This window comes from Gossypium hirsutum, chromosome D12, assembly GCF_007990345.1.
Source record: "Gossypium hirsutum isolate 1008001.06 chromosome D12, Gossypium_hirsutum_v2.1, whole genome shotgun sequence".
Lineage (NCBI taxonomy): Eukaryota > Viridiplantae > Streptophyta > Magnoliopsida > Malvales > Malvaceae > Gossypium > Gossypium hirsutum.
In genome coordinates this window covers 40,374,633-40,440,675 of record NC_053448.1, presented here as the reverse complement: position 1 = coordinate 40,440,675, position 66,043 = coordinate 40,374,633, and the positions used below count along the sequence as shown (strand labels likewise).

General features: G+C 32.7%; 1 protein-coding gene and 2 long non-coding RNA genes across 3 annotated transcripts; all 3 read left to right on the top strand.

Moving 5' to 3' along the window:
* The first annotated feature begins 13,118 nt into the window (after positions 1-13,118).
* Positions 13,119-14,258, top strand: LOC107948197 (uncharacterized). The gene is made up of 2 exons (XR_005921634.1): positions 13,119-13,780; positions 14,067-14,258. It is a non-coding gene; the product is annotated as an uncharacterized lncRNA (long non-coding RNA).
* An 8,591-nt stretch (positions 14,259-22,849) lies between these two features.
* On the top strand, positions 22,850-23,548 carry LOC121224117 (uncharacterized). The gene is made up of 2 exons (XR_005921633.1): positions 22,850-23,012; positions 23,144-23,548. It is a non-coding gene; the product is annotated as an uncharacterized lncRNA (long non-coding RNA).
* A 4,908-nt stretch (positions 23,549-28,456) lies between these two features.
* LOC121224116 (ATP-dependent helicase BRM) lies at positions 28,457-39,168 on the top strand. The gene is made up of 14 exons (XM_041106695.1): positions 28,457-29,226; positions 29,690-31,003; positions 31,117-32,439; positions 32,658-32,770; positions 33,044-33,131; positions 33,256-33,342; positions 33,503-33,595; positions 33,680-33,763; positions 33,848-34,051; positions 34,701-34,940; positions 35,022-36,572; positions 36,656-37,201; positions 37,823-38,074; positions 38,298-39,168. The coding sequence occupies exons 1-14, from the start codon at positions 29,011-29,013 to the stop codon at positions 38,937-38,939; spliced, it is 6,753 nt and encodes a 2,250-aa protein (XP_040962629.1). The 5' UTR covers positions 28,457-29,010; the 3' UTR covers positions 38,940-39,168.
* The last annotated feature ends 26,875 nt before the right edge of the window (positions 39,169-66,043 follow it).

The window sequence follows — 66,043 nt, the reverse complement described above, 5'->3', positions numbered from 1 at the left end:
AAAAATATATATATGTTACTTTTGAAGTATGCTTAATCATGGCTATAGTATAATTTATACATAAGATATTTTTAGATATAAAATAATTAAACATAAATATTAATAATTATATTATAAATAAAGTAAACATATAGAAGATAATATTGTTAATTTATATAATAATCAAATAATAAAAATGATTTATTAAAAAGCTCTAAACGAGTAAATCAGTTATTAGTGGAAAACTTTACTGATATTATTATGGGCAAATTACACTCAATGCCACTAAATTATTAATAAGTTTACACTGTGGTTACTCTACTTTAAAAAGTTACAAAATGATTATTGAACTATTTAAAAATTTCTATTTAAGTCAGTAGGTTATTAAAATTGTTGATGTATGGTCTTCTATATTCATATCATCTGCACCAATCGAAAGCTCTCTTTCCCATTCTCTTTCACAGTTCAATGATCATTAATTTTTTAAGATTTATTTAATCGAACCATTTGAACCAGTCAGATCAATGAATTGGTGACCTGACCGATTCAATCACTTGTTCAATTCTTAAAAGCTTGTTTTAAACATAAAATGAGGTCATTATATTAGGGGGGATACGACTTGAGAAGTAAGCATTATACGATGAAAATATACTAATTTTGAAGCCAAAATAGTAAATATTTTGGACTTATTATATTAATAGAAAAAATATTAATTTAAATTGTAATGTAATGAAAAAAATTCAATATAATATAATACAAGTACATTATCTTATTAAACTTGTTTTTTTCTCTAATATTCGATTTTTTAAAGATCTTTTTTGTACTAAACCAAGGGCGAAGCCATAAATTTTTTAAGGAGGCGAAATTAAATTATATATTTTTATTAGAGCTAAAATGTAATTTCACCATTGTATTAACTAATATATAAATAATTTTCAAAACGAATGAATCAAAATTCTAACATTCTTTGAAGGTCAAACTATAATTTTATCATATATTAACTTAAGATTTTATACAATTTGGGAACTAAAGCATCAATTTTCTATTTGAGAGAGGGGTAGGGCCTCTCCTTTCGCTATTGAACTAAACCAACAAGGAAAAAAAAACACTAATTGAAACAAATACCAAACACTTGGTGACCATATTTGAATGTCATGTTTTAATATCAGAGGCACCTGTTACAATAAAAAACACAAAAGATGGCTTGTCACGTGACTCTCTTTAGTACTTCTTAAACTTTCATTTAATGTTTTTTTTTGGTATTTATGTACCTATTGAAAGGAAAGAAACTAATATGAAAGGGTAAAACAAAAAAAAAATTGTTGGAGGGCGGATAAAATTTAAAAAAATTATCTTAAAATATTTTAAATTCATTTATTAATTTTTCTGGGTCAAAATATAATAATTTCATTTAACAAATGAACTTGAAAAATTAAATTGATTTATTAAAATTTACGAAAAGTTAAAAGTGCAATTTAAATCATTTAACTAAGAGATCCATTCATTTATTTGCTTCTCTTCTCATCGGTGTTTCTATGTTTGTAAGGTCATTCCAAATATCAATTAATGCTTACTATTATCTATTTGGCATCAATAGTTGATTAGAGAATCGCGTCACTTGACACAACAAGCAATTTGTTGAGACTCGATAACCTTGCAAGAAGGATCTAGAGCAATTGAGTTGGGCCAATAAACGAGCCATTAAATAGACCGGCATGCTAGCACACCGATATTGTCAAATAGACAACAAATAATCACATATTAGTTTGTCTAAACGTTAAGTATAAATATTTAAGTACGGTTCTCGCCTTGGGCGTTTTCACTCTCTTCATTTTTACCATCTTGAATTTGCTAATTTAAACAACTGAACATTTCGAGGTACACAATTTGATACGCTTATCGAGGGTGAATTTAAGGGGCAATGAGAGGCTTTAATCTCCCATCTAATAGAAAATTGTTTATTTAGTCTCCTCTAAAATAAAAGAATTATACATTAATAAATGGTAAACTTATGTTTTGACCTCTCAAAAAATTATAATTAAATTTTGACCCTTCTAAAAAAATTATAGATTCGTCTTGACACTTATGAACTCACAATGACACTCAAATTCTAGGCCTGGTTGAACAGCCAATCACTTCTGGACTTACAACTAAATCACATCAAAAATATATATGTTATTTTTTAAGTATGCTTAATCATGACTGTGGTATAATTTATATATAACATATATTTTTAGATATAAAATAATTAAACATAAATATGAAGGATTATATTATAAATAAAGTAAACATATAAATAGTAATATTATTAATTATTAAATTAAAATAACACTTAAATTCTATATTTTTATAATGTTATCTTAACAAACTCGTAATAACAAGGATGAAGTAATGAAGATTTAGATTTTATACTTGAGATTTATTTTGTATGAATAATTTGTGAAATTCTCTTTAAAATTTATTATAAATATATTGTATTTGAATTTAGTTTAATTATAAATTTGGTTGCGATAATTATTCTTAAATATTTGCAAACATTTTTTTATTGAGAGAAACTACGAAAATGATATGATTAAGAAATAAATATGTAACCTTAAAAAAATGTCACACGTGTAAAGCCGTTATTAGTGGAAATATTTATTGATATTATTATGGGTGAACCATTCAATGTCACTAAATTATAAGTAAGTTTACATTATGGTCACTCTACTTTAAAAAAGTACAAAATGATCATTGAACTATTTGAAAGCTACTATTTAAGTTAGTGGGCTGTTAGAATTGTTGATGTATGGTCTTCTATACTTGTATCATTTGCACAATTTGAAATATCTCTTCTCCCTTATTTGTCGCAATTCAATGATCATTGATTTTCTAATCATTTATTTAATTGAACCATTTGAACCAGTTGGACCAATGAATCAATGGCCTGACTGATCGATCACTTATTTGGTTATGAAAAAACTTGTTTTAAATTTAAAATAAAGTTATTATATGGGGGCGAATACGACCTGAGAAGTAAGCATTGTACGATGAAAATATACTAATTGAAGCAAAAATAATAAATGTTTTAGACTTATTATATTGATGGAAAAATTATTAATTTAAATCGTAATGTAATGAAAATTTTCAATAGTATAACACAAATACATTAACTTATTAAACTTTTTTTTCTCTAAGATTCGATTTTTTTAAAGGTCATTTTGGTACTAAACCAAGGGCGAAATCAACAAAATTTTAAGAAGGGCGAGATTAAGTTATATATTTTTATGAGAGTTAAAATGCAATTTCACCATTGTATTAGCTTATATATTGATAGTTTTTAGAAAGGCTAAATCAAAATACTAGCATTTTTTGAAGGCCAAACTATAATTTCATAATATATAAACTTAAGATTTTATACAAATTAGGGACTAAAGCATCAATTTTCTATTTGAGGGGGTTCCTCTTGTATAAAACCAATAAGGAATCTAAAACTAATTGAAACAAACACCAAACATTTGGTGGCCTTTTTTTAACGTCACGGTTTAATATCAGAGGCATCTGCTACAATAAAAAGCACAAAAGATGGCTTGTCACGTGGCTCTCTTTAATACTTTTTAAACTTTCCCTTAATTTTTTTTTTTTGTATTTATCCACCTACCGAAAGGAAAAAACTAATATGAAAGGGTAAAGCCAAAAAAAATTTGTTGGAGGGAGAATAAAATTAAAAAAAGTTTATTTTATAATATTCTAAATTCATTTATTATTTTTTACGAGGAGTATAATAATTCCATTTAACAAAGAAACTTAAATAATTAAATTGATTTATTAAAATTTACAAAACGTTAAAAGTGCAATTTAAATCATTTAATCAAAAGACCCATTCATTTCTTTACCTCTGTTTTCACCTGTGTTTTTATGTCTGTAAGAAGGTCATTCCAAATATTAATTAATGTTTATTATTATCTATTTGGCACCAACCGTCGATTAGAGAATAGCGTCACTTGACACAACAAGTAATTTGTTGAGACTCAATAACCTCGCAAGAAAGATCTAAAGCAATTGAGTTGGGCCAACAAACGATTCATTAAATAGACCGGCATGACAACACACCAATGTTGTCAAATAGACAACAAATAATCACATATTAGTTTGTCTGAATGTTATGTATAAATATCTAAGTACGATTCTCACCTTGAGCATTTTCACTCTCTTCATTTTTACCATCTTGAATTTGCTTTCAAATTTTATCCCCATCCTTTGTTGATTTAAACAACTAAAAATTTTAGAGTACAAAATTTGATATTTTCAACGCTTATCAAAGGTGAATTTAAGGGGCACTGAGGGGCTTTAGCCTCCCTCTAATAGAAAATTGTTTGTTTAGTCTCCTCTAAAATAATAGAATTATAAATTAATATAATGATGAAATTGTACTTTGACCCTTTAAAATTGAGAAAAATTTTCTTTTTAATTCTCTTAAAAATTGATGAAATTATAAATTAATAAATAATAAAATTATATTTTTACCTCTTAAAAAATTATAAGTAACTTTTGATCCCTCTAAAAAAATTTATAGATTCATTCGGACACTTATGAACTCACATTGACACTCAAATTCTAGGCCTAGTTGAACAACCAATTACTTCAGGACTTACAACTAAATCTCATCATAAAATATATATTAATTTTGAAATATGCTTAATCATGACTATGGTATAATTTATATATAACATATATTTTTAGATATAAAATAAGTAAACATAGATATGAAGAATTATATTATAAATAAAGTAAACATGTAAACAATAATATTATTAATTATATAATAATTAATTTTCTAATAATTTATTTAATCGAACTATTTAAACTAGCCGAATTGATGAATAGGTGGCCTAACTGATTCGATCGCTTGTTCAGTTCTTAAAAATTTGTTTTAAACATAAAATGAAGTCATTATATTTGGGGGGAATACGACTTGAGAAGTAAGCATTGTATGATGAAAATATATTAATTCTCAATAAAAAATAGTCAATATTTTGGACTTATTATATTGATGGAAACATATATTAATTTAAATTGTAATGTAATGAAAATTTTCAATATAATATAATACAAATACGTTAACTTATTAAACTTGTTTTTTTCTCTAAGATTCAATTTTTTTAAAGATCACTTTGGTACCAAACCAAGGGCGAAGCCAAATAATTATTAAGTGGGCAAGATTAAGTTATATATTTTTACGAGAGCTAAAATACAATTTCACCATTGTATTGGCTTATATTTTGATAGTTTTCAAAAAAGACTAAAATTAAAATTCTGTCATTTTTTGAAGGCCAAACTATGATTGCATTATACATTAACTTAAGATTTTATACAAATTAGGGACTAAAGCACCAATTTTCCATTTGAGGGGGGAAGGCCTTCTCTCTTGTACTAAACCAATAAGGAATCTAAAACTAATTGAAACAGACACCGAACACTTGGTGGCCATATTTGAGTGTCACAGTTTAATATCAGAGGTATATCTATTACAATAAAAAGTACAAAATATGGCTTGTCACGTGACTGTCTTTAATACTTCTCAAACTTTCATTTAATGTGTTTTTTTTTGTATTTATCCACCTACCAAAATAAAAAAACTAATATGAAATGGTAAAGTCAAGAAATTTTTGTTGGAGGGTGGACAAAATTAAGAAAAAAATTATGTTATAATATTTTAAATCCATTTATTGAATTTTATGAAGAGTCAAAATACAATGCTTTCATTTAACAAATGAACTTCAAAATTATAAATTGATTTATTAAAATTTACTGAAAGCTAAGAGTGCAATTTAAATCATTTAACCAAAAGATCTATTCATTTCTTTGCCTCTCTCTTCACCTGTGTTTCTATGTTTGTAAGAAGGTAATTAAAAATATTAATTAATGCTTGAATCACAATACAGAAAGTAATTTGTCAAGACTCAATAACCTTGCAAGAAGGATCTAGAACAATTGAGTTGGGCCAATAAATGATCCATTAAATATATTGGCATGTCAATATACCAATATTGTCGAATAAACAACAAATAATCACATATTGGTTTGTCCGAACATTAAGTATAAATGTTTAAGAATAGTTCTAACCTCGACCATTTTTCACTCTCTTTATTTTTGCCATCTTGCATTTACTTTCAAGTTCTATCTCCTCTATTTGTTGATTTAAACATTTGAACATCTCGAAGTACAAAATTTGATATTTTCAACACTTATCAAGTGTGAATTTAAGGGGCAGTAAAGGGCTTTAGCCCTATTTCTAATAGAAATTTGCTTGTTTAGTCTCATCTAAATTAATAAAATTATAAATTAATATAATGATAAAATTATATTTTGACCCTTTAAAAATGGGGAAAAAATTTAGTTCCCTTAAAAAATATGAAATTATCAATTAATAAATATAAAATTAAATTTTGACTTCTTAAAATATTATATCTAAATTTCAACCCCTCTAAAAAAGTTTCTAAATTCGTCTCGACACTTTTGAATTCACAATGACACTCAAATTCTAGACCTAGTTGAACAACCAAACACCTCCGAACTCAATTTGCAACTAGACTACATCAAAAATATATATTTTATTTTTTAAGGGGGCGAGATTAAGTTATTCATTTTTATGAGAGCTAAAATGCAATTTCACTATTGTATTGGCTTGTATATTGATAGTTTTCAAAAGAACTGAATCAAAATTCTAGCATTTTTAGAAGGCCAAACTATAATTTTATCATGTATTAACTTGAGATTTTATCCAATTTGAGGACTAAAGCGTCAATTTTCTATTTGATAGAAGGGGTGGGGCCCCTCCTTTCACTATTGTACTAAACCAACAAGGAATCTAAAACTAATTGAAACAAATACCGAACACTTGGTGTCCATATTTGAATGTCATGGTTTAATATCAGAGACATCTATTATAATAAAAAGCACAAAAGATGGCTTGTCACGTGACTCTCTTTAATACTTTCTAAATTTTTCCTTAATTTTTTTTCAATTTTTATTTATTTATCCACCTACCGAAAGGAAAAATTAATATGAAAGGGTAAAGCCAAAAATTTTTTGTTGGAGGGCAGATAAAATTAAATTTTTTTATGTTAGAATATTTTAAATTCATTTATTAATATTTTTTAGGGGTCAAAATACAATCATTTCATTTAACAAAGGAACTTAAAAAAAATTAAATTAATTTATTAAAATTTACGGGAAGTTAAAAGTGTAATTTAAATCATTTAACTAAAAGATCCATTCCTTTCTTTGCATCTCTTCTCACCTGTAGTTCTATGTTTGTAAGAAGGTCATTCTATATATCAATTAATGCTTACTATTATATATTTGGCACCAACAGACGATTAGAGAATCAGGTCACTTGACACAACAAACATTTTGTTGAGACTTAATAACCTTACAATAAGGATTTAGAGCAATTGAGTTGGGCCAATAAACAATCCATTAAATAGACCGGCATGCTAACAAACCAATATTGTCAAATAGACGACAAATAATCACATATTGGTTTGTCTGGACGTTAAGTATAAATATCTAAGTACGGTTCTCACCTTGGGCATTTTTGCTCTTTCATTTTTACCATCTTGAATTTGCTTTCAAATTTTATCCCCACCATTTGTTGATTTAAACAATTGAATATTTCGAAGTACAAAATTTGATAATTTCAACGCTTATCAAGGGTGAATTTAAGGGGCGCTGAGGGGCTTTAGCCTCCTCTCTAATAAAAAATTGTTTGTTTAGTTTCCTCTCAAATAATAGAATTATAAATTAATATAATGATAATATTATACTTTAATCCCTTAAAAAATGAGAAAAAAATTCTTTTTAATTCCTTTAAAAATTGATGAAATTATAAATTAATAAATGATAAAATTATGTTTCGACCTCTCAAAAAATTATAATTAAATTTTGACCCATCTAAAAGAATTTATAGATTCGTCCTGACGCTTATGAACTCACACTGACAAATTCTAGGCCTGGTCGAACAACCAATCACTTCTGGACTTACAACTAAGGGTTTGTTTGATTGCCAGTAAAATATTTTTCGTAAAATGATTTCGGGAAAATGTTTTACTTTTCTGTAAAATGATTTACTGAAAAATATTTTCTAGTGTTTGATTGAATCTGTGTAAAATATTTTCGGCTGTTTGGCAGATTTCCTGGAAATATTTTTCGAAAAAATTGTTTTTACATATATTGATATGTATTAATAAATTTTTATATTTTAAATTATTTTTACATATATTGCAATGATTTATTTATAATAATACTCAATTATTAAGCTACAATATTAATCGTTATAAATTGAAAAAAATTAATATCAAATAAATTATTTGTAATTGTGTTAAAAAAACAAGTATTGAATAATTAAAAAAACAAGTTACTGGAAAATCGATAAACAGAAGCAATTTTCTACCGGAAATGAAGGAAGGAATAAAGGAGGCGATAGAAAGGAGAGCACGGAAAATGTCTTATGGAAATTGAAAGGGTAAGACATTTTCCCTAAAATGTAACCCATTTTCCCTTGTTTTGGAGTTCATTTTCCAAATGGAAAATGTTTTCCGCCAATCAAACGCTGAAAAGTTGGAAATGATTTTCCGGAAAATAAATTCCTTCAATTAAACAGACCCTAAATCACATAAAAAATATATATTATTTTTTAAGTATACTTGATCATGACTATGGTATAATTTATATAAAACATATTTTTTTAGATATAAAATAATTAAACATAAATATGAAGAATTATATTATAAATAAAGTAAACATATAAATAATATTATTATTAATTATTAAATTAAAATAATACTTAAGTTATATACTTTTATAATATTATCTTAACAAACTCGTAATAACAAGGATGAAGTAACGAATATTGAGAATTTATACTTGTGTTTTATTTTGTATGAATAATTTGTGAAATTCTCTTTAAATTTGATTGTGATCATTATTCTTAAATATTTGCAAACATTTTTTATCGAGAAAAATTACCAAATTGATATGATTAATATGATTAAAAAATAAATATGAAACCTTAAAAAAATGTCACACGTCTAAAACTGTTATTAGTAGAAATCTTTACTAATATTATTATGGGTGAACCATTCAATGTCGCTAAATTATTAGTAAGTTTACATTGTGGTCACTCTACTTAAAAAAAATTACAAAATGATCATTGAATTATTTAAAAGTTACTATTTAAGTGAGTGGGTTGTTAGAATTGTTGATGTATGGTCTTCTATATTTGTACCATTTGCATAAATCGAAAGCTCTCTTTTCTATTTTTTGTTGCAGTTCAATGATCATTAATTTTCTAATGATTTATTTAATCGAATCATTTGAATTAGTCGGATCGATGAATCAATGGCTTGACCAATTTGATCACTTGTTCAGTTTTGAAAAAGCTTGTTTTAAAACATAAAATGAGGTCATTATATTGGGGGATACGACTTGAGAAGTAAGCATTGTATGATGAAAATATACTAATTCTAAAACAAAAATAATCAATGTTTTAGACTTATTATGTTGATGAAAAAGATATTAATTTAAATCGTAATGTAATGAAAATTTTCAATATAGTATAACACAAATACATTAACTTATTAAACTTGTTTTTTTTTCTCCAAGACTCGATTTTTTTAAAGGTCATTTTGGTATTAAACCAAGGGCGAAATCAAAAATTTTTAAGGAGAGCGAGATTATGTTATATATTTTTATGAGAGTTAAAATGCAATTTCACCATTGTATTGGCTTGCAAATTGATGGTTTTCAAAAAGACTAGCATTTTTTGAATGCCAAACTATAATTTCATAATATATTAACTTAAGATTTTATACAGATTAGGGACTAAAACATCAATTTCTATTTGAAGGGGTTTCTCTTGTATTAAACTAATAAGGAATCTAAAACTAATTGAAACAAACACCAAACACTTGGTGGTCATCTTTGAATGTCATGGTTTAATATCAGAGGCATCTGTTACAATAAAAAGCACAAAAGATGGCTTGTCACGTGGCTCTCTTTAATACTTCTTAAACTTTCCCTTGATGTTTTTTTTTCGATTCGTTTTGTATTTATCCACCTACCGAAAGGAAAAACTAATATGAAAGGGCAAAGCCAAAATTTTTTTGTTGGAGGGCAGATAAAATTTAAAAAGTTTATGTTATAATATTTTTAATTCATTTATTATTTGTTATGAGGAGTCAAAATATAACAATTTCATTTAACAAAGAAACTTAGAAAATTAAATTCATTTATTAAAATTAACGGAAAGTTAAAAGTGCAATTTAAATCATTTAACCAAAAGACCCATTCCTTTCTTTACCTCTGTTTTCACCTGTGTTTTTATGTTTGCAAGAAGGTCATTCCAAATTTAATTAATGTTTATTATTATCTATTTGGCACCAACCGTCAATCAGAGAATCGCGTCACTTGACACAACAAGTATTTTGTTGAGACTCAATAACCTTGCAAGAAGGATCTAGAGCAATTGAGTTGGGCTAATAAACGATTCATTAAATATACCGGCATGACAACACACCAATATTGTCAAATAGACAACAAATAATCACATATTAGTTTGTTTGAACATTAAGTATAAATATCTACGTACAATTCTCACCTTGGGCATTTTCACTCTCTTCATTTTTACTATCTTGAATTTGCTTTCAAAATTTATCCCCACACTTTGTTGATTTAAACAACTAAACATTTCAAAATACAAAATTTGATATTTTCAAAGCGTATCAAAGGTGAAGTTAAAGGGTAGTGAAGGGCTTTAACCTCCCTCTAATAGAAAATTGTTTGTTAAGTCTCCTCTAAAATAATAGAATTATAAATTAATATAATGATAAAATTGTACTTGGACCTTTTAAAAATGGGAAAAATTTTCTTTTAAATTCCCTTAAAAATTGATGGAATTATAAATTAATAAATAATAAAATTATATTTTGTCCTCTCAAAAAATTATAAGTAAAATTTGACCCCTCTAAAAAAACTTATAGATTCATCTTGACACTTATGAACTTACGATGACACTCAAATTCTAGACCTGGTCGAACAACAAATCACTTCAGGACTTACAACTAAATCTCATCATAAAATATATATTAATTTTGAAATATGCTTAATCATGACTATGGTATAATTTATATATAACATATATTTTTAGATATAGAATAATTAAACCTAAATATGAAGAATTATGTTATAAATAAAATAAACATGTAAATAATAATATTGTTAATTATATAATAATCAAACAATAAAAATGATTTATTAAAAAGCTTACGAGCTTGCTCATAAATTTAAATGAATTAAACATGTCTTATTAATGTTTGATTGATTTAATAAATTAGTCTTAAAATCTTATTCATTCGACTTAATAAATAAACAAATGATATGATATGTTTAATATATTTTTTCTGTCATTATCGATTATGAATACTTGATATCAATTTTAGGATAAAGATTTTTTCCAAAATTTTTGAGATAGATTAATAAACGTCTATAAACAAAATTAAATATTATGTAATAATACTTAAATTATATATTTTTATAATATTATCTTAACAAACTCGTAATAACAAGGATGATGCAACGAAGATTGAGATTTTATATTTGAGTTTTATTTTGTATGAGTGATTTGTGAAATCCTCTTTAAATTTTATTATAAATATTGTCGAAATCGTTTTTTGAAAATAAAAATTTAGTTGTCGACTTTAAAAATAAAACTGGAGTAGCCACCGATCCTTTATTAAGGTGTGATCGGCCCACCTTAAAAAATATTTTGGCCTACGAATTTTGAGAAAATGAGTCCGGGAGTCAGTTACGCATGAGGAAGGGTTAGCACCCTCGTAACGCCCAAAATCGGTACCAAATCGATTATTTGATGTCTTAGTGTCGAAGGTTAAAAAGATTTTTAAAACAACTCAAATGATGAAATCGAAAAGGATACTCAATTGTTCAAGTCATGTAAAGAAATCGAGTCCCAATACGTTAGGGTACAATTTCTCAAAATTCTCGAACTTTGAATATCACTTTTATTTTATGCGAAAATTTTCATTTTGGGAAAGTAACATGCCACACCCAATACGTTAGGACACGACAAGTTAAGCTCCAAAAAATGATTTTTATACTCATGCATTTTGAATAAAAATGTTCTCGGTTATTTAGGATTAACAAAGAAGATCAGAACCCAATACGTTAGGGCTCAATTTTCTCAGAATTCCAAATACCGAATTGTACCTTTTGTTAGAAAATTCTTATTTCGAGAAGTCAAAATATCATGACCAGTAAGTTAGGACCTGACATTTTTGGATTTCCAAGAACAAGCTTCTGTTTGAAATTTGCATGAATTTATTTTAAAATGAATACCTAGTTTTCTAAATTCACCAAGAAATAATCGCAATCCAATAAGTTAGGATACTGTTTTTCTCGAGAATCATGAATGCCAAATATTTGAAAATTTATAAAAGACGATGATTTAATCACTCGGTCAAGACCAAAATATATTTTCTTTAGAAATGTGGTCAATATTAATGCATAGCATGAATCCATTATTTCAATTTAAACTACATATGTATATGTATTTACAAAATATATAAATACAAGTAAGTAAATTTGAAAATATGTGGGCATATATTAAAGCATATATATAAGCATACATACAAAACAAAACACATATAATAACTTCTAAAAGAATGTATATGTGCAAGAATAAGAAAAATGCACATGTATTATAAAATACAAGTGTACACATATATATATACTTATTTATAAAAACCATGAAAACAAACTATATCAAATATGTGTGCATAAGGATTAAAATATGTATGTATATATGTATTTTCAAAATATAAGTATGAGAAGCATATATTAAAACAGGTATATATAAGTATACGTATATAAAATAAAAAAATGAAATATATAAAACAAAACAAAAACCTATTATAATTTCTAAGAAAATATGCATGTATATATATTTACGCGAACTTTATGAAAATAAGATAAAAATATAAAAATATGCATATGTGTATATATTTACAAAAGAAAAATGTATAAGTATATATAATATAAAGTATATGAAAGTTAAGGAAATAAAATGAAAATAAGGAAAAACGTATGTATAAATATATGCATGTATTTATAAAGGTTTTTTTAAAAAATATGCACCTAGATATTATATGAGAAAAAAAATGCGTAGGTGTATGTATTTTTTAAAAAAACGTTTCGAAAATGAAAGACACAAAATATAGGCTTTGTACAAAAATGTAAATATTTATAAAAAGAAAATTTTGTATGAGAACTAAAAGTATAAAGAAATTATATATGTATATATATATTATAAAATAATATAAGCATATAAAAAAATGGGGACGAAAATGCAACAAGCGAATGATATGGAGGGCCTATTTAGCAATAAACCACCTTCCAAAACGCTGTGCATTGACACGGACCAAATTGAAACCGAAATAAAATATGCAGCTAAATTTTAAAAGACAAAATGGGTTAAATTGAAACGTAGCACAAGAAGAAGGGCCTAAATGTGCAATTGGACCATTGAAAGGAATAGGCGTGGACCCCACCCCTTCCAAGCTTCACTTATTTAAAACAGGTTTTCTAAAACCCAATTGCAGCAGTAGAATAAAAGCTGTGATTTCACTGCAAGGGTTTCAAACCCTTTTCCATTGCAGCTCTCGGCCTACGGCCGATCCAAATCTCAGCCCTCCAACTCCTATTCGAAACGAAGCAGGCTTGGATCGTTGACGGCGAGTCCCCGCAGGTAAGAAACCCTTCCTTCTATACTGCTATTTTACAAAAAAAAAAACATAAGCATAAAAAAAATGAAAACAAATGAATTGCAACCACCTCTTAATTTTAAAAATCCTTTGTATTTTCTGTTCCCCCTTTACAGATTTGAAATCGGCCTTTTATAGCCGGAATGGAGAAGAAAAGAAAAGAAGAAAAAATCCAATGAAATCTATTCTGTTATTTGTTGGCCTATTGCTGCCCGATTTTTGCTATTCTGTTCTGCTTTCTCTTCTTTGTCGTATTGTTTGTTGTCGCAGGTATAACGTGGCATGAAGCGGCGCATGTTGGGGAGGGTCGTGGTGCGAGATTCGCGGCGGCGAGCGAGGACGAGCGGTGCCAGCTTGCTGCGGCGCTAAGCAGAAGCTAGGGTTTCTGCTAGTCTGTTTTTTTGTGGGCTAGGTTTAGGATTATTGGGTTAAAAAGGTCTGGGCCAATTGGGCCTTATTACAGCTGCCCCTCTTTGCTCGTTGTCGTGTAACAGGAATAGAGCAAAGACTAAAAAGCCCAATTGTGCCCGGTCTTACTGAGCTTCAACTTCTTCAATGCTTTTCTTCTTTAAGTAGCCTCATTCCTTCCTACTGCATCTTCAGAGGTATAGGAACTAGTGCTTTGATCCACTCCACTGCAACGTCAGGGAGATAAGATTCGTACTTTGTGGCTTCTCAAAAGAAAAATTTGCTATCTTTAGTCTGCTCCACTACAACTTCAGGGAGATAAGACTTATAGCTTCAATTAGTTCTGCTATAATTTAAGGGTAAATCTTGACGCAATCTGCTCTACTGCAACTTCAGAGAGATGAGATTTGCGGTTTTAATCCACTCCATCGCAACTTCAAGGAGATAGGATTGGTTACTTTTGTTTGCTCCACTGCAACTTCAGAGAGATAAAACTTGTATCTTTGATCTACTTCACCACCTGTATGGAAAGACAATATCTGCTTTCTTCGATCGATTCCACTATCGACCGGGGAGATAGAATTACTGGCTTTAATATACTCCACTGCAACTTCAGGGAGGTAAAATCCGCCATCTTTGATCTGCTCCACTACTGCTTAGGGAGGCAAGATCTGTAATCTTCAATCTATTCCACTGTTGCCTAGGGAGATAGAATTACTGGCTTCAATGTACTCCACTGTAACCACAGGGAGGTAAAATCTGCCATCTTTGATCTGCTCCACTACTGTTTTGGGAGACAATATCTGAAATCTGTGATCTATTCCATTGCTGCCCAGGGAGATAGAAATTCTGGCTTCAATGTACTCCACTGTAACCTCAGGGAGGTAAAATCCGCCATCTTTGATCTGCTCCACTTCTGCTTAGGGAGACAAGATCTGAAATCTGTGATCTATTGCACTGCTGCCCAGGGAGATAGAATTACTGGCTTCAATGTACTCCGCTGTAACCACAGGGAGGTAAAATCTGCCATCTTTGATCTGCTCCGCTACTGCTTAGGGAGACAAGATCTGTAATCTTGAATTTGTTCAACTACAATGTCAGGGAAACCAGATCCGCCGTCATAGCTTCAATCTGTTCCACTGCACCGCTAAGGAAGTAAGATCCACCGTTGTGGCTTCAATTCTTTTTAATTGCAATATCAGGGAAACCAGATCCACCGTCGTAGCTTCAATTTGTTCCACTGCACTGCTAAGGAAGTAAGATCCGCCGTTGTGGCTTCAATCTTTTTAATTGCAATATCAGGGAAACCAGATCCACCTTCGTAGCTTCAATCTATTCCACTGCACTGTTAAGGAAGTAAGATCCACCGTTGTGGTTTCAATCTTTTTAATTGCAATATCAGGGAAACCAGATCCGCCGTCGTAGCTTCAATCTGTTTCACTGCACTGCTAAGAAAGTAAGATCCACCTTCGTGGCTTCAATCTTTTTAATTGCAATATCAGGGAAACCAGATCCGCCGTCGTGGCTTCAATCTGTTCCACTGCACTACTAAGGAAGTAAGATCTACCGTTGTGGCTTCAATCTTTTTAATTGCAATATCAGGGAAACCAGATCCACCGTCGTAGCTTCAATCTGTTCCATTGCACTGCTAAGGAAGTAAGATCCGCCATTGTGGCTTCAACCTTTTTAATTGCAATATCAGGGAAACCAGATCCGCCGTCGTAGCTTCAATCTGTTCCACTGCACTGCTAAAGAAGTAAGATCTGCCGTCGTGGCTTCAATCTTTTTAATTGCAATATCAGGAAAACCAGATCCGCCGTCGTAGCTTCAATCTGTTCCATTGTTAAGGAAGTAAGATCTGCCGTTATGGCTTCAATCTTTTTAATTGCAATTTCAGGGAAACCAGATCCGCCGTCGTAGCTTCAATCTGTTCTACTGCACTGCTAAGGAAGTAAGATCCGCCGTTGTGGCTTCAATCTTTTTAATTGCAATATCAGGGAAACCAGATCCGCCGTCGTAGCTTCAATCTGTTCCATTGCACTGCTAAGGAAGTAAGATCCACCGTCATGGCTTCAATCTTTTTAATTGCAATATCAGGGAAACCAGATCCGCCGTCGTAGCTTCAATCTGTTCCACTGCACTGCTAAGGAAGTAAAATCTATAGTTTCACCAGTTTATTCTCTGGAGAACATGACCTGTATAATTCAATTTATGAACCTAATTATGCCTAGTGATTAGGATGACATGATCAGAATGAATCAGATGCTCCTAACTAGACGTGTATGAATGACATTTGAATGAATGCAGAATGTCATATTTTGAGAATGATCCTTCTTTATCACTTGGGTTATCATTACTCAAAGTTAAAGTTCCATCGCTAATGTGTTATAGCGTCTTCTTGCTCGGCTGGCGTCTCTAAAGAAACACTTAACCAGATTGCCCCCCACTGTAAACCTCCAAGTTTGATCTATTGGGGCGCAAAGTTTGTACCATCTTTCTCCCGTTGTAACCCAAGAGTAAAAAAATTTAGCCTTTTTTCAGTCCTCTGTTATCACAATTCAAGGATACAGGATGTGAAACTCTTTGGTCTCTTACACCATTCCCAGGGTGTCCTACCAAATGCTCATGCACAAATGAAGAATTTTCTTCTCTAAGAACAACTTCTTCTTATTATTCGGTGATCATTGCTTGCTTGTTCATCTAAGCTTTATCACCAACACGACATATTGCCATTTTGTTCAATCGATGTTTTAGACAACAAAATTCAAAGGGATAGTCTTAATTTAAACTCTTCCTTATTAGATTTCCAACCTTTGAACTTGGTGCGTTCTAAACAATAGTCATGTTTAAAGTTCCTATATTATTTAGAAACTTCTAGAGTAATATGAAAAACTTCCCTTATGAAAGTTTTATTAGTCTATTAATCATTACTCTAATGCAACACACTTGCAAAGAGAACAAAATGATGGATAAAATTGAATTGGTTCTGAGCATAACTCGAAATGAACAAATTATCCAAGATAATAAAGATGGATAACAAAGACATTGATTTAGGAATGCGTATCTTGGAAATGAATAAAGTGTTCCAAGAATAACAAAAATAGTATAAGGATTAGGTGCCCCAGATATCGCAACTTGAACTTTACTGTACAGACTTTCTGAAGACCATTCTGAGTTTAACATGTGTTTAGGAGTACTTTGTCAATGCCCCAAGATGTCGCCTACCCTTTCCTATTGATTCAGGTATAGCAAGACCACTGCATGCCCTATTCTGATCAGTATTTGAGCTGGTTCGATAATCTCATGCCCCATTATGATCAATATTTGAGCCGCCCTTTTCGGGTTTTCAACTCAAATCCCCTTCGGTCTAAGGCGCCCTTTGCGGGTTTTCACCTTAACCTCTCCTCCCTTTTTTTTTTTGGAATCAAAGCGCCCTTTGCGGGTTTTCACATTGGTTCCTTCCCTTCTTCAAGTAAAATATCTCTTGACCGAATCTGAATTTACTGGATTAGGCAAGTTTCTTCCATCCATTTCAGCCAGGATTAGGGCTCCTACCGAAAAGGCATTTTTTACAACGTAAGGACCCTCCCAATTCGGCATCCATTTCCCCCTAAAGTCTTTTTGTAGAGGAAGAATTTTTCTCAACACTAGGTCTCCCTCGTGCAATTCTCTGGGTCGGACCTTCTTGTTGTAGGCTCGCATCATTCTTTTCTGGTACATCTGACCATGCTGAATAACCTTTAGCCTTTTCCTTCAATTAGGTTCGACTAATCGTGCCAGGATTGTATCTTCATCTTACTTTAGCTCAGCCAAAACTCGAAAAGAAAAAATTGCAACTTCAATAGAAAAAATCGTAATGAACTAAAGAGAGAGGCACTACTCCGGTAGAGTTTTCACTATATCATTCATGATATTAATCTTGAAAATACTACAAATTTCTGATATCGTACTATTGTTCAGATTGCAATGACAGTGCTTAACCTGGGTAATCCTGGTATCACTATGCGAAGGCATCTTTGAATGCTTGAAGTAACCCAACAACGTATTACTTTTTTCGGTCATGCATGTTCCCTCAAGGTCAAAGTCTCTATTGTCTCCTCGTGAGGTAAAATTTCCTTCCTGCTCTACCATCTTTAATAAGTCCAGAAATAAGCTACAATCCATGTCATCCTCAAAGTTGTGAGATCCCTCTAAACACATGTCTCACTCAAGAGGAGATTCTGAGTCTGTAACAGTGCCACTCATGTCATTGATATTTGGGGACCCATAGTGGGTACCAAAGAATATACAAAAGAATGTATGAATAATATGAATGGACGAATGAATGATTTGGCAGAAAAAATCCAAAAGGAAGAAGAAAACGTAAAGACTGAAAGAACATTTGCTCAAAGATGATTGCAATAATGTATTTATTAAAATAATAATATTCAGACGTGAGCCTATTTCACAAAGAAATTCTTATTGCTTCTAGGCTGAAAGCAACAAGTGTGTTCTGAACATTACTCTAAGTAAGCCCCAGATGCTACAGAGATTTCTTTTACAATCCTATTATTTAGACGCTCTCAAGTTTATAAGGGTGGATACCTAACAAGGTCCCTTTTCAAGTGTGTCTTCATATACGACATTGATATGAGCGCTTTCCAACTCTTCTTCATATGTCGTATTCATCCCATTATCAATGTGATTGGGTAGTAAATTTTCTGCCCTCGATGAGTCACCAAACTTGACAACACCCATGTTGATGAGTCTCTCAACCAGCTTCTTGAAGGCAGTGCAATTCTCTATTGAATGTCCTGTAATTCCCGCATGGTAGTCACATTGTGCGTTCGCATCATACCATTCGGGATACGGAGGTTGTAGAGGCTTCACATGAAAAGGGGAAACAACGTGTTTATCAAATAAGCCTTGATATAACTCTCTATACGACATCGGTATGGGTGTGAACTGAAGCCTTCCTGTATTTGTTCTCATGCAAGGTTCTTGCTTTAAAGGGGCCTGATGGTTGGTGGTCATTGTCTTTGGCTGCCCCACAATAGTTGGTTTTGAGTAGCCCCTATTATACATGCCTGCATTATCCACCTTATTCCCCTTATTCCTTGGGGCTTTTACAGTATCTGGGCGCTCTACTCTTGCCTGTTTTGTTTCTGCTGGGTCATTAAGGGCAACGGGACTGTTTAGATTGCCTCTTAGATTACAACCTGGGCCTGTCGAGTGATTCATCAGTGTCGATGTACCAGTCTGATATTGTTGAGGCTTGATAGTAAAGAGTGCCCCTCGTGGGTGTGCATCTGGCTGGATTTGAACACTTATTGGGATAAATTTTGGGGAATAGGCAGGGTCCTCATTATTATCCCCAAAGTGAACCGCTGGACTTTTCCCTTTTTCTAACCATTTACCCAATAACTGGGTTAATTGGCTCATCATATCTCTTTGGAATTCTAATAGCTGATCTCTCATATCTTGCTGAAATTTGGTCAATTGTTCTTGTATCTGCACTTGCATTTGCTCTAATTTCTCCAACCTTTGGTCCATTTCTCTAGCCTTTGCTTGGGTGCCGTGAGGGTGTTGGTTTTCCAATTTAACTGAAATAATTTTACTCAATTAGGCTCTTTCAATGGATTTTAATGCATATGATGCTATGTAATGCATGAGATGAATGCAAGAAGAGACGTTGATTCTGATTCAATTCCATTTAGAAAACTTTTCTAGAAGACAAATTTCTTTACATAAAGCGGATATATATATACGGCTTTGCCCTCATACTCCAAGTGATGACATCTTCTCCTTCTTCATCTAGATGCTAAGATAAATCTTGCGAATTCTTCAAAAGGGGTATCTCCTCTACCTCTTTTTTACTTGATCCTGGTTATAATCCAACGTCTGTCCATCCCCGTGATGTTCGTTGGCCTCTTTTTAAGAAGGTTCAGCAGCTCTCGAATAATCTTTGTCATCTTGAATCCTTGGGCAACGGAGCCATAGTCGTGTAGTCCTCCATTAAATTATCATCCTTCTCTTATCACGAGTTCTTGGACCATATTCGGACAACCATACTGTCATCCACTTTATCAAGAAACCCATTTTCTTATGACAAGCTCTCTATTTAGCAACTGAACGTGAATCAACACCTCTTTTTTTTAAGATAAAAATGTAATGTCATGACATGCAATCAAAACAAAACACAAAAAGGTCAGTATCATATAAACATAAAATATAACCAAGAAATAGAAAAAAACTCCTATTCGGATATCTACTAAGGTTTAGTGTAGCTCTACCTAGGGCGGGTTCCTAAGGCTCACTATATGAGGCTCAGTTTCTAGAGTAAGGGTACCCGAACCAGCAGATTCCTCGATCCTCACCCATTATAGGCTCATGCAGATCGAGTTCAGTTCAGAGGGATACATTTCCCTATGGCTGCACGGAGATGAAAATCTCACGAATACATAGGTACGGATATATCCCGGAAGCGATCACTACCCTGCACGAAGGTGAAAACCTCATGAAGGACTAGTTTCTTGCTCCCACTTAAAAGGGTAAAATGCAAAATGCAAATGCAAAGTTGCCAACATACCAAGATGAAAAAAAAAATCAATGAATGCGAAGGGAACTCATGAATTTTTTTTAAAAAACTCTTGATTTTCGACACAAAGACAAATATAATCGGTTTATGGCTCGACTCTCAAACGTCCCCAGCGGAGTCGCCAAGCTGTCGAAACCGTTTTTTGAAAACAAAAATTTAGTTGTCGACTTTAAAAATAAAACTGGAGTCGCCACCGATCCTTTATTAAGGTGTGATCGACCCACCTTAAAAAATATTTTGGCCTACGAATTTTGAGAAAATGAGTCCGGGAGTCAGTTACGCACGAGGAAGGGTTAGCACCCTCGTAACGCCCAAAATCGGTACCAAATCGATTATTTGATGTCTTAGTGTCGAAGGTTAAAAAGATTTTTAAAACAACTCAAATGATGAAATCTGAAAAGGATACTCAATTGTTCAAGTCATGTAAAGAAATCGAGTCCCAATACGTTAGGGTACAATTTCTCAAAATTCTCGAACTTTGAATATCACTTTTATTTTATGCTAAAATTTTCATTTTGGGAAAGTAACATGCCACACCCAATACGTTAGAACACGACAAGTTAAGCTCCAAAAAATGATTTTTATACTCATGCATTTTGAATAAAAATATTCTCGGTTATTTAGGATTAACAAAGAAGATCAGAACCCAATATGTTAGGGCTCAATTTTCTCAGAATTCCAAATACCGAATTGTACCTTTTGTTAGAAAATTCTTATTTCGAGAAGTCAAAATATCATGGCCAGTAAGTTAGGACCTGACATTTTTGGATTTCCAAGAACAAGCTTCTGTTTGAAATTTGCATGGATTTATTTTAAAATGAATACCTGGTTTTCTAAATTCACCAAGAAATAATCGCAATCCAGCAAGTTAGGATACTGTTTTTCTCGAGAATCATGAATGCCAAATATTTGAAAATTTATAAAAGACGATGATTTAATCACTCGGTCAAGACCAAAATATATTTTCTTTAGAAATGTGGTCAATATTAATGCATAGCATGAATCCATTATTTCAATTTAAACTACATATGTATATGTATTTACAAAATATATAAATACAAGTAAGTAAATTTGAAAATATGTGGACATATATTAAAGCATATATATAAGCATACATACAAAACAAAACACATATAATAACTTCTAAAAGAATGTATATGTGCAAGAATAAGAAAAATGCACATGTATTATAAAATACAAGTGTACACATATATATATACTTATTTATAAAAACCATGAAAACAAACTATATCAAATATGTGTGCATAAGGATTAAAATATGTATGTATATATGTATTTTCAAAATATAAGTATGAGAAACATATATTAAAACAGGTATATATAAGTATACGTATATAAAATAAAAAATGAAATATATAAAACAAAACAAAAACCTATTATAATTTCTAAGAAAATATGCATGTATATATATTTACGCGAACTTTATGAAAATAAGATAAAAATATAAAAATATGCATATGTGTATATATTTACAAAAGAAAAATGTATAAGTATATATAATATAAAGTATATGAAAGTTAAGGAAATAAAATGAAAATAAGGAAAAACGTATGTATAAATATATGCATGTATTTATAAAGGTTTTTTAAAAAAATATGCACCTAGATATTATATGAGAAAAAAAATGCGTAGGTGTATGTATTTTTTAAAAAAACGTTTCGAAAATGAAAGACACAAAATATAGGATTTGTACAAAAATGTAAATATTTATAAAAAGAAAATTTTGTATTAGAACTAAAAGTATAAAGAAATTATATATGTATATATATATTATAAAATAATATAAGCATATAAAAAAATGGGGACGAAAATGCAACAAGCGAATGATATGGAGGGCCTATTTAGCAATAAACCGCCTTCCAAAACGCTGTGCATTGACACGGACCAAATTGAAACCGAAATAAAATATGCAGCTAAATTTTAAAAGACAAAATGGGTTAAATTGAAACGTACCACAAGAAGAAGGGCCTAAATGTGAATTGGACCATTGAAAGGAATAGGCGTGGACCCCACCCCTTCCAAGCTTCACTTATTTAAAACAGGTTTTCTAAAACCCAATTGCAGCAGTAGAATAAAAGCTGTGATTTCACTGCAAGGGTTTCAAACCCTTTTCCATTGCCGCTCTCGGCCTACGGCCGATCCAAATCTCAGCCCTCCAACTCCTATTCGAAACGAAGCAGGCTTGGATCGTTGACGGCGAGTCCCCGCAGGTAAGAAACCCTTCCTTCTATACTGCTATTTTACAAAAAAAAAACATAAGCATAAAAAAAATGAAAACAAAAGAATTGCAACCACCTCTTGATTTTAAAAATCCTTTGTATTTTCTGTTCCCCCTTTACAGATTTGAAATCGGCCTTTTATAGCCGGAATGGAGAAGAAAAGAAAAGAAGAAAAAATCCAAAGAAATCTATTCTGTTATTTGTTGGCCTATTGCTGCCCGATTTTTGCTATTCTGTTCTGCTTTCTCTTCTTTGTCGTATTGTTTGTTGTCGCAGGTATAACGTGGCATGAAGCGGCGCATGTTGGGGAGGGTCGTGGTGCGAGATTCGCGGCGGCGAGCGAGGACGAGCGGTGCCAGCTTGCTGCGGCGCTAAGCAGAAGCTAGGGTTTCTGCTAGTCTGTTTTTTTGTGGGCTAGGTTTAGGATTATTGGGTTGAAAAGGTCTGGGCCAATTGGGCCTTATTACAAATATATTTTATTTGATTTTAGTTTAATTATAAACTCGATTGCGATAATTATTCCTAAATATTTGCAAACATTTTTTGTTCAGAAAAATTACGAAATTGATATGATTAAGAAGTGAATATGTAACCTTAAATTATTAGTAACTTTACATTGTGGTTACTTTATTTTAAAAAAGTTGCAAAATAATTATTGAACTATTTGAAAGTTTCTATTTAGTCATGGGCTGTCAAAATTGTTGATGTATGGTCTTCTATATTTGCATCATCTGCACTAATCGAAGGTTTTATTTCCTGTTCTTTGTCGCAGATCAATGATCATTAATTTTCTAATGATTTATTTAACTGAACCATTTAAACTAGTCAATTTGATTCGGTGGTCTGATTGATTCAGCCACTTGTTCGGCTTTCAAAATTTTATTTTAAACATAAAATGATGTTATTATATTTAGGGGGAATATGACTTGAGAAGTAAGGACTGTAGATGAAAATATACTAATTTTGAAGCAAAAATAGTCAATATTTCGGACTTATTATATTGATCGAAAAATACATTAATTTAAATTGTAATGTAATGAAAATTTTCAATATAATATAATACAAATACATTAACTTATTAAACTTGTTTTTTTCTCTAATATTCGATTTTTTAAAATATCACTTTGGTACTAAACCAAGGGTGAAGCCAACAAATTATTAAGGGGCAAGATTAAGTTATATATTTTTATGAGAGCTAAAATGCAATTTCATCATTGTATTGGCTTATATATTGATAGTTTTCAAAAAAGACTAAATTAAAATTCTATCATTTTTTGAAGGCCAAATTATAATTGCATTATATATTAATTTAAGATTTTATACAAATTAGGGACTAAAGCACCAATTTTCCATTTGAGGGGGGAAGGCTTGCCCCCCTCTTTCCCTCTTGTACTAAACAAATAAGGAATCTAAAACTAATTGAAATAGACACCAAACACTTGGTGGCCATATTTGAATGTCATAGTTTAATATTAGAGGCATATCTGTTACAATAAAAAGCACAAAATATGGCTTATCACGTGGCTGTCTTTAATACTTCTCAAACTTTCATTTAATGGTTTTTTTTGTTTCAATTTTTGTTGTATTTATCTACCTACTAAAGAAAAAACTAATATGAAATGGTAAAGCCAAGAAATTTTTGTTGGAGGGTGGATAAAATTAAAAAAAATTATGTTAGAATATTTTAAATTCATTTATTAAATTTTATGAAGAGTCAAAATACAATGCTTTCATTTAACAAACAAGCTTAAAAATTATAAATTGATTTATTAAAATTTACGAAAAGCTAAAAGTGCAATTTAAATTATTTAAACAAAAGATCCTTTCATTTCTTTGCTCTCTCTTAACCTATGTTTCTACGTTTGTAAGAAGATAATTCCAAATATCAATTAATGTTTGAATCACAATACAAAAAGTAATTTGTCAAGACTCGATAACCTTGCAAAAAGGATCTAGAGCAATTGAGTTGGGCCAATAAATGATCCATTAAATATTCCAGCATGCCAATACACTAATATTGTCAAATAAACAACAAATAATCACATATTAGTTTGTTCGAACGTTAAGTATAAATATTTAAGAACAGTTCTAACCTCGACCATTTTTCACTCTCTTCATCATTTACTTTCAAAATCTATCTCCTCTATTTGTTGATTTAAACATCTGAACATCTTGATGTACAAAATTTGATATTTTCAACGCTTATCAAGTGTGAATTTAATGGGTAATGAAGGGCTTTAGCCCTCTTTCTGATAGAAATTTGTTTGTTTAGTCTCCTCTAAATTAATAAAATTATAAATTAATATAATGATAAAATTATACTTTGACCCTTTAAAAACGAGGAAAAAAAATTAGTTCCCTTAAAAGATGATGAAATTATCAATTAATAAATATAAAATTAAATTTTGACTTCTTAAAAAATTATAATTAAATTTCGATCCCTCTAAAAAGGTTTCTAGATTCATATCGACACTTTTGAATTCACAATAACACTCAAATTCTAGACCCAGTTAAACAACCAAACACCTCCGAACGTAATTTGCAACTAGACTACATCAAATATATATATATATTAGTTTTGAAGTATGCTTATATAATTTATACATAACATATTTTTTGAGATATCAAATAATTAAACATAAATAGGAATAATTATATTATAAATAAAGTAAACATATAAACAATAATATTATTAATTATATAATAATGAAACCAAAAAAAAAAAGATTTATTAAAAAAGCTTACGAGCTCCCTCACAAATTTAAATGAATTAAATATATTTTTTACTAATTAGTTAATTTTAAAATCTTTTTTGTTCGACTTGATAAATAAACATTTGGCATGATATATTTAATATATATTTTTTATACATGCTAAAGTGTTTATTTAGAACAAAATAAGTTTACATTATCATTTTTTAACAATAAAATTATATTATCTTAATCATAGATTATCGATTTTGAATATTTGATATCAAATTTAGGATAATTTTTTTCCAAAACTTTTAGGATAGATTAATGAAAATCTGCGAACAAAATTAAGCCCTACTTGAATGGGTGGTGCGTTTATCTCCAGTAAAATTAAAAATAGCAATAACAGTAAAATTAATTATTGTAGTTGTGAGGTAAAAAATTTCACCGTCCATCCAAAGAGGCTTAAATATTATGTAATTATTTTAAATAATATATCACTTTATTAAATTTAAGCTTATTATATTATCTTATGAAACTCATAATAGCAAGGCTGAAGTAAGGAATATTGAGATTTTATATTTGAGTTTTATTGTGTGTAAATAAATTGTGATTTTTCTTCAAATTTTATTTTAACTTTAATTTTATATTTTCAAATATATTTTAATTATGAATTCGATTGTGATAGTTACTCCTAATTATTTGCAAACATTTTTCATGCCGAGAAACTACGGAATGGATATGAATAATGAAATAAACATGTCATACGTGTAAAGCCGTTATTGGTGGAAACTTTTACTAAGATTATTATTGGGTAAATTTCACTCAAGGTCACTAAATTATTTGTAAGTGTACGTTTTGGTCACTTAATTTCAAAAAATTACAAAATGGTTACTAAATTATCTAAAAACTTTCATTTAAGTCATTGGGTTGTTAAAATTATTGTTGTATGGCATTCTTCATTTGCACCATCTATATCAATTGAAAGCTCTTCTTTCCCTTCTCTTTCATAATTTAGTTTCTTTTCTTCTTCCATGAATCAACTTTATTCTCCAATTCACTGTACTGATCATCGAATTGGAGTAGAGGTGAGCAAAACTTGAATTGACTCGAATTTTTTTTTTTTTTAAATTTCGAGTTAATCAATTTGAATTGTTCGAGTTATTTAGTTTTTTTTTGAGTAAACTCCAATAAGTAACTTGAGTTTTGAGTTCGAGTCGAATTGAATTTTACAATTCAAATAACGCGGATGATTTGAATAACTCAAATAACAAATTGGTGTAAATACCCATTTGGTTCCTATCAATCCTGAAAATGAGCAAATTGGTCTCTTTCAACAAAAATTAAAAAAATCAAAATAATTTTCAAAAAATTTAAAATAAAATTTAAAGTTCAAAATACTTATAAAAAATCCAAAATTTATATATTTTTAAATATTATAAAAATTCTAAAAAATATATAAAAAGTTAAAAAAATTCTAAAATAATAATTTTGGGACCTAAATTAGAAATTAACTATTCAAGTTTATCATACTAAAATATTTTTTTCTCTTATTTTGCTTTGTAAAAGTTTTCAAGCATATATGTTTTCGAATTTATGTGCTTTAACATGAAATTAGCTATATAATAAGAATTTAATTTGACATATTTAAAATTTTAATTTAACTTAGAATAATTTCATTTGATTCACTTGACTTGAATTTTATTTCACTCGACTCTATTTAAAAAAATTTAAATCGAGTTAGGATGATAAAATATGACTCATCAACTCGATAATTTTTCACTCGATTTGAAAGAATGCACACCCTTACCTTGGAGCTCACTAGTCAGACTTAAAAAAAAAACCTAAAAACCCAATAATTTAAATAAAAATAATAATTTAGTGACTTAAATGAAAACTTTCGGATAATTCAATAACTGTTTTGTAACTTTTTGGAGTTGAGTGACTAAACTGTAAACTTACTAATAATTTAGGGATCTCAAGTGTAATTTAGCATAAGTAATTTTGAAAAATAATAAGAGCTAAATTGATAAAAAGATGTCAACATTAAGGGTAAAATTTGACATTATACCAAAAAAGAATAAGAGCCAAGTTGAAAAAATATGTAAACGTTAAGGGCTAAATTTGACATAATGCATTATTTTTTTGGCACAATAACTTTTTTGGCCCTCCTACTTTACAAAAAAAGAAGAAGGTCATTTTAGCCATCCATTTAATTTTTTTTACTCTTTTTAGTCCTTAAATTTGCATTTTTGTCAAATTAATGTTTGTTAACTTTGCTGATGTGGCATACACGTGGATCTCATGCCAAAATTTAATTAATTTTTTAAATTTTAAAATTTTTTATACTTTTTAAATAATTTCAATGAGTTTAATTTTTAAAAAATAATTAAATGCTGATGTTATTTATGTGTATGTCACGTCAACAAAGTGAAAAGATATTAACTTTTTCACCAATTTCGGGGTGGTTTGAGAAAAAATATAAGTTTAAGGGCTCAAAAGGTCAAAAATTAAATAAGGGTTAAAATGATTTTTTGTAAAGTTGAAGGGCTAAATAAGTCATTATACCTTTTTTTCCAAATCTGTTGCGTCAGATATTTTCTGGGCATATTGAGGGTGTTCCTGTAAATATCAATAAAAACCAAGGGTTGAAATTTACATGTCATACCCTTCCGTAAATTTCTAACCATAGGCAGCCACAGTGGAGCCCCACCTTAAAGGTAAAGCACTAAGCACTAAGCACCAAAAGGCAAAGAAGAGAAAAAAAAAATAGAAACAAAATATTTTGAAGAAAAATAACCTCACTAGGGTTTGACCCGAAAGGGGAATTTTTTTGCCAAATTGCGTGAAAACCCTGAGATAGAGAGAGAGATTCGTGGTGAGTGGGGGCAGTGAGTCGAATCACCGAGTTTTAATTTTTATTCCACAGTTTCCGTCAAGTTCGCTCTCGATTAAATCATCAAGATCTATCTCTCATCTATACCGTAATTTTCGGATTCTTAGAGAGAGAGAGAGAGAGAGAGAGAGAGAGAGAGAGAGAGAGAGAGAGAGAGAGAAACAACAAAAAAATAAACCTGAATATTTGATTTGTTTTTAGTTAATTTTCTTTAATTTCTAATTTTGAACGTTGAGATCGGAGGGTTAAAAAAGGGTTTTATTAAATAAAAAAAGGGTTTTTGGAGGGATTCGGGTTTGTGGAAGTGGTGGGGTTTTTTCTTTTTTTTTTTAATTTTTTGTTGTAATAATTTGGAATTCGCGGGGGAATTTTTTGTTAAAAGAAAATTGGGGGTTAGTTTTTTATGCATTCTGGTAGTGGTGGCGGAGGTGGGCCCAGCCGGAACCCGAGTGTGGGCCCGGTGGGTCGGGCGGCATCTACATCGTCCGCAGCTTCGCCATCTTCTTCGTCGTCGGCCGTTTCGACCCCACACTTGGGGTTTGATTCGGTACAACAGCAGCCGCAGCAGCAGCAACAACAACAAAGTCAGAAACAGCAGCATCAAATTGCGTCTAGGCAGGTAAATGGTTTATGGAATTTTAGATATAGCTAATGGAAAATAATTGAATTGAACTTGATTTTGTGAACTCAAGTCTGTTTTTGGTAAATGGGCAGCGGTGAATTGTTGAATTTGGCGGGTTTCGGGGGATTTAATTTGGTGCAATAAATACAATCTCTGATGTCTTACATAAGGTTGATTAGTTATTTGGTAATTCAATTGTGTCCGGGGAACGACTGTAATCAGCTCTTAGGTCTTCAAAATCCTTTGTGGAGATGCAAGTGAAAATCTTGTTAAGTTTTGTTCTACTCCTTTTGAAAGATCCATAAGTTTCCTTTTTTTTTTTTGAGTTACTTGTTTGAAGTATCTAGTTTAGTCAACCCTCGTATCTTTGAGTCATTAATACGTCTGGTACAAGTTAGCACTATGTGTCAGTTTGAGAAGTTCAAGCGTTATATTTTTGTGTTTGTATTTGTTCTTGCAGTCATTACAACAACAATTACTTAGAAAACCTGAAGGAAATGAAGCTAACCAAGCATATCAAGCCAGTGGTCTGCAAGGTCTGATGGGAGGTAGCAATTTTCCTTCATCTCCAGGCTCCATGCAACCGCCGCAAATGTCCAGGAGGTTCTTTGATCTGCCTCAACAACATGCTTCTGCGCAGGACAGCCAGAATAGGAGTCAAGGTGTTGAGCAACAAATGGCGAGTTCTGCTCAGCAAGCTTATTATCAGTTTGCTTACCAGGCTTCTCAGCAACAGAAGGCACTTTTGGCACAGCAGCCAGCTAAGATGGCCATGTTGGGCTCTGCATCTTTTAAGGATCAGGACATGCGAACTGGAAACATAAAAATGCAGGAACTTATCTCCATGCAGGCTGCTAATCAGGCTCAGGCATCATCCTCTAAGAACGCATCTGAGCAGCTTGGTTGTGCTGAAAAGCAGATGGAGCAAGGATCAAGGTCTGCTTCTGAGCACAAGCCACCCGCTCAGGCAACAGTTATTGGACAATTAATGCCTGGGAATGTTTTAAGGGCCATGCAGACACAGCAAGCTCCTCAGACTGTTCAAAACATGGGAAACAATCAAGTTGCTATGGCTGCACAGTTGCAGGCATGGGCACTTGAGCGTAATATTGATCTGTTGCAACCTGCAAACGCCAACTTGATGGCACAGCTCATTCCACTAATGCAGAGTAGGATGGCTGCCCAGCAAAAAACAAATGAAAGGAATATGGGTACTCAGTCATCACCAGTACCTGTGTCCAAGCCGCAAATCACTTCTCCATCAGTTCCAAGTGAGAGTTCTCCCCGTGGTAACTCATCAAACGATATATCTGGCATGTCTGGCTTTGCCAAAACTAGGCCGATGGCTCCACCAAACACTTTTGGGTCAACTTCCAGTGTTGGGGTGATTAACAGTGCTAACAATGTTTCAATGCAGCAGTTAGCAATTCATGGCCTAGATAATCAAGTGCTTCCCAGGCAGTCAGTTGGGCATGGAAATGGGATGCCTCCTATGCATCCTCCACAAGTATCTGCAAATGTTAGCCAGAGTATTGATCCATCCTTGCCAGCAAAAAATTCATCAGGTGGCATAGAAACGGTGCAAATGCAGCATACGAAACACTTCAATCGATCTTCTCTTCAGCCTGCTGCCCCTGGTAATGATGGGGGATCTGTTAACAATGTACCATCACAAGGGGGAGCTTCTACCCAGATGCCACAGCAGCGTTTTGGTTTCACTAAACAACAACTTCATGTTCTCAAAGCACAAATACTAGCATTTAGGCGCCTGAAGGTATACTAATCTCTCTCTCCATATCCTATCCTTCTTTCTCTGATCATTTATGTATTTTGCCTTTCTGCTGATTGCGTGATGCTGGATCATGCTGGTTTTGTGGTCATTAACAGAAAGGAGAAGGTACACTTCCACAAGAGCTTCTTCGAGCCATTGTTCCCCCACCACTTGTGGTGCAGCAGATGCAATTACCTCCTTTAGGTGGAAATAACCAGGACAGAGATGGTGGAAAGAATATAGAAGATCAAGCGAAGCAGGTGGAGTCAAAGGAGAAGGTTGCACAGGCTGAGCAATCTACCAAAGGACAGAATATTACTAAAGACGAAGCTTATGTAGGAGATGATAGAGCAAATGAATCAACAGCTCATATGCAAGGTGCGTCAGCTATGGCTAAGGATCCATCTACATTACCTGCTGGAAAAGAAGAGCAGCAAAGTTCTGTCTTTTCTGTCAAGTCAGACCACGAAGTAGAACGTGGTCTTCCGAAAGCTCCAGTTCGAAGTGATTTTAGTGCAGACAGGGGAAAGGCTGTTTCACCACAAGTTGCGGCATCTGATGGAGGGCAAGTTAAGAAACCCATGCAGGCAAACTCTGCCCCCCAGCTAAAGGATCCTGCCTCTGCCAGAAAGTATCATGGTCCACTCTTTGATTTCCCCTTCTTCACTAGGAAACATGAATCATATGGCTCAGCAATGCCTAACAGCAATAATAATTTAACTTTGGCGTATGATGTCAAAGACCTACTCTTTGAGGAAGGCATGGAAGTCCTTAGCAAGAAACGATCAGAGAATTTGAGGAAGATTGGTAACTTACTAGCAGTAAATATGGAGACAAAAAGGATTAGGCCAGATCTTGTTCTGCGACTGCAAATTGAAGAAAAAAAGCTTCGACTTAAAGATCTGCAGGCTCGTTTAAGGGATGAAGTTGACCAGCAGCAACAAGAGATAATGGCGATGCCTGACAGACCGTACAGAAAATTTGTCCGCCTGTGTGAGCGTCAGCGTATTGAGCTGGCGAGACACGTACAAGTCACTCAGAAGGCCCTAAGAGAGAAGCAGTTGAAATCCATCTTTCAGTGGCGTAAGAAGCTCCTGGAGGCTCATTGGGCTATCCGTGATGCACGAACTGCTCGTAATAGGGGAGTTGCCAAGTACCATGAAAGAATGTTACGAGAGTTTTCAAAGAGGAAAGATGATGATAGAAATAAAAGGATGGAAGCCTTGAAGAATAATGATGTTGAAAGGTACCGGGAGATGTTGATTGAGCAGCAGACAAATATCCCTGGAGATGCTGCAGAGAGATATGAAGTTCTTTCATCATTCTTGACGCAGACTGAAGAATATCTTCAAAAACTGGGAAGTAAGATTACAGCTGCCAAGAATCAGCAGGAAGTAGCTGATGCAGCAAATGCTGCTGCTGTTGCTGCACGGTTGCAGGCAGGGCTTCTTGAACTCTCTCTCCCTTGTACTCACTCCTAGTTGTCTTTTAGGGTGTTCCCCCTTTCTCAGTTACTTTAATTTTTTTGGACTGAATTCTGAGCCTAAAAATATAATTTCCTTTCTTAATCACCATGCAACTAGGTGGATTCTCTGTTATTTACTTTTTTTGTGGATTCCCTGTTATTTACTTTTTTTTTTGTACTTCTTGACTAAAGGGCCTATCAGAAGAAGAAGTTAGGGTTGCAGCAGCTTGTGCTGGGGAGGAAGTAATGATAAGAAATCGGTTTATGGAAATGAATGCACCCAGGGAAGGTTCATCTGTTAGCAAGTAAGTTAATGTTTTCGAGCATATAATAGTTCATTTCTTAGGACTTATTGAGGGGCTTCAGTTGCAAAGATTGAGCAGGATGGGTGTAAATCTTGTGACAATAAGATGGGGCTTATGCAGTAGCTTTTCTCATGCTCTTTAGTTCGGTAACTATATCACATATGGTTTATATAAATTTACCATTTATGTTTTTGTTTATTCTAAAGACATTCTCACATGCCACCAAATTTTGGGCACTTTTAGTCATTCTTCATCTGTCCTGGTCATCAACAGGTATTATAATCTTGCTCATGCTGTCAATGAAAAGATCATAAGGCAGCCATCAATGCTACGAGCTGGAACATTGCGAGACTATCAGCTTGTAGGTTGCTATATCTAAAATATTATGTTTCCTTCCTAACCTTTCCTTGGTTTTTGTATCTGTCAGTTTACTACTTTGTTATAGCAAGTTAAGATTTTTATGGCATCTATGTATTTTTTGGTAGGTTGGTTTGCAGTGGATGCTTTCTTTGTATAATAATAAACTAAATGGTATTTTGGCTGATGAGATGGGTCTTGGGAAAACTGTTCAGGTATTGTTACTTTAAAAGATATTAGTTGCGAGTAACATTGCAGTTTATTTTATTTTGGAGTTAGGCAGGGTTTTGGAATTAGTCAGAGCATTTATTGTTTTGGCAGATAATCATATGATAAAATAGGGTTGTTAATTCCTAGGTTTACCTTATTGTACAGGTTATGGCATTGATTGCTTATTTGATGGAATTTAAAGGAAACTATGGCCCGCATCTTATAATTGTCCCAAATGCTGTTCTAGTAAATTGGAAGGTTGGTTTTATTTTTGCTTTTTATCGACTGTTATGATATTTTCCTGATATCCTTGGAAAGAACTAACTGAGTTCTTTCTTGCAGAGTGAGCTCCACAATTGGCTGCCATCTGTGTCATGTATCTATTATGTCGGAGGAAAAGAACAACGTTCAAAATTATTTTCTCAAGTAAGAACTACAGGTTTCTGTATTTAGTTGTTCTTTTAAGTGTCAAAATTTGCTGAACTTTCTTCTGGTTTTCTTGTTTTATAGGAGGTTCTGGCAATGAAATTTAATGTCCTTGTGACAACTTATGAATTCATCATGTATGACCGGTCAAAACTTTCTAAGATTGATTGGAAGTACATCATAATTGATGAAGCACAGCGAATGAAAGACAGGGAATCTGTTTTAGCTCGTGATCTTGATAGGTACCGCTGCCAAAGGCGTTTACTTCTTACTGGGACACCATTACAGGTCTGTTAAGGCAGCTCTAGCATGTTCTGAAATTGAAAAATTACGTGTATGTACATGCATACAGATTTGAAAACTTTGAACAACTTTGTCGCCTTACTATTATGACTGCCATCTACATGAAATGGTATGACCACCATTATTTATTGGCAGCACTTTTATTGCATACTCAGATGCACACCTTGACACCTATGCACTTAGGATAGGCTTAACTTTATAACAAGTTTCTCCTAAGTTTAGAAATCTTAAATTTCAAAATTTGAATTTTCATCATGTCTCTTCTAATTGGTTCCTCACTAAATATCCATGTGCAGAATGAAAAGGTGCTACTTCACTATGTCATACAATGCTGTTTGAGTAATGGTTGAAATTTTAACGGTCTTTCCTTAACATCTTTTAGCTGGCAAAACTTAACGGGGCTCCTTGCCATGCTCTAATTATTGACAATATGAATTTTCTTTGCCAAAAAATGTGTGCTTGTTTAGATAACCTGTTTTTCACAGTTTACTTTATACCCTCCATTGTGGCTTATTAGATGCGTTGAAGTGATAAACCTATTCTCACCTTTTTCTTCCCTCCAGGCTCACTTTCTTATGTGTTTGTGTTTCTATCTTATTTGATGTGTTGAACAAGAGTTTCTTTTATGCCACAGAATGACTTGAAAGAACTCTGGTCATTGTTAAATCTTCTCCTTCCTGAAGTGTTTGATAATCGCAAGGCGTTTCACGATTGGTTTTCGCAACCATTTCAAAGGGAACCTACACATAATGCAGAAGATGATTGGCTTGAGACAGAGAAGAAGGTTATCATCATCCATCGACTTCATCAAATTCTAGAGCCCTTTATGCTTAGACGTCGTGTTGAAGATGTGGAAGGTTCACTTCCTCCAAAGGTATGCTGTTCTTGTGTCCTGCTTTAGAAATCACTTATTGTTTGCTGGTTCTAATGATGCTTTTTCCTTGGCCAACTACAGGTCTCAATAGTTTTAAAATGCAGAATGTCAGCTATTCAGAGTGCCATTTATGATTGGATAAAATCAACTGGGACTCTTCGAGTTGATCCAGAAGATGAGAAGCGCAAGGTTCAAAAAAATCCAATATACCAGGCTAAGGTGTACAAAACTTTAAATAACCGGTGTATGGAGCTTCGGAAGACTTGTAATCATCCTTTGCTTAATTACCCATATTTCAATGACTTCTCCAAAGATTTCCTTGTAAGATCTTGTGGGAAATTGTGGATCCTAGACAGAATCCTAATAAAACTGCAGAGAACCGGGCATCGAGTATTACTCTTTAGTACCATGACGAAACTTCTGGATATCTTGGAGGAATACTTGCAGTGGAGGAGGCTTGTCTACAGACGTATTGATGGAACAACTAGTTTGGAAGATCGAGAATCAGCTATTGTTGACTTCAATAGCCCGCACTCTGAGTGCTTCATATTCTTACTAAGTATTCGTGCTGCTGGACGTGGTCTAAATCTTCAATCTGCTGACACTGTAGTGATCTATGATCCTGATCCAAATCCTAAAAATGAGGAACAGGCAGTTGCTAGAGCTCACCGAATTGGACAAACAAGGGAAGTCAAAGTAATTTACATGGAAGCAGTTGTTGACAAAATCTCTAGTCAGCAGAAGGAGGATGAATTAAGGAGTGGAGGTACAGTTGATTTTGAGGATGATTTTGCTGGTAAGGATAGATATATGGGATCCATTGAGAGCCTCATAAGGAATAACATTCAACAGTATAAAATCGACATGGCCGATGAAGTAATCAATGCTGGACGTTTTGACCAGAGAACAACACATGAAGAGAGACGCATGACTTTGGAAACATTGTTGCATGATGAGGAGAGGTATCAAGAAACTGTCCATGATGTTCCCTCATTGCATCAGGTAAATCGCATGATAGCAAGAAGTGAGGAAGAAGTTGAGCTGTTTGATCAAATGGATGAAGAACTGGATTGGACTGAGGAGATGACTTGTCATGAACAGGTACCTAAGTGGCTTCGAGCCAGTGTAAGAGAAGTAAATGCTGCTGTAGCTACTTTATCAAAAAAGCCATCAAAGAACATTTTATTTACTGCTGGTGGCGGTACTGAATCCAAAGAAACAGATACTGAGAGAAAAAGGGGGCGGCCTAAGAAAAAAATTCCCAGCTATAAGGAAATAGATGAAACTGGGGAATTTTCTGAGGCAAGTTCTGATGAGAGAAATGGCTATTCTGGGAATGAAGAAGAGGGAGAAATTGGTGAATTTGAAGATGATGAATTTAGTGGTGCTGTTGGGGCTCCACCTGTAAATAATGATCAGTCAGAAGAAGATGGTGCACTTGGTGATGATGGGTATGAGGATGCCCAGGCTTCAGAACACATTAGAAACAACCACATACTTGAAGAAGGTGGTTCTTCAGGATCATCATTGGATAGTCGTAGACCAACACAGATGGTGTCTCCAATATCTCCTCAGAAATTTGGATCTCTCTCTGCATTAGATGCTAGGCCTGGTTCAGCTGCAAGAAGACTGGCATGTCTCTTTTCCTATAATGATTTGTTATTGTGGCATTTGTTGAATTCTGGTGTTTTCTCATGTTTTGTTTATTTTGGCAGTCCGATGATTTGGAGGAAGGTGAAATTGCAGGATCGGGAGATTCTCACATGGACCACCAGCAATCCGAAAGTTGGAATCATGATCGCGATGAAGGCGAAGACGAACAAGTTGTCCAACCCAAGATAAAACGAAAGCGCAGTATTCGGGTTCGACCTCGTCAAACTGTGGAAAGAGTAGAGGAGAAATCGGCCAGTGAAGAGCCTCTTGTCCAGCGTGGAGGTTCATCTCTGTTGTCTTTCCAGCTGGACCAAAAATACCAATCACAACTGAGGACTGATACTGAAAGAAAACCAACACGTGAGCGCAATGCTTTCAAGCATGATCCGAATGATTCGTCTTCCAAAAGTAGGAGGAACTTACCGCCAAGACAAATAGCTAATACATCAAAGTTGCATGCATCAGTGAAGCCTGGTCGAATGAATTCTATGTCTGCTCCTTCAGAAGATGCTGGCAAACCCTCCAGAGAGAGCTGGGACAGTAAACTGGTTAATACATGCGGGTCTTCAAATTTTGGTGCTAAGATGTCTGACGTCATCCAAAGAAAGGTATACTTGAAGTGACTGTAATTTTGTGTCTGGTTTGTATATCTGTTTCTTACCTTAAATATGTAGCCATCATGGGTTTTTTTCCTGGTCATAGGTGATACTTTGGAAACCTTGCTTTAGTTTTATGAATTGCTTGATGATGTTTCTTGTTGCATGCTCTCATCAGTCTCCATATCTCTGGTCCTCCTGAATTACTTAGCTTTCTTCATTCGGATTGGATCTTTTGTAATTGCATCTAATGCTCTGCAGCATAAACAGGTTTCATCTTAGCCTGTTCTCTCATCGACAAATTGGTTTAGGTTTTGCTATGTTAGGCATTTGGATAACTGGAGTGTATTTTATGAGGTTGGGAATCTTCTTTTCAGGTTTTGGAAGTTTTGTTTGTTATACAATATGGTCAATCATTTGCTCTACCTGGTTGTTTGTTTGTCCATGTCCATCTGCTTTTTGTTTTCTTTTTTGGAATTGGTCTTTGTGTGTTTAATCTTGAAGTCATTTTATTTTTCATGGTTTGCATGTAATGAATAATTGAAGGATTGCATATCAAAATATCTTCCCTTTTGAGAAGTGAGCAGTTTTCACCTTTGGCCTTTATTGACTAGAAAATTCTCGTCTTTCCAGTGCAAAAATGTGATTAGCAAGCTTCAGAGGAGAATAGATAAGGAGGGTCAACATATAGTACCACTTTTGACGGACTTGTGGAAGAGAATTGAAGACTCTGGTTACACAGGTGGAAGTGGAAGCAATCAGTTGGATTTCCGGAAGATTGATCAGCGTGTTGACAGATTAGAGTACAGTGGAGTTATGGAGCTTGTTTCAGATGTGCAGCTAGTTTTAAAAAGTGCCATGCATTTTTACGGTTTTTCACATGAGGTATAATCTCTTATCATATCTTGGCATTTTTTGGTGTCTTTAGGTGTTCACACTAACTCACCTTTGCATCACTCTTTTGACTTTTGCCGTGGATAGTCATTCTGGAATCAAATAGTTTGAGAGCTTTTCATCGAATTTAACCTACTTATACTGTGTTTTGGGTTTAATTTTGTCAACTTCCTGATCTTTTTTCTTCTTCTGGAAATGTACTTGGGATTCACAGGTCAAATCTGAAGCAAAGAAAGTACAAGATCTGTTTTTCGACTTGTTGAAGATAGTATTTACAGATACAGATTTCCAGGAAGCTAGAAATTCATTATCTTTCTTCAGTCCAGCATCTACGTCCACCTCGGGTCCCTCCTCTAGACAGGTAGCTGTTGGCAAGAGACAGAAGCAGATGACGGAGGTAGAATCTGATTCAGGCTTGACTCAAAAGTCGTTACAACAACGTGGACCCACCCATACTGGTGAGGAAACAAGGATTAGAGTGCAGTTGCCCCAAAAGGAATCGAGGCTTGGGAGTGGAAGTACCAGGGAACCATATCAACAAGGTGATTCTCTTCCAACTCATCCGGGTGAGCTGGTTACTTGCAAGAAGAAGAGGAAAGACAGGGAAAAGTCTATGGTAAAGCCTAGGACTGGATCTGTTGGCCCCATTTCATCCCCGAGTATAGTTCGGAACATCAGGAGTCCAACAGCAGGATCAGTCTCTAAGGATGTGAGACCGACCCAACAGACCACCCATCAGCCTTGGCCCAACCAACCTGCTCATCTGTCAAATGGTAGTAGTGGGAGTGTTGGTTGGGCCAATCCTGTGAAGAAGTTGAGAACAGACACAGGTAAAAGGAGGCCAAGCCATTTATGACTTTCTAGTTTCTAGATCATCACCTTAAAAAAGAAAAAGAAAAAGAAATTGCTGCCATTGAGTGCAAGTGCCTAGTGTATTTTGTGGCTCTTCATGGCCTGTACAACTGCAATTAGATCATACCATTAATGTAGTGTAGGCTCATTGATCCCCCTCGCTGTATACGTCTTTCCGTAGTAGTTTCAATGCAATAGTTTTCATATCTGCAGCTTGCAGGTATCACTATTTATACCCATATTTTCCTTTTGGAAGAAATAGATTGCAGTTTTAGTAGGAGAAAAGAGCTTGCGAATATTAAGATTCGAGTATCGTATTTACTGCATGAATTTGCCATTGACAGAAGACAGGCTTAATTGTACATTTATTTAGTGACAGCAGGAACTATTGAGAGTTGAGAAAGTTCTTTCCTCGTAAACAAATTCAAGTCTATTTCGAGTTTGGATTTGGCTCGATAAGATGCATCATCATTTACAGATTTTACAGTACAATCACTCTTCTAGTCGTTTTCACTGAGTACCTCATTACTGTATTTTCCCCTTTGCAGCTACTGGTTCAGAAACCTGTCATAATTTCTATATAGGATCGAAATAAAGGATCAAAGAGTCATTATATCGGCATTGAAGCATGTCTGGGGATATCGTGGATGCCAGTAATGTTCACTTATTTGCCATGCGAAGACAACTATAATATAGTATAAAGCATATATGCAAAGAAATAGGGCATCTGAATTAACTAAATAAGCAAATACAACAATGCTTACCACATTAAAAACCTTGGGGAAAAATGTTGATACCTTTAACTCTTTGTTCGTACGCACCTCGGTCGTGCAAGAAAAGGAAAGCAACTCTAGAAGGTAAGCTTTCTAACCAAGGTAATCAATATTGCCACCAATGAGGCTAAAATACTATTATCACAAAGCATCTTCGAGTTGCATTAATAAAGTACAGTACATATTTTTACCCAACATGGGGCCTTAAGTGGTAAAAGCACTACTCCCTCTACTAGAAAAAAATATTAATTCTTACACGTTAAAACGAAGAGTAAATTGGAAAACTACCAAAATTAAAAGAACCACTAATAAATTGCAAACAACCCAAGAACAAACCTTCAATGGATTCCAGCCACCGAAAACACTGCACACTGGTGCATTGTTTTCAACTCCAATGTTACTAGAAAAACAATCAAGATTACAATAGCATTCTCCAAAATTCATAGCTAATACGCTGAAAAAAGAATGATGATTCTTTTGGGAAAGAATTGAAAACTAGAATTTAAATTATACAATATCAAGATCCACTAATCTCTTTTGTAAAAAGAAAAAAATATTATTTAATCAAATCATTGGATACATACTTATATTTGAGATTTATATTTAGGTAGCATTTGAGAATAAAGATTCTTAAATTTAGATTTGGATTTAAAAGATAATGTAAATTGAGTAATAAACTACTTAGAAATATAATATTTATGATAATTTCTCAAATTTATGGGTCTGTTAGATGCCTATTTAATAATGAATCCCATATTCTTAAAATGTATTTGGATTTGACAAATCCATGTTTTATACTTATTTTAATATATATTATATTTTTTGAGCCAGAGTATATATTTTATTAAAATTTAATTAATTTATATATAATTCTTACCATTTAAACATTTACATAATAAATAAAATCCATGTTCCCAAACAAAACATTATAGTTTTTATCAATTAAATAAGATCTCAATCTATAAGCAAGAAAATGAAAAACATTGTCTTACCAAATAATTAAAACATCAAATAAAAAAAACTGTAGTACAAAACTAATGTAACTAATTATTAAATCATAAAATTTATATAAATAATAGTTATATAACTACTTTACCTATGGAATTTTGTCAAGTTAATCACTTTGAAAATGAAAGAGCTTTTTCATAGGATTAATCTAATGGAAGTTTACCACATGCTTATCCGTGGGCTATCACCAAATCACATTAAAGTCTATCTAGAGAATTTTCCTATCATATCTTATAAAGTCCTCGGAACTCTATTTGATGACTTAACAAAGTGTAGCCACATCACATACTATCACATCTTGATAGAGCACTCTATAATTTTATTATCGACATTCACAATAGGACACCTGTTTAGTGAAATTCATAATCATCATCAATTCAACCTTAAAACTCGAATTATAAATTAACATTTTATGTTATCTTTATGTACCAAAATGTATAAAAATTTTCAAATACAAACATTATTTTAAAAAAAACATGTCAAACTTGAGTATGAAATAATGTATTAATCCTTAAAAAATGTATGGCAAATTTCTGGGATAAAAAAAATTTGTAAAGAATATTTGCCATAAATGTTTTTTCCCTTCTTGTATAAAAGAGGTTGGGAATAACAAAATTATTTGAGTTAATTTTATGAACTTGAGTTAATTTTCAATTTCTTTTCAGAAGATACCAAAACAAAGCCAGAACAATTAAATTGATAGAAACCACTATGGGAATATTTTTAATTAAGCCCCCTCCAAGTTTTTAATGCTTAGCATAACATCCTTTAAATTTCTATTATCTTTTTATTTGTTATTACACTGTCGAATTTTCAATATTTTCTTATAAAATTTGTTATCAATCCTTCCAATCTTTTTATTTTTAAAACTTGAAAGCTTGAAATAGTCATAGCTGAATTCTATTATAATTATCATCTTTATCAGTGAAATCCATAAATGTTGGACATAAGCTAAGGCTATGGTTCTAACATCACGTATTATGGGTGGAATCCTATGTGATAATTATGTTTAATTTTGGGTTTTTATATTAATTTTGCATTTGAAGTTTTTAATTTTTTAATAAAATAAGTGTTGTTTATGATTTTTGGATATTCTTTGATAAATTTCAATTTTTTCGAAAATATTTAATTTTTTTTCAAACTTTTATACAATATTTTTTGAAAAATAAATTTTATATTATTTTTACTATTTTAAATATAAAATATTTATTTTTACATCATAAAAATAAAAACTAATTATGAATTAAATAAAAATTGAATCCAGTTCGTTTGAGGTAACCATGGTTCCTTAACTTGTGAATTAAAAATCGTTTAAGCACCATTAGTTTGGATTGTTTTTCGATTTCTCATTTTTTTTTTCTTATCGTACCTAAATGCAAATAAGAAAAAAAAATGTTTTACTCATCTTAGATTTTCTCTAACCTTTTTCATATTTCTTTGGCATTCTCACAACAAGAAACTCTAGTGCACTGTAAGGAGAGTATGCATAGCCTCTAATTGAGCCTTCTTTGCATCATTTGCATCCAATCTTTCTTATTCCTTATGCACTTCCAAAAGGTAATTCATAATAATTCTCCAAACACTATAATAAAAAATGCTTGTATAAATAATTTCATGATAACTTTACTGTGAAAATGGTTTTCACCATTTGAAAGTGGAGAACACAAAATGAAGTTCCCTTCTTCAACACTAGTTGACTCGAATTAAATTCCATTTTTCTTCAATCTGAACACCTTAAGTTCAAAAACCTTTTTTCCTAGTGGTGAAATCTTTTATAAGACTTTGCTCTGATATTAATTAAAAAGTCTCGGTAGATCAGAGTTTACCAAAAAGGGTAAATTGGTAATTAAAAACTTTTGCTAAAATGATAAAAATAGAAAACATTGACGTGATGATTTATAGTGGTTCGACTTAAATAGCTTACCTCCACCGCCTTAGCTTCACTTACCAATGACTTTTTCAATTTGCTATACTTGAATTATCACCCTTCAAGGGCAAGGTATAACTTTTATAATCCTTTATCTTTCTTTCAAGGTTTAGATAAAAACCTATCACATTTTCTTTTACAATGACTAAGATAGAACCTCGTAATTTCAAATTGGTAAAATAGTGTAAACAAAGAAATGAGTGTTTACAATGTGTAAGTGTCATGTGCTGAGACTTTAGCTCCGGTTGTGTGCGGCTTTAGACTCAGATCTTTCGCCCATGAGCTTAAGTCAACCTTTAATCCTCATTCGAAAGAGGCTTGGCACACTTAGCTTAAGCAAGTAAACAAGAAAGAGAGCTTAGAAAAATGTAAGAGAGTTGGGAGAATGTGGAAGTATCTCTATTACTCAAAGCTAGCATGAATGTCCAAACGAGGGAGGAAAACCTCTATTTATATAGGCAAGCCCCAAACAATCCAACAGTTACAATTGATATCAATGGATAGTCAAGATCTAATTCTATAACTTTCCCGCCTAACTTATTAAATGCTATATAATGGTGGAGTGTTTTAGAACTTTCGAAAAATTCTACACGGATTCAGTCCCTTCTTTGGACTTCTAGAGTCTTCCGAGGCACTCCGAGAACCTCATGCCAGGCTTGATGAGGCATTGCTCACTCACAGGGCATGACATTCTCCCCTACTCGATCTAGCGAAGCCCTTATTGCTAGGGGAGCTGTAACAATCCGTTTTTCAGTAGTGTTGAAAATAGTGGTTTTGGGACCAAAATTTCGACGAGTGAATTTGTAGATATTATTAATTAATATTTATGAATTTATTAGAGTGTTATTTTAAAGTTTGGTCTAGTGATTTTAATGTTTGGTTGGTTAATTAAGTAAAATGACTAAATTGTAAAAGCTAATTGCTATAGACTTTCATTAGTTAAAAGGTTTAATTAGTGTTTTTAGGGGTTTATGTGGTAAATTACCCTTTGTTAACGACTATGGGCAGTTGATGCTTATTTTTAAATATTTTCTATGTTAAAATATTGGTTAAAATAAATGTTAAATTTAATTAAAGCATAAAATAAAATAAGAAAATAAAAACATCACCATCTTCCTCATTTCTAGAAAAACCACCATTGAAGAAGAAATAAAAAGCTTCTAGCATTCTTGATTATTCGTTCCTTGCATGTAAGTCGATTTTAAGCCCATTTTTCGTAAATTTTATGTTTTTGAGATCGTTGTAGCTTAATTTAGCTAGCCCGGGGATTAGATTGTAAACTGTCAAAGATTTTAAAAGTTACCATTGTTGTTTTGAAGTTTATTTGGATGTTAAATGGTAGAGTTTGGGACTTTGTTATGAAATAGAACTAATTTGTAAAGAGATAGTTGTTAGTTTTGGGATTCTGGTTCTAAAATATTTTATGAGGACGTAATTGAAAATGGTTCAAAAAATGGGGCTTAACTATAAAAGATGTGATAGTTTCGGTTTGAAGGACTCAATTGAATAGAATGTAAAAGTTTAGGAAATTAATGTAAAATGTTAAATAAAGATTCACGTGCATATATTTATACTTTATAAGTATGTGAAGTTGATGATTTAATTAAACTATTATATAGATCAAGAAATGGATCAACCGATAGACAAACACGAAAAAGGAAAAAAATTACTGAGTAGTCCTTGGTGTCGTGTTTGCTGCTATTTTTGAGTAGGTAAGTTCGTATAACGCTTAAGCTATTTTGTAAATTGCCTTTTTGATTTAGTATGTATATGTATAACTTGTAGTTGAATACCTATAGTGTAATAATTTTGAATATTGGATGGACTAAACAGTAAGGAATGGTATAATTGATGTTTGTGAATGAAAAAGAAAATGCATACAGTTGAGTTCATGCGTATATGTTGATGTTCAAAGGAATGGAAGGTATGGATATGAATTGAGGCCTGTATGAACTTAGTGAATGACAAGGATACAAATGACATGTCACTAGGGTTATTACAGTTTCAAGTGCTGGTCTTGGATGTTTTACCAATGACTAAGGTCCTACATTTGTTGCGGATTCTTCATAGCTTGTAACACCCCAAATTCAGTCTAAATGTTATGACCGAATCTGGTGATGTCACATTGTAACACCCCCTACCCGTATTCGATGCCAGAATAGGGTACGAGGCATTACCAGAACACATACACTTATAAACATGTTAAACCGAGTTATAAAGTTTCATTCAAATTTAAACTCTTCAAATTTTTAACATGCTTTTATAAATCTTCACGTTATAACTTCAAAATACTATATTTGTAACAAATAGGGTTTCTGAGATCCACTACATACTCATGCAATTCAATACTTAATTTCCATTTCATTTAATTCACGATTCTCATGTTCACAATTCAATTCAATTTCTCAATTCAATTTCTCAATCCAATATACATTTCAATACCACAATAATTCATTTAATTCAAATCATATCATTTGCAATTTCCATTTAATTCACGTACAATTCAATTTCATTAAGTTCAATACTAATACATATTTATCATTTAACTTAACGTCCCCTTTTTGCTTCATTTTACACTTCAAGCATGAACCTAGTATTTCATTTCCTTTCCACTCCCGTTTCCTATGCATATCACACAAGATATAAACATTACACTCAACCATAGTCGCAAGCTAGTCTTTTGAAGACTAACCACATGATAAACCATTTTAATAAAGATTACAAACTTTAAACCTTACCACCCTTTTATGATCACAAGCATATTTCGATCTAGACATTTACCATCTCAATGCATAATTTTATAAATTTAATGTGGCGTAATCCAGCCACAACTTGGCCAAAGCCTAAGCATACACACCAAACATGGTAGCCAAATAAACATATAGTATAAACATTATAAGCATGAATAAACACCACATTTATTTATGTATCAAACTTATCAACATGAGTTAATTCATAAACCATTTCTGACATTGCTACATACCAAATCATATACCAAGTATACCACATACACATATTATGAAACTTTATTATCGTTTATCGATTATAATCAAGCATATGACCAATTATACACAAATAATTCATATGTTCTTCCAATTTTCCTCCTCCTCATCTCCATTCCACATCCTTAATGTGTATAACACACTTAAACAACATTAACTACAATTTCACTATTCACTCACATGTATATTCAAAGCTGTCTATTCGAGTCAGACAGAACTCCAAATTAAGATCCGTAAATTTTTCCTAAAACTAGATTCACATATCTTATTACCATAAAATTTTCATAATTTTTGATTTAGCTGAATAGTACAGTTTATTCTTTAAAGTTTCCTCTGTTTCACTGCTCGATAGTTCTGACCTCTCTTCACTAAAAATTAATTATCTCATAGTAAAAAATTCAAATATTGTTTCCATTTGTTTCTATTGAAAATATATTCATTGAGGGTTCTAAAAATATAAAATTTATCCCATAATTATTTTTTTACAATTTTTGAAAATTTTCCAAAGTCAGAACAGGGGATTCCAAACTCATTCTGACTCTGTCTAACTAAATTTCAAATATCTCAAAATATATAACTCTTTTGCTTTCTCTGTTTCTTTTATGTGAAAATAGACTCATTCATATTCAATTTCATATATTATTCAGCCTCTAATTCAATATCCACCATTTTTTGTGATTTTTCAAAGTCACACAACTGTTGCTGTCCAAACTGTTTTATTGCTAAATGTACTCTTTCATAATTTCACTTTTTCACTTTCAATCACAATTCAATTCAAAATTCACTTTTCCATTTCTAAGTCGATATTCAATACAATTCCACACCTATATTCATTATTCAATTACACTTAGTCAATTTCCCGATGAACACTTCGAAATAATAACAGATACTCGGTGGATTCAGCACGTAGCAACCACCTTATTAATCAATGATGTCCGGTGGAATAAACACATAGCAACCACTTTACTAATCAATGATGTTCAGTTCACATAGTAGCCTGCACATAGTACTACACATGTGACCATTACCATTCGATACACGTAGTAGCCTGCACATAGTACTACACACGTGATCTAAACTATCCGGTACGCATAGTAGCCTGCACATAGTACTACACATGCGACCTATCATTCTGGTACACGTAGTAGCTTGCACATAGTACTACACACGTGACCATCACTTTCACTTTTACATAGTTTCCTACACACAATCCATGCCACACATGTGATCATTTCTGTCATTTCATTCGTATCCCTTTTTATTCCAAAGGTTCATTCGAGAATTTTTCACTTTTTCTCACTTTTCTTTTTATTGATCAATTTCAATTTCTCGTCTTTCTTGATTTATAACAATACATTTAACTTATATAACCTTCACACTATTCATTCCAGTCCAAAAATCATACTTTGTAAAAATTACGTTTTTGCCCCTAAAGTTTCACAAAATTACAATTTTGCCTCTAGGCTCGTAAAATAATTTTTATTCAATTTCCTTGAATTTTAGGCCTAGATGAACCATTTTCATAACTATAGCAGTCCACAAAAATCACTTATTCACACACTTGTGACATATTTTATAACTTTTACAAATTAATCATTTTATGCATTTTCATCGAAAATTACTTAGTACAAGTCGTTTATCACACTCCAAAAATTCTTATTCTTCCATAAAACATAAAAAATACATGCATATCATTCATGGGAAAATTTTTAAACACAAACCCTAGTTCAAAACAATGGTAAAAATAGGTAAATCTTGTTATGAGGATTTCAAAAACGTAAAAATCATTAAAAACGGGGATAGAACGGACTTACAATCGAGCTTGGAAGCTTGAAAAACCCTAGCCATGGTTTCTCCATGCAATTTTCGGCCTAGGGGTTGAAGATGGACAAAAATTGGCTTTTAATTTTGTTTTTAATTCATTTTAATAACTAAATAACCAAAATGCCCTTAATGAAAAACTTTGGAAACATGCCTAACCATACCCATTTTTGTCCACCAACTTAACCAATGGTCTAATTACCATATAAATACCTCCAATTTAAGATTTCATAACAATTGGACAACTCTAACATATAGAACTTAACTTTTGCACTTTTTACAATTTAGTCCTTTTGACTAAATTGAGTGCCCAAACGTCAAAATTTTCGAACGAAATTTTCACGAAATCATTTTGTGAAATCGTAGACCATAAAAATATAATGAAAATAAATTTTTTCTCATCAAATTTGTGGTCCTGAAACCACTATTCTGACTAACCCCAAATTCGGGCTGTTACCAGCTCGTGTGAGCAGCATCGTGTAAAGTTACCATGCCGACCCACATCTCATATGAGCAGACCCATTTTGCTATAGTGCATTGGGTGTAACCAGGGATTATGAAATGGAAATGTTAGTACAATTAAATTACAAAGTGAATGAGTATATTATATGAACCATGTATGTTTTTTTTGTTATGGTATAAAAGCATGAATTATGTTCTACATTTTAATTGTGAAAGAATTAACTTGGTTAGATTTATGGATTTGCTTAGGGTATCAAAGGATATTGTGTTTTGTATCTATTTATATTTGTTCAATTCTTAAGTTGTAATAATGTCCAGTAAGTTATGTTAAATTTTGTACGAACTTACTAAGCATTATGTATGCTTACTTTTACTTTGTTTGATTTCTTGTAGATTATTGGAAACTGCACAATCTGTTGGAATCAAGTTGGAGCTCACACTATCCGTTAATGACTCGGTAGATTTTTGAACATTTTGGGATATGTTATAAGTTGCATGTAAATAGGTGTTTTGTTTATATGTGTATATGCAAGTATAAGGCATGAAATAGTTACTTTGATGTTTGTGTGTCAGTGGCTAATTGAATGTTGGAGTTAAATTTAGGCTAGTTGATAGCCTTGTATGTATATGTGTGTATGTATATGGTGCTTTGATCATGCTCCAATGGTTAAGTTTATAATGCTTGATATGGTAATGGTGTGAATGGCAAGTATGCATTGATGATAGGTATACATTTAGGTGTATTGGTTTGAATGAAATGGATGTTTGTATTGGTTATGTTAGGCATAATTGGTTCATGTTGTAAGGTTAATGGATGCACTTTAAATTTTATGTGTTGGTATAAAATTTAGGTGCAATGCATGAAAAGTGTTGATGTTGAAATGATGCCATTGAGGCATATTGGTTAGAAGACTAGGCCATGTTTTAAAGTGTGTTTTGACATGTTTGAATAGGTATATCATTGAGTAAAAACATTGGTTGGTGTTTGGGAACGACTTGAGTTAGGTAACTTGCATGTAAAGTTATTTTATGCTGTACATGGTCTGAAAAACGGTCGTGTGTCTCTACACGAGCTGGTGACATGACCATGTGACCTCTGAAAGAAGTTTATTTTTGGTCCACATGGTTCTAGAAAGTTACACGGGCTGGCCACACGCCCGTGTGGTGTTGTTCATATGGTCTTTAATTTAGTACACAGTCCTGGAACACGTCCGTGTTACTTTAAGTTAAAAGTTTTGCAACTAGGTCCACATGGTTTCGGTTAGTTACATGGCCTGTGACACAATCGTGTGACTCTCTTCTACAGGATTTCAATTAGTTACACAGCTTGGCGACACGGCAATGTGACTCAGGCACACACGGTCACAGTCTATCACATGGCCTGGACACAATCGTGTGACCTTTATTTTCTAAGATTTCTATACTTTTTGTTTAGTTTACAGTTAAGTCCTTGCATGTGTTTGGTTTGATTTAAGGGCTTTCGTAAGCCTGTTTGAGACCTGATTTGATTACGATTGATGTGAAACATGATTATTTGTGATGTTTGTATGTAACCTCTTAAGTTTAAATGTGTTTTCAAATGTTATATATTCCATTATTAGTCGTGGCATCTTGTAGCTTGAGTCTGGTGATCGGACTGGGTTAGGGGTGCTGCATTTAGTGGTATTAGAGCTATGGTTTAGTCGATTCTCGGGCTGAATGTAGTATGTATCGAGTCTAGAAATACATGCCACCTTATAACTTGTGATAGTGTGATGCCTCCTAATTCAATTTGATTATATTTTTTTATAGATAAAAGATGTCATTCGAATCCAACCGAGCTATTTTAGATGAAGTTGACAATAATGTCCCAGCCTCAGGGCATGAGGCTGCTCAAGGCGTGCCTACCTTTGAGGGGCAAGAAAGTGAGGCCTATGGTGCATTCTTCTGTATGATGACTGAGTGGTTCACTAATTTTATGCGAGCCAATCTTATGGCTCAACAACCTCCACCCTCATTTGTACCTTTCTTGATACCCCATATCTCTCAAGGTTCGAATTAGGTAAAAGTTCATAAGCCCCTATAGATAAAATTCATAAATGTGGGGTTGAGGAATTTCGTGGAAAAATAGATGACTATCTTGCCAGAGCTAACTATTGGTTAGAAAACACACTGATGGTATTGAATGAATTATTGTGCTCTATTGAAGACTATTTAAGGTGCATTGTTTGTTACTGAAAGAAGAGACATATCAGTGGTGGGTAATGTTGACGGTAGTAGTATCAAAAAACCAATTGAACTGGAAATTATTCCAGGTTGAGTTCCGAAAGAAATGCATCAGTCAACAATATTTAGAAAAGAAAAATAAATAATTTTTTGAATTAAAAGAGGGCCATAGGATAGTAGTTGAATATGAGAGAGAATTCATTAGGCCTAGTAAATACACCCGTGAAATAGTTTCGATAGAGGCTGACATGTGTACAAAGAAATTTAGATGCTTATTGGAGATTTTAAATTGAAAGAATTTTTTGTGTTATCAGAAAGAGCACAGAAGATGAAAGATATTTGCAAAGAAAAGAAAAAGGTTGATTCAGAGTTGTCGGATTTCGGTAAATGAAATTTGACTAAATCTTTTTCCTCTCTTCCATCGAAGAAAATGAAAGATGCTTGCAGCCGTTTTACAAGCCCGTCTAGATTTTTGGGAAAAGATCAAATGAAGCAAAGTAATCTGATACCTCAGGTAACTTTTGTAGCCAGTATTGGTAGTGTACAAAAAGCTAACAAGCTTGAATGTAAGCATTGCAACATAAATCATTTTGGAGAGTACAAGTTGAAAGATGGATCCTATTTCAAGTGTGGTTTATTTGACCACTTTCTAAGAGACTGCCCGGAAAGACTTGATAGAGATAGAGTCCAGAATGTAAAGACTGAGGTTACTCCTTCGAGAGGAAGACGACCAAGAAACAGTGATAATGCCTGGGTTAGTAGAGGTGGAACAAAAGACACAACATTACGATCTGAGGCTCGGGCTCTTGCCAGACTTATGCTATCCGTGCTTGCAAGGAAGCTTCCGCTCTTGATGTTATCCCTGGTACCTTTTCTCTCTTTAAAGTTACTATTTATGCTTTGATTGACTCGGGGTCAACTTATTCATACATATGCACCGCATTAGTAACGGGTAAGAAAATAGCAGTAGAGTTAACTGATTATGTAGTTAAAGTAACTAATCCCATAGGTCAATGTGTTCGAGTTGATAAGATTTTAAGAATTTTCCACTAAGAATTCGGGATTGTGACTTTCTTGCTGACTTGATGCTATTGCCATTCAAGGATTTTGATGTTATTCTCGGCATGGGTTGGTTGACTTTGCATGATGCTGTGGTTAATTGTAAAAGAAAGTAAATTGTATTGAAATATCAGAACGGTGATTTGGTTAATGTTGAAACGGATAGAGTTGACTGTGCCGCCAACATTATTTCTGCCTTGTCAGTTTAGAAATTTGTCAGAAAAGGATGTGAAGCGTATTTAACATATATCATTGATACGAAAGTTTCAGAATAAAAAATTGAGTTAGTTCCGACTGTTTGTGAGGTTTTTTATGCTTTCCTAGAAGAATTGTTAGGATTACCACCAATCAGGGATGTTGAATTTGCCACTGAATTGGTACCGAGAAATTTTCGATATCGATTTCTTCGTATAGAATTGCACCAGCAAAATGAAAAGAAGGAAAATCACAGTTGTAAGAATTGATAGAACAGGGATTTATTTGACCCAGTATATCACCTTGGGGTGCTCTGATTTTATTTGTGAAGAAGGAAGATAGAACTATGAGATTGTGTATTGACTACAAGCAATTGGATAAAGTAACAATAAAGAACAAATATTCGTTACCCTGCATTGATGAATTGTTTGATCAGTTGAAAGGGGCGATAGTATTTTCAAAAATCAATTTTCGTTTGGGATATTATCAGCTCAGGGTTAAAGAGACTGACTTACCGAAAACTGCTTTCTAGACCAGGTATGAACATTATGAATTTCTGGTTATGTTGTTTGGGTTAACTAATGCTTCAACTACATTTATAGATATGATGAACATAATATTTTGATCGTATTTAGACAGATTCGTTGTTGTTTTTATTGATGATATATTGATTTATTTGAGGGATGAGATTGAGCATGCCCAACATTTGAACATTGTGCTGGAAACATTGTGTGAGAAATAATTATACGCGAAATTTAGCAAATGTGAATTCTGTCTTCGAGAAGTTGGGTTTGTGGGTTATGTGGTACCAACAGATGGCATATGAGTTGATCCTAGTAAGATTTTTACAATTCTGAAATGGAAACCTTCGAAAAATATTACTGAGGTAAGAAGTTTCCTGGGACTAATCGGATATTACATTCATTTTGTTAAGGGTTTGTCGATGATTGCATTATTGATGATGTGACTTCTACAAAAAAGATGTTAAGTTTTTGTGGACTGAAAAATGTCAATAGAGCTTCAACCAGTTGAAAGTGATGTTAACATAAGATCCCATATTAACTCAACCAGAATCTGGGAAATAATTTGTTGTATATAGCGATGCTTCACTTAGTAGTGTAGGTTGTGTCTTGATGCAAGAGGGCAAAGTTGTGGCTTACGCTTCTCGATAGTTGAAGCCGCACGATAAAAACTATCCGACACATGACTTAGAGCTAGCAACTATTGTGTTTTCCCTAAAAATTTGGCGACATTATCTGTATGGAGAAAAGTTTTATATCTTCATTGACCATAAAAGTTTAAAATATTTGATGTCCTAGAAAGAGCTGAATTTGAGATAACATAGATGGCTTGAACTACTGAAAGACCATGATTTGATCATTAACTATCATGTGGGAAAAGCCAATATTGTTGTAAATGCTTTGAGTTGAAAATCCTTATTTGCGTTGAGAGTAATGAATACTCGTCTGATGCTTAAGAGTGACGATTCAATTTTGGCTGAATTAAAGGCTAAACCGATGTTTTTGTAACAACTTCGTGAAGCACAAAAAAATGATGTCGAGTTAAATTCTAAACGGGAACAGGTTGGAAAATTACAAGATACTAAGTTTTGTATTGGTGTTGATGGTAGTCTGTACTTTTCAGGACAGACTGTGCGTACCGAAGAATTTTGATGTCAAACGAGAGATTTTGCGGGAAGTTCACTGCAACGCGTATTCAATTCATCCCAGTAGTAATAAAATGTACAGTGATATAAAACAAATGTACTGGTGGCCTAGTATAATATGCGAAATTTCAAAATTTGTGGCGAAATGTCTAATATTTCAGTAGGTGAAAGCTGAACATCAGGTTCAATTAAGGTTGTTACAACCTTCTAGAGTGGCAATGAGAGCAAGTCACCATGGATTTGTGTCAGGGTTGCCATTATCACCGAGAAAGAAAGATGCGATCTGGGTTATAGTTCATCACTTAACTAGATCTGGACATTTCATCCCTCTACGTACGAACTACTCACTCGAGAAGTTGGTAGAAGTGTATGTCTTAGAGATTGTCAGATTTCTTGGTGTGCCATTGTCGATCATTTCTGATCGCGATCCGAGATTTATCTTTAGATTTTGGGGTAAGTTACATGGGGCTCTAGGCACTAGGTGAAACTTTAGTACGACATTTCATCTACAGACTGACGATCAGTTTGAGAGAGTAATACAAGTACTCGAGGATATGTTCTGATGTTGTATTATCAAATTTTAGGGTAGCTGAGAAAAATTTCTTTTGTTAGTTGAATTTTCCTATAAAAATAGTTACCAGTTGAGCATTAAAATGACACTGTACAAAGCTTTGTATGGTCAAAAGTGCAGAACTCCGTTTGTAATAACCCATTTTTCAGTGGTGTCAGAAACAGTGGTTTTGGGGCCACAATTTCGACAAGTGAGTTCGTAAATATTATTATTTAATATTTATGAGTTAAATATGATTTTATTGCGAATTTAAATTTTATATATTTTATTAATTCGTCAGCTAATTAAGGTATAAGTGGTTCGTACTGAAAGTTTGCGATTTTGAAAAAAGAGGTTTCGAGACTTCATTTCCATAAAACGAGCTCGTAAATTATATTATTGAATATTTACAGAGTTATTATTTTTGTGAATTGAAGTTTGGTAAAAAAATTTTAGTGATTGGTTGATGAATTAATTTACAAGGACTAAATCGTAAAAGTGAAAAAAGTTAATCCCTATTTAATTTTATCTTCTAAAATGCTTATTTAATAAATGTTTAAGGACTTAATTAGCAATTAGGCCTTTTCCAATGATGGTGGATGGTTAGTTGAGTCTTTTATCATTTTGGCCGTTAAAATTTTTAATTAAATAATTAAAATAAAATGTTAAAACATAAAAGTTAAAGTGACCATCATCATCTTTTCAGCTTTTATCACAAAGCACTAAATAAAGTGAGGAAAGAAGCCATTGTTGGAGCTTTAACATTCAACCAAGCTCTCATCTTTGCATGGTGAGCAATTTCTAACCCGTTTGTTGTAAATTTTATGTTTTTGAAATCGTTGTAGCTTAATTTAGCTAACCGATACCTTCGTTTTTAAAACTGTTAAAGATTTTAAATGTTACCATTAAAGATATTTGAAGCTTTTGGTTGTTAGAATGATAGTTTAAAAGCTTAGGAATGGAAAAAAAGATGAAATTTTGAAACTAATTGTTAGTTGAATTTAGGGATTAAATTGTGAATATCTCATAATTGGTATGAAAATTTTGTAAATTGTGATAATAGGAGGCTGTATATGGGCATATTTGAAATGGGTTTAAAATTTGGATTTCAAATTCGAAAGATATGATAAGTTCGATTTTGAGACTAAATTGAATAAAATGCAAAACTTTAGGGGAATTCAGATAATGAAATTGAGCTGATATATGTTATAATAGGGTGATATAAAAGGGTTTTAATTGATAAATTAAATTGAATAATTATATAGATCGGGAATTGGACTAAATCAGAAGTAATTGTGAAAAAAGGCAAAATTGCTGATTAGTCCTTAGAGAATTGATCGTTATTTGTTTGTCCAGGTAAGTTCTTATTGTATGTTTGTGTTAAATTTTTATGCATTTAGAATTATAATTGTAAATATGTTTAATTGAAATTTTGATTGTTTATGATTCGGAACAAAAAGGTGATATAGAAGATTAAATTGAATACGATGAATTGTAAATTGTAATAATTATGGAATTGATCTTAAATTGGACTTAAATAGGATATGTTATGTGATGAAGTGAAGATTTGATGAAATGAGTTGAATTGATTCGATTTGGACTGGTTGATAGTGATAATGACTGAATTGAATATATGTGAAAATATAATATAATGTTGTAAATGTGAAATTGAATCGGTATTGTAATGTGATATGCTATCATATTGATAATTGATGATTTATTGATAAAATTATGTAACGAAATTGAGATACGATTACCGTATTAACTGTTTCGATAGAGTCAGATATAGTTAGCATGCCGTAGGATAGGGAGAGGTCAGGGTTATACAACTACGTGTTGGGGAGTGTTGGGCACACCCATTTTTCGGTTATACCGACTAGTGCTGGGCACATCTATTTGTCAGTTTTACCGACTAGCGTTGGGTGCAACTTACTATTTCAGATTTATTTGGTAGGCACTGGGTGCCTAATTAGTGTGATTGGTTGGATTCATGTATCCGTCTGAGTCCGAGTCCAGTTAATAGGGACATGTATAATGTACATCGAATAAATGCTATTCAAATTGAAATGATATGATGATTGGATGATAAATATACATATTGTAAAAGCCCAGAGGGCCAATTTGGAAATGTGACAAATCGATGAATGTGATTCAGATTTTGTATTATGGAACGAAAAAGTGATTGACATTAAATTGAAATTTAATGTATATTTGATATAAAGATGAATTGATATGATATGAGAATGAAGTTTATATGGTTGAATATGAATTGGATTGAGAATTTAAATTATGAAATGAAAATAATGTTTGTCACTAATATGAAATGAGATGTATTGTGGATAAATAGATTGTATGATATGATTAAGATAGTGAATTTGTTAAATGATTATTTGTTTCTGAACGGTAATGAAATTTTGAATAAGTGAATTGAAATGTTATAGAATAGAGTTACTATATGGTATGTGATGTGTTACGAAACTAACTAAATATTTGACTAAGGCAAGTGCACCTATTAATTAATAGTATAGCTACAGTGAGTAAAGATATCGTTTCCACAAAGACTAAAAGTACTAGTAAATACCATCTTTCTATTATTTAACCGAATAATTCGAGTGATTGATTAAAAACTAAAATTAACTAAATTAAGTAACTAATGAACACGATAAAAAAAACACGAAAATAATCGATTAACAACCAAGAAGCGAAACAATACTCAGAAAATAATTTGCCTAGATTTCATTTGTCATTATCAATCCAAATTATGCAATTTCTTTACTTAGCACTTTGATCCTTAGAAATACCTAAATTATGCTAATAACTCTTTCGTGCATAAGAGCAACTGACTCTAGCACAACAAACATGGATTAATAATCTAGAAATATCAAACCAAGAATTAAGCACACATAATTGAGAACAAGAATCTATGTATTTATTGCGTAAAATAAAAATCAAACAACATAATCCATTATAGGGTTCATCTCTCTAGGTATTTAGAAAATTAGCTCATGCTTGAAAATAGAAACATCCAAGAGACAATATAATTGAAAGAAATAAATAAACTCATGATAACTTCCTAGGAAATCAAATGGGAATATTCAATCTGGACAAAAATCTGCTTCAAATTCTTCTTCAATGGTGTTTTACGAGTTGTTTTCTTGAGTATTCTATGATGACTCACTTCTATCTTCTTATTTTTGTCATATATACGTCTTAAAATGCCTGAAAAACCTAAAAATCTTGATTTTTTATTGTTCGGTGTGCAATCTTGTGAATTTGACACGACTTAACACACCCTTGTATGGGTCACACGGCCGTGTGGTCTGGCCATGTGGAATGGTTCAACCTGTGTGGCTCTTGTAGCTTGCTTTAATGTTTCTATTTTTGCTCCTTTTTCTTCGAAGTGCTCTATTAAGCATTAAAACATGAATTTAAAAGAGTAGGAGCATAAAATTCACAACTTGGATCGAATAATCACCCAAAAAGGCATTAAGAATGAGGTTAAAATATTTTACTTAAAATATGTTACTTTTAGTACTTATTAGTATGATAAATGTTGAACTCACCTTTTTTATATTTGATTTGTCATGATAGACAAACTTTACCAAGCTAAGTAGCATGTAGTGTTTGGTTATAACTTGAGGTAAGTTACTTGGTTTAATTCCTATGAACTTACTATAGATTGCCAACTTGCGGAACACATTAAGCGGATTGTTCGAAGCTCACACTATCTTGATATTGGTTCCGTAGTGTTTTGACCATATTAAGGCTTGGTTATGTGTGTCATGTACTAAGAGTTGTTTTGGTTTACTTGTATAGCGATATGACTTGAAATCCTTGTTGGTGTGATTATGGCAAAGAATATGCTTGTTGAAAACATACGCATTAATAGATAGATTGAATTGTGCATTAGTATTTGAATTGGAATTTTGAGTATGCATATAATATGTGTTTTGAAGTTTATATGTTATTCCCATAAGTTTTGACAAGTATGTGTGTGGTTGAGAAATAGAATGGATGAGTATTGATATGTACATAGGATGGTTAGATTTGTGCTAGTTGAAAAATGTGCTTTGGCATGGTTGTTCTTGTATATAAGTATATATGGTAACATGTTATGTGATGTATGGATGGTTACAAAGCTTAGTATTTAGTATGTTAATATGAATGGAAAAGCGTAGATGATGGTATAAATATGATCCAAATATGTGGTATGAAATGGTTTAGGGTTAAGGTGTGATTGTAATGACTTGTGTCTAATGCTTGTGATGGTGCCTATGAAGACATAATGGTTAGAATTAGGAAATTGACATGTTTAAGTATGCTTTTGGTGCATTTTATATAGGTCTAATGAATGGCTAAAGACTTGTTTATGACACTAGTAAGTAACCGATTGTGTGACTTGATTTAAAAGGCATATTTTTTCATACACGGGCTAACACATTGTCGTGTGTCTGATCGCCTATAAACATGTTATCGTTTATAGTTAAATATGATACCAAAAATATAAGAGATAAGAACGGTGGAGTCCGCAAGTGCACGGGTTAAATTTTAATATAGTTTGTACAACGAAATAGTTGGAAGTATTCCGAGGATCGTACCCAAGGGAAGATGGAATAAATAATGAAAACGTTTTTACAATAACAAGTGTAAGTAGTAGTAATTAATTCCTATATTATGATGAACCATAAAATAAATTAAGGGACTAAAAATAAATAAATAAAGAAAAATAGACAAACGAAATAAATCAATAAACCAATCATGAAGATTAACTCGTTTCAGGGTTGTAACTAACTTTGAATTTGGGATTTATGGTAGATTACCAATCAGAAAGATTAACTCAGTTCAGGGTTTGTAACTAACTTCGAATTTGGGTTTTAGGGTAGATTAGCTATCGATTAATGACTTATTACCTCTTGACCTCTAATTAACCACAACATCGTGTACAACCAACCGTACAGGTAGTGTCGCCAAATTTTCAAAGCAAAAACGATAGCAACCAACTCAAGATCGTGAGTCAGACGAGGCTTCCAATTAAAAATAGTAGAAATCTTTCTTGGATAAACTCATATCCCTTCTGCTGAAATTACTTGATTGAGAAATTCGACTTTTGTGAGCCAAAACTCACATTTGTTAAACTTGGCGTACAATTGTTTTTCACGCAATGTGTGTAATATGGATATCAAATGCTGGGCATGCTTGGATTCGTTTACGGAAGAAATCAAAATATCATCAATAAAAACAAAAATGAAACTGTTGAGATGTGACTGAAAAACCTGATTCACCAGATCCATAAATGTTGCAAGGGCATTAGTCAATTCGAAAGGCATAACTAAAAACTCTTAATGTCCATAACAAGTTCCGAATGCCGTTTTCGACACATCTACATCTTTAACTCGCAACTGATAGTAGATAGATCTTCGAAAATACTGTAGCACCTTTCAGCTGATCAAATAAGTCATCAATACGAGGCAATGGATAATTATTCTTTATCGTGACTTTATTTAATTACGAATAATCTATAAATAACCTCATCATCCCGTCTTCTTTTTCACAAATAGAACAGGTGCGCCCCAGGGTGATACACTTGGTCGAATAAAACCTCTATCGATCTATTCTTTCATCTGAGCTTTTAATTCTGTTGGAGCCATTCTGTACGAAGCAATCAAGATTGAAGCAGTTCTTGGCATTAATTCTATAGCAAACTTGATTTCTCGCTCTAGCGATAAACCTGTCAATTCTTTAAAAAAAGCATCTGTAAAGTTACAAATTGTCGGTACTTGATCAACTTTCATTTCTGATACTTGGAAATCCATAATATAAGCTAAAAATGTAGTACAGCCTTTTCAAATCAATTTTTGTGCGGATATTACTAGAATCATATTTGAAACATAATCAAACATGGCTGATTCAACATAAATCAATTCACAGTTCTGACATCGCAAATCAATTTGTTTCTATCTACAATTCACTACATTGTCGTATACAGTCAGCCAATCCATTCTAGAATAATGTCGAATTTATTAAAAGGCAGTGACATTAAATTACCAGGAAAGTCGTAGCCCTGAATTTTCTGTGGACACTGTTTGCAAACTAGATAAACTATGACACTTTTACCCAAATGATTTGTTATTTTAACAACATATTCAATTGATTGAACTGGTAAACCCTTTTTTGGTGCTAACGTAGTGCATATATGTATATGAATGTGTCAACCCAGGGTTAATTAATGCATACACAGTAACATCAAAGATAAAAAAGTACCGATAATAACATTAGAAGTTGATGCCTCCTCCCGTGCACGAATTGCGTAAGCTCTGGTAGGAGCTTGAGCTTCAAATTAAAATTATGTGTCTTTGGTTTTGCTTTTACTGACTCTAGCTGTGCCACTATTTCCTAGCCGTCTACCTCTCGTAGAAGTAATAATAGGTTTTGCATTTTGATCTCTGTTCAATTCAGCTTGATTAGGGCAATCTTTCTTATAATTAACGGGAGATCCAGAAACAAAACAGGACCCGTCTTTCAAGCTACACACTGCAAAATGATTCCGACCAAAATGGTTGCATTCAGGTTTACTTACATTTTGAACACTACCTGCACTGGCTATAGAAGGCATCGATGATCTTATACTATTCTGTTTCATTCGATCTCTGTCAGAAAACTTTAATGGCGCTAAAAAATGGCTATATTATTCTGTCATTTTCTTTGGTGGGGGAGCAAAAAATGTGCTAGGTGTATTACGCTTACTGAAATCACGAGCTTTAGTTTCATTCAGTTTCTTGTGGTTGTACACTTCTTCCATTTTTTGAGCTCGATCAAATAGAACAACGAACTCTGAAATTTCCATAGCACCAACCAACAACTTGATCTCGTCGTTCAATCCATCTTCAAAGCGAATAGACATTTCTTCCTTAGTAGATACAATTTCACGAGCATATTTATTGAATTGTACAAATTCGCACTTATATTCAGCAACTGATCTATTTCCCTGTTTCAACTTGGGTAATTCTTTTTTCTTCTTATCAATATATTGTTTGCTGACATATTTCTTTCGAAATTCAGTTTTAAAGAATTCCTAGTTAACCCATTCTATCGATACAACCGCAATTAGAGTTAACCACCAACGAAAAGCCTTCTTTTTGAATAGTGACACTGCACATCTCAAACTATCTTTGGGAAGACAACATTTCATCCAAAACTCTCTCTGTGTGTTTTGACCAGTACTCAGCTCTTGCTGGATCAGCACCCACACTACTGCATAACTTTTTAGCCCTGCATTTTCAAACGTTATCAATAGAAAGTCTGGGAATATTCTGTCCTATCGGGCTTTGAAGACAAGGGGGTAGAGGTTGTTAAGCCGTAGGATTGGCTTTCATATACGTATTAAACATATCATTCATCATATTGAAAAAGGCACAATGAGCCTCTTCTCCGGGCCTTTGAAACTCAAGCACATTATGAACAACCCTTTGATTGGTGGCTGGAATATTACTCTGTACTCCGTCAAAATCTGCTCGATTGGATTCAATTGATATATTTTATCTATAAGAGAACAAGTCAAATTGATCAAGAGTCATCACACTATCATAGGTTATAAAGTGGCAGGTATTTCTAGACTCAATACATGTTACGTTCAGTCCTAGAATCAACTAAACCGTAACTTTGATACCAATAAATGTAACACCCTATACCCGGTCTAATTACTTGACTTGAGCTATAAGGTATTAAAATTGTAAAACATCAGTACTTTTCACTATCACAACATAAATAATCAATCAATTTGCAACTTCATATATTTACAATCATTTATTGGAAATCAATCATAACCGAGTCTTAATCGACAATAAGAAGCTATAAAAACAACTTAGAAACAAACCTGGACTAATCTGAAACTGTTACAAAAATTAAGGTAAAAAGTGAAAACATGGGTCACACGATCATGTGGCCAGGCCGTGTGATCCTATAACATGGTTGTGTGCCAAATCGTGTCAAAAAATTTAAGCCGTGTAATTCACTGTGACTGTGTGGACAAACTTGTACCAAAATTTAACAAGCCACATGGCCATGTCATGCAACCGTGTGTGGCACACGACCGTGTGGCAGGCCGTGTCACAGGCTGTATGCACCTAAACATGCCTTCTAAAACAAACAATTTCCACCCAAACCACTTAGGCCACAAGTCATGCCATATCCAACCAATAAACTTACCTAAAATGCAACAAAACTTGCCAAAACATACCATATCTCAACCAACCTAAATGCCTAACCAATATGCCATCAATGGCACCACAATTCAAACATTAACCATTAGCATGCAATACCATTCATACCATAAGATTGATACCAAAACAACAACTTAAGTTCATTATTACCAATGCTAGAATAATACCAACCTAAGTTCAATACGTTACCTAAAATATGAAAACTATTTCACAACTAAGCATCAAGATGGACATCAAATAGGCTATTACCAATTCAAGTCACCAAAACAAGCAAATACAAACTTTACATCTCAAATGGCAGAACCAAGGTATTCATTTACAGATACATACTAAAACCATATATAAATGATAGTGTGATCTCCAAGAACGATCCAATAGATAGCATGAGTTTGACAACCTATAAGAAAGAAAACCAAATAAAGTAAGCTTACATAAAGCTTAGTAAGTTCGCTTAACACAACTTTACATACCTATCATTTAAAGTTCACAAATAATACTTAACAAAGAATTAACATTTCCTTGCCTTGTTTCATAATTCCTATCGTATCAAATGGTTAAGCATGAACATATCATATCATGAAATCATAATCTGCCAAAATTTGCATACTAAATTATAACCAACATAAACATAGCTCATCAAACCATATGGTTTCATTTCCATTTCATTTACCAACTGTTTTGCCCGAAGAACTATAGTAAATTGACTTCGGATACGCGGGGAAATAATGCTCATACAACCTGACAATCAGGGCATTAACCAATACGCGATGCTCCTCACACAAGCTGACGAGAATCTATAAGAAATACTAGATTCCAGCCATCGGTATGGTATCCACCACTGGTACATAGTACCTGGAAACTGTAATGACTAGCACCTAATGCCTGGAACACCCTAATGACATGTCATTTGTATCCTAGCTATTCACTAAGTTCACTCAGGCTTTAACCTGTATCCCGTAGTCATTACATGCTAATAACTTTATAACATGATCACATTGATCATATACTTTCCTTAGACTAACATATATCAAAACAACCCTTTACAATGCCAAACTCTACATTTCAATCTCTTACCTTTCTACTTTCAAAACTACTTCAATTAATCACATAAAATATACATAAATATATGATCACACACATAATTAAATTGAATTATCATAATTAAATTGAATTATTATCAAGCATAATAAATATAGTACGAACTTACCAAAATACAGTAGCTACTGTCGCCTCGACGACGACTACTCAACGACATTTCTTTTCCCGTGATTATCAACCGAGTGATCTATTTCTTGATCTAAATATAATAATTTAATTCAATTAATCAATTAAAATACTGTAAAATATTTAAATTCATGTATTGAAGCCTGCATCAATATTTTACGCATTTACCTTAAACTTTTATCTTTTATTCATTTTAATCCCTAAACCCGAGACTTTCAAATCTGTTATAATTAAACCCAATCAATGCTAGCCGAATTCTATAGGGTCCTCATACAACTATAATTTATAAAATTCTTACAAGAATTTCATGTCAAGATTACTATTTCATCAATTTAGTCCTTAAACTTAAAATCCACCAAAAAACATTTTCAAAATAGTCCTATTTAACAACCAAGCTTCAAACTTAATCATTTAACATCAAGAAAATTCAAAAATCATCAATGGTAAATTTTGAAACCTTTAACAGTTTTACTTAGTCCATTGGTTAGTTAGATTAAGCTACAACGATGTAAAAAATATAAAAAATGACTAAAAATAGATTAAAAACACATACCATGCAATTGAAATAAGGTTTGGCCGAACCTCTCTTAAAGCTCTAATGGTGTTTCGGTCAACCAAAATGAAAAATGAAGAAGATGATACTTGTTTTATTATTTTATCTTATTGTATCTTTTTATTGATTACCAAAATGCCATTCATTTACATATTTTAAAACTAAAATATATATACATACCGTCCAACATTTTAAATATGGCTAAATTACCTTATAAATCCTTTCAATTAACTATTTAAACGTAAAAATTTTCTAGCAATGTAACACCCTAAACTCGACCTAGACGTTACGGTCGGATTATGAAGGTTACATTATTACGTAAAAATATTGTCGCTTAGTTTTTGTGAAAAACTCATTTTTAATTCAAGAGTAAACAAAACAGATTAGATTATCGAAAACATAAGGATTCCAAAAATTATGCGTTTATTTAGACAAGAACAATATTTTATTCGCTTCATTTAAATAGACCCAAATGCTTGATCACTTGCATGGTATATCATCGTATCAGATTTCAAAACCTTTACAGTGGAAAATATATTTGGATTTTTTTCTTATAAAACCATAATATATTGTTAGTTATGCCGTCTTGATTAAAATTTCGATTACAGATAGTACGTTTGCAAAATAAATACCAAAATCAAAATTAAAGTCCCAAAAAAAAATTAAAATTCCAAAAGCCCGTAATTTAACCCAAAACATACTTTACACCAAAATGTTTGAACTGAGTTCCAGAATCGCCGCCCAATCCTAAGTCTGAGGATCACCTGAAATGAAACGAAACAAACGAGTGAGCTAGAATCCCAATGTGTGACTTGGCCCACTTACATAATTCTCATATGCAATTATCATATCAAAATTTCCTATTTCCAAAACATAAATCATATTTCATAAGCTCAGATCATATAACATATCAAAGTAAATCTTATCCCCATCTACGACGTACCATCTCCGTCAAACCAATCACACCAATTAGGACTACAGGAGCCCATCCATCCAATCACGACGAAATGTGGCGGTATGCCACTCATATAAGTGTAGCTGAGCTTCCAAACAGAAATTGTGGTGTAGTAGCTAGATTTGCAGTAAAACTACCAGAATACACTTCCTCCATCATATCCAAAATCTACCCTAAATGTACATGCAACAACATATTAATGTACGAACATATCACATGATTTTTATGGCATGCATATTGAAACATATAATTTATAGAGCATAACATATCACATAACATACTAAATTTTACGTTTTCATAAACCTATGAAAGGCCCACGAATCCATTTTTCAAGTCCCATAATTGGGCCTTCAAATTGGCTAAAAAGGGCACACACGACCGTGCGGCCCACATGGCCAATAAGCTAGCCCATGTGGTCCACATGACCTACCTATTCAGGCTGTGTAATTACACATGACCATGTGACGTGTGGTGCACACGGTCTATCACATAACCTGTAACCTCCCAAACCCAGTCTAGACGTTATGGCTAAATTGAAAAGACTATATTAGCCACCGAAATGGCTAAGCTAACTTACTTTACTTTTTAAGACTTGAAATAAACTAATTTTAGAGGAAACCGTAATTGTACTTTGATCTAGCTTAAAAGCATTCATTCTTTACGTCGTCTATGCTTAGGATTTATTTTATTGTTGACAGTGTTGTTTTAGAAAAACTGTTTGCTTGTCACTCTTCTTTAAAAAAAACTCGAAGTTAAACTAATGCAGTGGAACAACCATTTTTCAAGTTATTTTGGAAAATTAGTTGCTTTATCGATTGGTTTTTCAAAAACAGTTCCTTTGCAATGTAGAGGAGACTAGGGAACAATATCAAATTTTACTTAAGCTCGATATCATGCATTATCCGGTTATTATGCTTGAGTAATTCATGCGTGAAAAAATACCCAAAAGAAAAGTTACCAAGCCACAGACCAGAAATAATTAAAAATTACAAGCCAAAACCAATAAAGACTTAATAATGCTTAATTAAAAAAAATAATAATTCGAGGTCCAAGTTGATTCTCTGAATGTCGAGTCCAGTCCTAATTTTGAGGTTTACCTGAAAAGTTAATCACTATTGGAGGTGAGGTTATGAAAAGCTCAATGTGAGTTGAACAATTATTTAAACAAACATAAATATCGAATACAGTGAAATAGATTAGCTTTAACACAAGAAAAAAGAACCATCATAGGAATTTTATATCATTACATAGCCATTATCAAATTGATGTCAAATGGTGTATGAGCATAGGTCATCATTCATTCAAGTAACAATCATTAATTTCAATACCATGTAATGCAACACAATACAACACATATCACAAATCAATAATATTCGAATATGTCGTGCACATGATGCAATGAAAAAATGTTCCTACCCATACCATCTGCTACACACTACGAGTTCCCCAGAACTTGTCATCCGTACTCCAAAACATTATGGGCTTAAGC

Excerpts from the sequence above, each read along its gene's own strand:
- LOC121224116 (XM_041106695.1), top strand. The coding sequence starts at position 29,011 with ATGCATTCTGGTAGTGGTGGCGGAGGTGGGCCCAGCCGGAACCCGAGT. Across the intron at positions 32,771-33,043 it reads GAAGGTTCATCTGTTAGCAA|GTATTATAATCTTGCTCATG; the intron begins GTAAGTTAATGT and ends GGTCATCAACAG. Across the intron at positions 34,052-34,700 it reads TTACTGGGACACCATTACAG|AATGACTTGAAAGAACTCTG; the intron begins GTCTGTTAAGGC and ends TTTATGCCACAG.